The following is a 72,089-nucleotide window of genomic DNA, read 5'->3' on the forward strand; positions in this document are numbered from 1 at the left end:
ACACTGGGAAGACTGTCCTATACACAGGCACACACCTGCTTGTATACACAAACACACCTACACACACACACAGCTTTATTAGAATTTAAGCCCTCACATTTCCCCGATCACTTCCAGGTGAATTTAGTAGAGATGTGAGTTTGTTAAATATAGTACAGACACCTCTACACCTGTAATTTCTCTCTTTCTTCCACACATATACTTCACAACACACATACTGTTAAATGTTAATATCCTATTCTCTCTGAAATATGCATGCCATAGATGAAGATGATCAGGGTACAAAGCTGTTTCACAGAAAGTTCATAAATAAGCATTCTCTTATAGAGGCAAAGCACACATAACATAAAAAGAGTCCCACAAAGAACTGACAAAAAACATGTAATAGAAATGCATATGTACAGGCACTCCCAGACAATCACAAATACTCAAATCACAACACAGACAGTCACATAAACACTACACAGGCAACATAGATTTAACCACTAAAGCACATATACTGCTCATAGATTTCTAGCCATGCCTGGTCAATGCACATCCCAGGTGGAGATTTTCCATATATGAGTCAGCAACACACCTATAGAAAACACAGAATATGCACACCCAGTGTCATAATCACACACACACATCAGTTTGCACAAACCCCTTCTGACCTGTGTTTGTTATCAATATGCTCAAATACCTGCTGCTCTGGGATATTACCTTAGTCCTCGCTTTCTTTCCAACAGACCCAGGAGCCAAAAGACAAGATACAGTCTCCATGGTTCAGGGACTGTCACAGACTTGCATGTCTGTTTATCAGTAACAGAACAATGGGCAGGAAGCTTTTATTTTATAGCAGAAGGAAGACACGAGGAAAAAACACCCAGGATCATCAATAAAGAAACAGTCAATGTGGGCTAATTGAACAACATTCCTGCTGGCCTCTAGTGGAGGAGCCTGTGCAGGGGCCAGAGGGGCTGAAACCCTGGAGTCCCTGGGGACAGTGTTTCTGACGCTAGTGATACCTTGGTCTCCTTTCTGTCTGATCTGCTTGTTTCAAGTGGATGGCAAAGGGACCAAAGTCAGTCTTGGGTCTCATAAGTATTCATGGAAATAAAGTAAGCCTGCTCCCATGTCAGAGCAAGGCTCCTGGACCTCTGACACAAGCCATGTCTAGAGTTCACTGGTCTCCCTATTGCCTGAAGAGGCTCCTATAAAGCAGCGACTGAGCCTATCTCAGAAGATTGAAAAACAGAAGAATGGACCCCATAGGTCATGACAAAGACACTGTTGGAATTGATTTTGGACTCTGCTGCTTACTGTGAGCTCCTAAACAATATAATTCAGTTCTACAGTATTCAGTGTGAAATGTAACTTGGGGTTATGAATCATACCTTCCTCAAGAGGTTGCTGTGAGGATTAAATGAGATAATACACATTAGCATCCTTATCACAGTGTCTGGTACATGAAAATGTGCAGTAATTGTTAGGGGATATCAGCAATATTTTTTTAATAGCTGCATAAGATTCTTTTGCTTGATATTTCTTTTTTTTTAAATTTATTTTATTGGAGGCAAATTACCTTACATTAATATATTGGTTGGTTTTGCCATACATTGACATGAATCCGCCCCGGGTGTACATGTGTTCCCTTTCTTTTTATAAATCTCCGTCTGTTATAATTCCTTTAAAAACAGGGGGAAGTAATAACAAAATATTGTCAGAGGTAATTTTTTAAGGGGAGCATCTCTAGCTAAACGGAGACATCCAACACTGGGCGCCAGGCAGCGCCAGAGCGGGGTCTCCCATCCCCAAAAGCCTTGGAGGACGCGGCAGCGAACCCACCCCGGCGTCCGTGCCCGCGTCGGCAGAGAAGCTCCCGGGCGGCTGCTCCCGTATTTGGTCAGCACCCGACGCTCACTTCATCTTTGGCTGGAGTAGAAGAAGGCAGGCAAGGGTCACTCTGTACTCATCAAGCAATAATTTTTAAATCTCAGGACATTTAATTAACTTCATGTATTCATTTGTTCTTTCTGATATGTATTGACTAAAGACTTTATGAAGGTGACAAGCTAAGCTGTGGAACACAGAGTGAATAAAATACAAACATACTGGAGTGGGTAGCCTTTCCCTTTTCCAGGGGATCTTCCCAACCTAGGGATCGAACACAGGTCTCCTGCATTGCAGGCAGATTCTTTACCACCTGGGCCACCAGGGAAGTCCATGTTATCTGGTATAGTTTACAGTTTAAGGGGAGGAAACAAAAACCCAAAACGAAACAAATATACACAGTAAAACATAAAAAATCTAAATAGTACAATCTATGACTTGGCAGTTGGTAAAAAGCATCATGGTGTCAACAGATCAGGATAAGGATATGAGAAGTGACCACAAACACACTTAAGCAAAGTGGTCAGAGTAGTCATCCTGAGAAAGTTAGATATGAATTTTAAAAATAGTTGATTCAAATGAGAATGTTTTCATAACCTTTAATGAAAGGAGGAGGAAAATTCTTTCTGAGGAGGAAACTTCACATTCCAACAAATAATTTATTAAATCTGTAGAGAATAGACTAATATACTAAATCCACATTTTGCCTTGCCATTCTCAATCAACCCACAGTCACAGTTACCACCAACATAATTGCTGGGGTGGCTGCATCCAGTGTTCTCCATCTCTCAAAAATACACGATTTTCTAGGTCCTGCTCAAGGCTGTGTATCAATTTAAGAAGCTTCCCAAATCATCAGCCTTGAGAAACACATATTTGCCTCCAAATATGATGAGGTTCCGGAGAAGGCAATGGCACCCCCCTCCAGTACTCTTGCCTGGAAAATCTCAGGGACGGGGGAGCCTGGTGGGCTGTTGTCTATGGGGTCACACAGAGTCAGACACGACTGAAGCAACTTAACAGCAGCAGCAGCATGATTAGGTTCGTTTATTCTGACCATAAAAAGTTGTACGTATGCCAAAGACCCTTTGGTTAATGTATCTCTTTGTCCAACTGCCTAACACAGGCCTGCCCACATAGAAGGGGCTTAGTAATTTTTATAATCAGTAGATCAGCTCCCTTTCTACGGACAAAGGAGTATCAAAGCTAAGTCAAAATCCAAAACACGGACAGTGCTAAATGCTGGTGAGGATGTGAAGCAACAAGAACCCTGGTTCAGTGCTAGTAGGAACACAAATTGGTACAGCCACTTTGGTAGATCCCAGAGGTCTAGAGGCTAGGAAGTAAAAGATCAAGGTGCTATCTGTTCATGTGTATGTTAAAATATCTTCAATTGAACTTTTAAAAACTGTATGTCAATTACACCCCAATAAAACTGTAAATGAAAATGAAGAAATAAGAAATAAGCCAGTGTCCCCAAACAACAGAAATATTTTCCATTGAGACCTTCCCCTGCCATTATCTTAATTAACACAATTTTCACACCAGGGAATACTTTCCACACAAAGACATTTCACAGAAATATTAAACATGGAAATATATTTTTATGTATCTTCATTTTTCAAAGCAGATTCCTTTGGAAGCCTGTCTTTTGCACTCAGCCATCTAGTCAAAGCTATGGTTTTCCCAGTAGTCATGTATGGATGGGAGAGTTGGACCATAAAGAAAGCTGAGTGCTGAAGAATTGATGCTGTCATGTTGGAGAAGACTCTTAAGAGTCCCTTGGACTGCAAGGAGATCCAACCAGTCCATCCTAGAGGAAATCAGTCCTGAATATTCATTGAAAGGACTGCTGCTAAAGCTGAAACTCCAATACTTTGGCCACCTGATGTGAAGAACTGACTCATTGGAAAAGACCCTGATGCTGGGAAAGACTGAAGGTGGGAGGAGAAGGGGATGACAGAGGATGAGATGGTTGGATGGCATCACTGACTCAATGGAGTTTGAGTAAACTCTGGGAGTTGGTGATGGACAGGGAAGCCTGGTGTCCTGCAGTCCATGGGGTCGCAAAGAGTTGAACATGACTGAGTGACTGAACTGAACTGAACTATCTAAAGAGATTAGAGTTCTATCTGCTGTATTGTAATGTCTCATCAAGTGATGATTCTTTGTGTTTGGTTTTGGTCCACATTTCATTATCTACAAGGCTCCCAAGGATAAGATGTTTTTTCAGCTGTGGCAAAACTTTGGCAAAAATTTCCTCCTGGATTCTACCATATAACTTCTCTATAGAATTCCCAGTGTAATTGTAGACATTTATTTTTAGAAAATGCGTTTTGATTCGGTTCTCTGTGTTTTTGTTAATCACTTTAGTCCAAGTGTCATCAATCATGACTATGCATTAGAATACGTTGCCAAAAGTTTGGTACTGTGTTAAGATTTTGAAAAACCATAAGAAGCATTTCTCTGTCATCTTCTCCATTAGATTAGCCAGCATTTTGAATGTCCTTACCTTAAACTTTGAAGTTGAGGTTTATAGCTCTAGAAAAAATTATTATATTTAAAAAATTATAAATATTGAGAGTGAAACTAAGGAGTGAAGGCTAAAATACATATTATTACTGACTTTCAAGCTGTTTCAGTATTTCTGTCTAGTTCTGACATTTCTAGTATTCTTGACATATGCATCAGAAACTTTGAGAAGACACAACTTTTAAAACGTTATTTTTAAAAATAACATTAAAATTTTAAAATTGTTATTTGCTCTAACACATTCAAAGAGCAAGTAAATTTGCAGTCAAATTTTCTTTTTCTTTAAAGAGGAAATATATGTATCAAAGTAAGGGATCTTTCTGCCTATTCATAACTATAAGTCAATAGTGTAACTGTAAAAGATGACACTTCCTACTCTGACTTAAAAGACATTTGGTGCTTTGAAGACAGTGAAATAATGGTGTTCTAGTGTATTGCCAAATCCCAAGGCTTATGAAACAGAAAGAGAAATAAAGTAAAGCTAAAGCAAAGAGAAGCTTGTTCAAAAAACACAGATGGTTACAACAAATAGCATGTGTCCGTGCTGTGTCCATGCCTGAAACTCACTGGTTTCAGGAAAAGCAAACAGAAAAAAACAAGCAAAGCAAGTGGCTGGAAATGGGGAAGTGTGGTAGATACCAGCAACAGGCAAGGCCTTTGGCACAGATTTCCACAGGGGAATCTCTGACACTGGTGCCATTTGGTTCTTCAGAATGAGAAATGGAGAAGGTGACGTATTGTTACTTAGAGAAGAAGATCTCCCTCCTGAAAAGTCTCCCAAGAGCCCCCTTCATGTCTCTGTTCCTCAGCCTATAGATGAAAGGGTTCAGCATGGGCGTGACCACTGTGTACATCACTGAAGCAATTATATCTTTGTTGCTTGATGATGGGAAAATGGGAAAATGTACAGAACCATAATTGTCCCATAGAATAGGAAAACCACAGAGAGGTGGGAGCCACAGGTGGACAAGGCTTTGTAAATCCCTTTGGTCGAGGGGACTCTCAGGATGGAGACCCCGATGCGGACATAAGAGACTAGGATGCCAGTTAGTGGTATGATGATTCCCAGTGCCCCCACAGTGAAGATGACCAACTCATTGAGGGAGGTGTCTGAGCAGGAGAGCTTAAGCAGGGCAGCAAGATCACAAAAGAAATGAGGGATTGTGTTATCAGCACAGAAGGACAGCCGCGCCAGGCTGAGAGTGTGTGACATTGCACTGCTACAGGAGAAGATCCAGGACACAGCCACTAGTGAAATACACAAGTTTCCTCGCATGATGGTGGTGTAGTGGAGAGGGTGACAGATGGCCACATACCTATCATAGGCCATCACTGCAAGAAGAAGATTGTCAACACAACCAAAAAATATGAAAAAAGTACATCTATGTTACACACCCTGCATAGGGAATCGATTGATCCCGAGTATGCATGTTTATCAGCATCTTAGGGACAGTGACAGATGAAAATGAGACATCAGTGAGGGCCAAGTGGCTGAGGAAGAAGTACATGGGGGTGTGGAGGTGAGGGTCCAGCCTGATGAGCAGGATGATGAGCAGGGTGCCCAGCACTGTGGTCAGGTACATGCCCAGGAACAGGGCGAAGAACACGCCCTGCTGCTCTGGCCAGATGGGGAGCCCCAGGAGGAGGAACTCGGACACATTGCTCTGGTTCTCCCTTCTCACGTTCCTCTCCTGCCTGCTGTGGATGAAGGAGAGGGGGAAATGTCAGAAGCTTTGACCACACAAGGGTCTCTAATTTATTCTCGGAGAAAAATAATTTTCTCCTAAATTCCTTTTATCACCTAACATTGCCAGAGCAAGCGACACATTCTCAATGTTCAATATGATTCCTTTTGATGAAAACCAGAGCAAATTCATTCTTCAGTTTTCTTTTTAATTAACCGTGTTTCTGGCATTAAGCTTTTGACTGGAGATACAGGAATAAACAGGTCACACAGGACCTCTTCTCTCTGGATACTAACCCTCTAGGGAACACCTGCCAAAGGACTGACTAACATTATGGACCTGAAGTCCAATTCGTCGTGTTGCGATCCTGGCCCCTCCTCTTTTTAGCTATATGACTTGGGATAATAAATCTCTCTTGGCCTCACATGTGCCTCTATATGCAAAGATACCAACATCACACATTCATAGAGTTAATAAGAGCATTCTAACTCAAGGCATACTAATATTAAGAACAGTGTTCTATATAAAATACATACAAAATTTTCTCAATTATTTTTTATGACAGGACAAGTACCAAAAAACTCAATATCAAATTCAAGGATTTAATAAAACAGTATTATGAGATGGTTAGCACAAAGGTCTAAGAAACTGGCCTAAAATTTGCGCCTATCTGAGCACTTACACACTAAGGTAAACTGAGTTCAGATATCACTGGGGTCAATTCCCTGGTAGAACTTGTCTTAATGAATGTTAATTTTCTGGCCAAGAAACAAACCTTCTTTCTGTACATATATCTCCATCCATTTCTGGTTTTTCATTTTGGCTCAGATCTGGATGTTCATAGGTAGGAAGACACCTGAGATCTGGGGTCTGAGAGATGAAAGATACTGAAGGATTGGAGGGTCTATTAGAATTCAGTTACCTGACTGACCGTTCACTATTTCCCAATATTGATTTTCACACTGGATAATTACTGACATTTAATGAACACTATGTCAGATTAATACATTTTTGGAAAATAGCCTCACTAAATTTTGTCAACAGTCCTAAGAGGTAGGTGTTATTAGACTTCATTGTAAACATACAGAGAAGCAGTAGGAAGCTAGCATGATCATATAGTAACTTCTATAGTCACAATTCTCTCTTGTGTTTTTTAAAATTAATTGGAATCTCTGCTCTTGTGACTCTACTATTTCTCTTTCTCTCTGGTTAGACAGAATAGGCAGGATCTTAAGAAATGTTATTTCAAGATTTGAAGGATTCTTTCTGCTTAGATAACTCTCAGCACTCATATTCCTGCAGCCCTTTAGCTTGTAAATGGCTTTTATTTGCCTTCAGTTTTGTTCAGTCCATAAATGTTTATTTGTATCTGGAAAATAGAGAAGACAGTAATTTTTTCCATCATTTTACTAACAGGAGTAGTGAAATAAATAATCTCACATAGATACTGTATAGTGGAGCCTGGTCTCAAAGATTGATTTTCTGATAATTTTTTCACTAGAGAGAGAACCCACTCATTTCTTTTTATGGGTGGTAGAGAGGCAACATTTAAATGTGAAATGTGAAAAGTTGAAGTAAAAAGGTAAAATATGTTTGGGAGAGAAAGATAAACATTAACATTGTATAACAATCTCTCACTAGATGCTTGCTTCAGACCAGGAAGTTGCTAGAGGTCATTAATTGACTCAGTTCATAGGGCAGAAGAAGGGTCCAGGCTCTGGACCATTCTGCCAAGGACTGCCTTCTCCCTGAAAGTTGCTAGGTCAGACTTAACCCAGGATCACAAAGATCTCCTGGAGGAGAACCAGAGCACATAATGAAAACAAGGAGCTGGGAGCAATACAGAAGTGGTGCGATGATTCCATCAACACCATGTGGAAAGAGGTGGCCAGGGAATTGCTCAGTAATAAGGAGAGAAGTGGCAATCTGGGGGAGTGCAGTCTGGAGAGGATTGGGAGAGAGCCTGTGGATGGGTCTAATTTTCCTGTCTTTATACCAAATTTTTTCTCCTGAGAAGTAGAGAAATGGAGGGTCAGGTGTCTCAACCTCCATGAGTCTACAATTTACTATTGAATAAGTGATTGCAATGTGTCTAGAATGTCTGAAGCACCTTACACACAAGATCCTTCAGCAATCATCAGGATTCCATTAACAGTAGAGGATGCTGAGCACAACCAATGCCAAATCCAAAGCTATTAAGTGGGGAAAAGACAAAGATTTGAGTATATACATATGTGAGACCAGAAATGAGCATTTTGTTTCTAAAATGTATTGCCAAAACTGAAGAAGTGTGTCAAAAGTATTGGGTTTCCAGTACTGTTGGAATATTTACATCACTGACAAATGGATTCCAGAAGTGCCTCAAAGTGGGCTTCCTTTGGAGCTGCCTGTGTGGATTCTGGTCTCAGCCAAATGGAGAGCTAAAATATGAGACCATTATGCACACACACACACACACACACATCTGTATCTTCTGTGTGAAGTAAGTCAAGATGTGGGGGTATTTTTGCACAAAGACACTCACACAATATCACAGACAAACACCTGCCAAATGGATTTTTATTTTTCTCTAACTTGGGCTTCCCAGGTACCACAGTGGTACAGTATCTGCCTGCCAATTCAGGAGACACAGGAGACCCAGGTTCAATCCCTGGGTTTGGAAAATCCCTTGAGGTAAGAAATGGCAACCCACTCCAGTATTCTTGCCTGGAAAACTCCATGGACAGAAGAGTCTTTGGGCTACAGTCCATGGGGTCGCAAAACAGTCAAAAATGACTTTGCACACACATACACACACACACATCCTCGAACTATTAATAGGTAAATACAGTCAGGATGTGAGTCAGCTTCAAATCTATGCAAAACTCACAAAGAAAATGCACACGTGCAGTGCAGCTACACACAGAGAACCCTCAAGCATCCTATACCACAGACATTGTAGACCAAGAAGTCATACATATTCAAACCATGAGTCGTGCACAAGGCCTTACATTCAGCATGCAGCAACAAATGGAAGTAAAAGGAGCACACTCTGATAGGAAATTTCCAGCTTCTCTGGAAATCCGATTACACATACACACATAGTCATACAACACAACACACACAAATACATGCAATGTGTCTCATGGTCACACATGCACACATTTACACAGAGACACACATGCACGACTATGAGATTTCTGGGCTCCTTTTGAGCTATAACAGTGGTATGAGTTCAGATACCTTCTGCTTCTTTCTGTTACCTGAATCCTCACTTTCTGCTCAAAAGACCCAGCATCCAAAGAAAAAGAGCAAACCTTGGTGGCTCGAGGACCTTTACAGACTCTCATGTCTGTTCGGCAGCCTGAAAACTACAGGCAGGAAGGTCTCCTTGGACTCATCAAAAAGAAACCCCAGAGGGAAACAGCCACCAATCCCTGACTAGAGAAGCAGTCAACTGGAGCCAATTGCCCAGCTTCCTCCTGGCCCCCGGATGGGGAGTATGTTTAGGGTCCAGAGGGACTGAGCTACATCTGGGACCACAGGAGATATCGTCCCTAAAGTCAGTGGTACCCTGGGCTTCTGGTCAAATCTCTGGGTGGGAAGTGGAAGTTCCCCTGTTGCCCACAGCTTCTGTGCCGTGAGCTCAGGCTCTCTGTATGGCAGTGTATGGTGCAGACAGTGCAAGGAACTCAACAAGCTTCTGCAGGCTCCCCAACCCCTACACAGGCTTCCATTAAAACACAAAGCCCCTTAAAATGTACAGGGCTTTTTGATAGCAGCCATTCTGACCGGTATGAGATAGTACCTCGTTGTGGTTTTAATTTGCATTTCTCTAATAATGAGTCAAGCATAAATGCTGGAAAGCGTGCAGAGAAAAGGGAACACTCTTACACTGCTGGTGGGAATGCAAACTAGTACAGCCACTATGGAGAACAGTGTGGAGATTCCTTAAAAAACTGGAAAGAGAACTGCCATACGACCCAGCAATCCTACTGCTGGGCATACACACCGAGGAAACCAGAATTGAAAGAGACACGTGTACCCCAATGTTCATCGCAGCACTTTTTACAATAGCTAGGAAATGGAAGCAACCTAGATGTCCATTGGCAGATGAATGGATAAGAAAGCTGGGGTACATATACACAATGGAATATTACTCAGCTATTAAAAAGAATGCACTTGAATCAGTTCTAATGAGGTGGATGAAACTGGCGCCTATTATACAGAGCGAAATAAGTCAGAAAGAAAAACAACAATATAGTATATTAACACATATATATGGAACTTAGAAAGATGGTAAGAATGACCCTATATGCGAGACAGCAAAAGAGATGCAAATGTAAAAAACAGATTTTTGGACTCTGTGGGAGAAGGCAAGGGTGGGATGATTTGAGAGAATAGCATTGAAACATGTATATTACCATATGTGATATAGATCACCAGTCCAGGTTTGATGCATGAGACAGGGCACTCAGGGCCGGTGCACAGGGATGACCCTGAGAGATGGGATGGGGAGGGAGGTGGGAGGGGGTTCAGGATGGGGGACGCATGTACACCCATGGCTGATTCTTGTCAATGTATGGCAAAAACCACTACAGTATTGTAAAGTAATTAGCCTCCAATTAAAATAAATGAATTAATTTTTTAAAATGTACAAGTCCCCCTGCTCCTGAGGAGTAGGGGGAGTGGAGTAGGGCTTCCCTTGTAGCTCAGCTGGTAAAGAATTCACCTGCAATGTGGGAAAGCGGGGTTCAATACCTGTGTTGGGAAGATCCCCTGGAAAAGAGAGAGGTTACACTCCCGTATTCTGGCCTGGATAATTTCATGGACTGTATGGTCCATGGGGGTGCAAAGAGTTGGACACAACTAAGCAACTTTCACATTCAATTTCATTGAATCTATAACTCTGGAAAAAAGACTCAGGGCTCTCCCTCTAGTAAGAGAGCACACCTGAGCAAGTTACCAAAGAGCTCAGATTCAGTTTCTTCAACTTGGAAACAATGATCATATTCTTCATGTGAGTTTGAAGGATGCTTACGTGAGCACATAATGAAAGCTTAACAAACGGTAGGGTTTGTTGTTGGTGTCTTTGTATCACTAAGGATCAGCTATGGCTTGCAATAGACAATTCTGATCAGTAATTGTTGAATGAATTCATCTGTTCATTTACTCATTTGTTCGTTCACTTAAATAATCATTAAGATTCCCTTTAGAGTAAATACTGATTTATGCTCTGGAGACAAAACAGCAGATAATATCAACAGAAATAAATCCCTTTCATGGAACACATACTCAAGTGGGAGGTGGTGTAGAAAAAAATTGTTAATGCAAAACGAATGGCAGGTAAATGGTGAAAAGTGCTGGGGTCTGATAAAAATCAGGCATGGAGCTAGGGAGAATCAAGAAGCTCAGAAAATACCTACTGTTACAAGATAACTTTTTCTCAGAAACCCAGACATTTGTCCAATCAAGAGGTTCCAGGTCTGTAAACTGGTTTGCACTACTTCACGCCCATTAGATTGGCTAAAATGGAAAGAACCGCTGATACAAAATGTTGTTGAAGCTATGACACAACTGGAACTCATATACACTGCTCAGTTTGGAAATTTATTTAAAAGTTAAATATATACCAAAAAAGATAACTAATAAGGACCTACTGCAGAATACAGGGAATTCTACTCAAAACTCTGTGATGACCTATATGGGAAAAGAATCTAAAAAAAAAAGTAGATGTATGTATATGTATAACTGATTCACTTTGCTGAATAGCAGAAACTAATACAACACTGGACATAAACTATATTCCAACAAATATTTAAAAAACAGAAGTATTGTAAAGGGGAAAAAGTTCAACATATACTACCTAGTAAGATTAGGTATTTGTCCAGAGAAAATGAATGTATATACCTATACATAGACTTACACAAGAATGTTCATAACAGCTTTATTTAATAGCTGGAAACTGGAAACAGCCCACATATCCATCAAAAAAAAATCCGTGGTATGTCCTTACAATGGAATACTACTCACCAATTTTTAAAAATGAACTACTGATGCACAGCACAACACGAATAAATCTCAAAATGCTTATGCTGAGTGAAAGAAGGCAGCAAGAAAAGATCACACACTGTAATAAACTTAAATAACTTCTTAAATAAACTTGTAGAAGATGCAAACTAACCCATGTGACAGAAACAGATTAGTGTTTTCTCTGGGGACAGATGGGAGAAGCAAAGAGAGAGCATTAGGGTAGGCATTAGGAAAAATCATGATCATGATGGGTTATACAAATGTCAAAACTAGGCAAATAGTGTACTTTAGATATACGAAGTGTATTGTATGTCATTTATAACTCCCTCAAATCCAGGTGTTTCTAAAGGAACAATAACAAAATCAAGTATGATCATGTTTTTCCTCTACTGAATGCCTTTCAGTGGGTTCCCAAATCCTCAGAATGAAAACCAGAAAGTCTACTAGAATGGTTAATTTTATGTGTCAACTTGACTAGGCTGTAAGACCCAGATATTTGGTCAAACACAACTCTATATGCTCAGTTCAGTTCAGTTCAGTCGCTCAGTCGTGTCCGACTCTTTGCGACCCCATGAATCACAGCATGCCAGGCCTCCCTGTCCATCACCAACTCCCGGAGTTCACTCAAACTCATGTCCATCAAGTCAGTGATGCCATCCAGCCATCTCATTCTCTGTCGTCCCCGTCTCCTCCCACCCCCAATCCCTCCTAGCATCAGAGTCTTTTCCAGTGAGTCAACTCATCAAATAAGGTGGCCATAGTATTGGAGTTTCAGCTTTAGCATCAGTCCTTCCAATGAACACCCAGGATTGATCTCCTTTAGAAAGCTTCTGCACAGCAAAGGAAACTATAAGCAAGGTGAAAAGACAGCCTGCAGAATGGGAGAAAATAATAGCAAATGAAGCAACTGATAAAGGATTAATTTCCAAAATATACAAGCAGCTCCTGCAGCTCAATTCCAGAAAAATAAATGATCCAATCAAAAAATGGGCCAAAGAACTAAACAGACATTTCTCCAAAGAAGACATAAAGATGGCTAACAAACACATGAAAAAATGCTCAACATCGCTCATAATCAGAGAGATGCAAATCAAAACCACAATGAGATACCATTTCACACCTGTCAGAATGGCTGCTATCCAAAAGTCTACATGCAATAAATGCTGGAGAAGATGTGGAGAGAAAGGAACCCTCTTACACTGTTGGTGGGAATGCAAACTAGTACAGCCACTATGGAGAACAGTGTGGAGATTCCTCAAAAAACTGGAAATAGAACTGCCATATGATCCAGCAATTGCACTCCTGGGCATACATACCGAGGAAACCAGAATTGAAAGAGACACATGTACTCCAATGTTCATTGCAGCACTGTTTATAATAGCCAGGACATGGAAGTAACCTAGATGTCCATCTGCAGACGAATGGATAAGAAAGCTTTGGTACATATGCACAGTGGAGTATTATTCAGCCATTAAAAAGAATACATTTAAAAAAAGAAGCAGATTATACAGATTCTTTTTGGAATAACAAGTTATATCTTAAATTTGGGTCAAAATTAAAATTCTTTATATGTATATTAAGGAGATATTAAAAAACAGTAAAATTTAACCAGTCAAAGCAAAAAAAAAAAAAGAAAGAAAGAAAATGGTCCAGTTTCACTCTTCTGCATGTGGCTGGCCAGATTTCCTAACATCATTTGTTGAAGAGGCTGTCTTTTCCCCATTGTATGTTCTTGCCTCCTTTGTTGTTGATTAATTGACCATATAAGTGTTAGTTTATTTATGAACTCTTTGTTCTGTTCCATTGATTTGTGTGTCTGTTTTTGTGTTGGTACCATACCGTTTTGATGATTACAGTTTTGTGGTACAGTTTGAAATTAGATGATGTGACACGTCCAGCTTTGTTCTGCTTTCTCAAGATTGCTTTGGGTATATAGGATCTTTTGTATTTCCATATGAATTTTAGGATTTTTTGTTCTAGTTCTGTGAAAAAAATGTCATTGGTATTTTGATAGGGATTGCATAAAATCTATAGATTTTGCACAGTAAAGGAAACCATCAACAAAATGAAAAGGCAGCCTACTGAATGGGAAGAGATATTTGTAAGCAACACACACACACACACACGAATATTACTCAACCATAAAAAAAGAATGAAATCTTGACATTTGTAACAACATGAATGGACCTAGAGTGTTTTATGTTAAGTGAAATGAGTCAGGGAAAGACAAATACCATATGATCTCACTTTTACGTGGACTCTAACAAATCAAACAAAACAAAACAGAAATAGATACAGAGAATAAACTAACTGGTGGTTGCCAGAGAGGAAAGGAGTATGTGATTAGCAAAATAGGAGAAGAGGATTAAGTGGTACAAACTTTCAGTTATAAAAGAAATTAAGTCATGGGGATGTAATATACAACATAAAAAATATAGTCAGTAATATTGTAATTATTTTTTATGATGATAAAAGATTACTATAGACTTATCATGGCTGTCATCTCATAATGTGTTTAAATGTCTAATCATTGCTATACACCTGAAACTAACATAGTATTGTATGTCAACTTTACTAAAAAAAAGAAAAATTAGGAAATTTTAAAAATAAAAAGTAAAAATGTAAAAAAAAAAAAAAAAAGAATACATTTGAATCAGTTCTAATGAGGTGGATGAAACTGGAGCCTATTATACAGAGTGAAGTAAGCCAGAAAGAAAAACACCAATACAGCATACTAACGCATATATATGGAATTTAGAAAGATGCAAACGATAACCCTGTATACGAGACAGCAAAAGAGGCACAGATGTATAGAACAGTCTTTGGGACTCTGTGGGAGAGGGTGAGGGTGGGATGATTTGGCAGAATGGCATTGAAACACGTATGTTGTCATATGTGAAACGAATCACTAGTTCAGGGTCAATGCATGTTATAGGATGCTCGGGGCTGGCATGCGGGGATGACCCAGAGGGAGGATAAAGGAGGAGGGAGGTGGGAGGGGAGTTCAGGAGGGGGAACTTCTGTAAACCCGGGGCGAATTCATGTCAATGTATGGCAAAACCAACCAATATAATATTGTAAAATAATTTGCCTCCAATAAAAAATTAATTACAAAAAAAAAAAAAAGAATGGACTGGTTGGATCTCCTTGCAGTCCAAGGGACTCTCAAGAGTCTTCTCCAGCACCACAATTCAAAAGCATCAATCCTTTGGCGGTCAGCTTTCTTCACAGTCCAACTCTCACATCCATACATGACCACAGGAAAAACCATAGCCTTGACTAGATGGACCTTTGTTGGCAAAGTAATGTCTCTGCTTTTTAATATGCTATCTAGGTTGGTCATAATTTGCCTTCCAAGGAGTAAGCGTCTTTTAATTTCATGGCTGCAATCAGCATCCGCAGTGATTTTGGAGCCCCAAAAAATAAAGTCTGACACTGTTTCCACTGTTTCCCCATCTATTTCCCATGAAGTGATGGGACCAGATGCCATGATCTTCGCTTTCTGAATGTTGAGCTTCAAGCCAACCTTTTCACTCTCCTCTTTCACTTTCATCAAGAGGCCTTTGAGTTCCTCTTCACTTTAGTATCTGCAATTACACAAGCCAATTCCAATGAATCTCTCTCTTTCTCTCTCTCTCTCACACACACACAGACACACACATGCACACATCCTATTCATTCTATTTCTCTAGAGAACCTTGACTAATACACCTGCTATGACCTCAAATACACTACAGATGCGGTTCTCTGATATCTCTAAACTTACCACCTGCCATCCCTCCCCTACTCTTCCCTATCCAGCTATAGAGGCCCTTCAGTGTCCTTGGAACAGCCAGGCAACATCTCACCTCTGAGGATTTCTAGGTGCTAATTTCCATGCTTCAAATACTTTTGCCCAGATACCTCCATGGCTCACTTTCCTGTCCTCACTTACAACTTTGGATGTTATCCCTTCAATGAACTCTACCTGGACCACATGAAATCAAATAATGAACCTCACCCCTAACACTCTTGAACCCCCTTTTTGTGATTGGGCTTCGCTGGTGGCTCAGACCATAAAAGAGTCTGCCTGCACTGTGGGAGACCTGGGTTTGATCCCTGAGTTGGGAAGATCCTCTGGAGAAGGGACCAGCTACCCACTCTAGCATTCTGCCTTGGAGAATTCCATGAGCAGAGGAGCCTGGCAGGCTATGGTCCATAGAGTTGCAAAGAGTCAGACCTCACCCCTAGCACTCTTGATCCCCCTTTTTAAGTCTCCTTTATTCATAGAAGATTTTACCTACCAACAAACCTAGAATTTATTTATGTCCAACAAAAACCCATCTTCTGTAGAGCTTACATTCCAATAAAGTAACAACGACAAAAAATAAGTATAGCTTATGGTGTGTTGGAAGGTTCAAAACTACTATGAAAAAAAAGGAGCATAACGAGCAGGATCAGGAGTGCTGGAATGTAAACTCTACAAGGGGATCAATTTTTTTTTTACTTGTATTACTGGAATGTCCACAGAGTCGGTGATGCCATCCAGCCATCTCATTCTCTGTCGTCCCCTTCTCCTCCCGCCCCCAACCTTTCCCAGCATCAGAGTCTTTTCCAGTGAGTCAGCTCGTTGCATGAGGTGGCCAAAGTATTGCAGTTTCAGCTTTAGCATCAGTCCCTCCAATGAACATCCAGGATTGATCTCCTTTAGAATGGACTGGTTGGATCTCCTTGCAGTATAAGGGACTCTCAAGAGTCTTCTCCAACACCACAGTTCAAAAGCATCGATTCTTCGGCGATCAGCTTTCTTCACAGTCCAACTCTCACGTGTACTCCGGGAGTTGGTGATGGACAGGGAGGCCTGGCGTAATGTGATTCATGGGGTCGCGGAGAGTCGGACACGACTGAGCGACTGAACTGAACTGAACTGAACTGGAATGTAGAAAATTGCCTGACACATAGTAGTCATGCAGTAAATATTTTTGTGTGCGTAAACTCTAAGTTCATGCATTTAGTTTTTTCCTATTAAAAGTGTGGTATCTGGGTAAAAGACAACACTTATTTTCCCATACTAAAAGCAATCAGACAGCAGAAGCCTATTCTCAACACAAAAATCCAATTTAGAGGGGAAAATTGTATGCCGGGAACCAGCGAGGGAAATCCTACCCGTGGCAAAGGTCAACTGGGGAAGAGGCCTGATGGGCAAAGGCTAATCAGGACTCGAGGAGCCCCCTGGACTTACCTGAGCATCTACCCCAAAGAAAACCGGAATCTGACTGCTTTACTATCTTATGCCTCTTACCAAGTCCTCTAATACTTACAGGGGCTTCCCCCCAACCACCTTTCTCTGAAAACATTAATTCAGAGCTGTAGTTTAGAAGTTCTCCTCGGCTTAATAGGAGTGTTCCAATCCAAGCCCCTCTGATAGCTTTCTAACTTGCGTGACAAGTTTGTCCGGGCTCTTACAACTATGAGTGTGACTGTTTATAGCCTCCCAGCCATGCAAGGACAGAAAGCCTAATATTCTAAAATACAGGAATCTGTTGAAGAAGTTAAAATCATTAGAGTAGTACTAAAAAAGATTTCATTGTTGAATCAATGCTTGCTGCAAAGTTTCCTCTATCTATTGTATCCTTGGAGATATATTAATCACATATAGAGAATATAAGTAGTAGCCTTTGATTTAACCACATCAGATCTTAAGTTAATAAGTTCCTTTCTTGCAGCTCACTACACCGGTGCCTTATAGGAATGTAACTTTGTTATGTGTCTACCACCTAACTTTAGGAAAGTCACCATAAAAGAAAAGTCTTTTACTTGCTAACTAACCTATTGTCAGGAGAGAGGGCCATAAAACTGTTAGCAGGCCCCGTGGCCAGAAGATGATGTAAACCACCTAAAAACTTTTATCACGAGATACACAAAAATAAGCCCTGATCCTGATAAGGGTCAAGACTGCTGACCCCACGTGATTTTGGCATGACTCTATACCTCCCTTTCTCTGTTTTTTATGCGCATAACTTAGGGTATAAAAGCAGCACTGGAAAATAAAGTTTTGGGCCTTGCTCACTGAAGCTTGGTCTCCTCGAGTCGTTCTTTCTCTTTTTCCATCCTTTTCTCTATTCTCCTTTTTCTGGCTGAGATCCTTGGAGCTCTGGGCCCTCTGAGTTTACTTATCTGCCTGGGCTTCTAAGACCCACTCGAGGGGGTGCCCTGGTGGGGTGCCTCCAGTGATTCGAGAGGGCGCCTGCGGCCTACGTAAACAGAGCAAGCCCCGTGCTGGGGTTTTATTGGTTTCCAGCATAAACCAAGGAATCATCAGCCCCTGTCTCTCTCTCTTTCTCTCTCTCTCTCTGACGCCGACGCCGTTCATCCCGAGGATACCCTGGGTCATATCGAGGCTGGTCCCCGATAATTGTAGTCTTCCTAGAATGGAGAAATTTGGTAATAAGTTTGACTACTCTGTGCTCAGCTTCTGTCACAGGTACAATCAAATTAGAGTCTATTTCAGTTTTAGCAAACCATCAAAAGTTCTTTATTAGCTAGATTCCACATTGAGAAGCTAGCATTCTGACTTCATTAAAACTAAAAATTAGAAACTTAACTGAATATTTGTGCCTATAGTGGAGTTTTGACAAGAAAGAAGAAATAAGGGACTTGTTTATCTCTAATTTATTTCAACAGATTATAATGAAAAGTTATATCACCTATTACTAAGGAGGGTTCTTTAACTTATCAAAAGAATATTCCATAAAACTTAATCTGACTCTACCTGAGATTCCAAAATGCTCATTTCATCATAGAAAGTGAAGTGCTGTAACACATTGGAGAATTCTGACCATCCACCACCTGAGGATCAGAAACCCAGCATATGAGAAGGAACATGTGTGCATGCTTGCTAACTGGCTTCAGTCTAACTCTTTGCAAACCTATGGACTGTAGCATGCCAGGCTTCTTTGTCCACGGAATTCTCCAGGCAAGAATACTGGAGTGGGTTGCCATGCTCTACTCCAGAGGATCTTCCTGACCCAGGGATCTAACCCTCATCTCCTGCATTTACAGGCAGTTTCTTTACCACTAGAGCCACCAAGGAAGCCCATGAATGTACAGCTTGGTCCAAAATACAACCATATTTCACACCTCTAATCTTAGCCTAAATTTAAAACAAACCCACTTCATCATTAAAAAGGGAGCATAAAATGCCACTGTCATGTTTTCCTTTTAAGAGAGGTGGTTGATGTGTGTTGTTGTCTTAGCAAGTCTTTCTCTCTTCAGGAAGATAAAACAATAGGGCAGCATATTCATGAAACCTTCCTGGTGGTCCAGTGGTTAAGAATTTGCCTTGCAAGAAGGGGACACAGGTTTGACCTCTAGTTGGGAAACTAAGATCCTACATGCCACAGAGAAGCTAAGCCTGCATGCAGTAATTTCTGAGCCCATAGGCTACAACCAGAGAGTCCGTGTGCTGCAAAGAAAGATCCTGATGTGAAGAGCTCACTCATTTGAAAAGACCCTGATGCTGGCAAAGATTGAAGGTGGGAGAAGTAGGGGATGACAGAAGATGAGATGGTTGGATGGCGTCACCTACTCAATGGACGTGGGTTTGGGTAAACTCTGGGAGTTGGCTATGGACAGGGAGGCCTGGTGTGCTGCAGTCCATGGGGTCACAAAGAGTCAGACATGAGGAGCAACTGAACTGAACTGAAGAGATAAATTCTCCAGAAATACAATGATTGTCAATTCATGTATAAAAGCAAAACTCAACTTTACACTACTAGCAACTAAGACTTTACAGATAAAGACATTTAAAAAAAAAATGGGCCAAAGAACTAAACAAACATTTCTCCAGACATACAGATGGCTAACAAACACATGGGAAGATGCTCAGCATCACCCATTATCAGAGAAATGCAAATCAAAACCACAACGAGGTACCATCTCACATCGGTTAGAATGGCTGCTACCAAAAAGTCTACAAACAATAAATGCTGGAGAGCGTGCAGAGAAAAGGGAACCCTCTTACACTGTTGGTGGGAATGCAAACTAGTATAACCACTATGGAGAACAGTGTGGAGATTCCTTAAAAAACTGGAAATAGAACTGTCATATGACCCAGCAATCCCACTGCTGGGCATACACACCGAGGAAACCAGAATTGAAAGAGACACATGTACCCTAATGTTCATTGCAGCACTGTTTATAATAGCGAGGATATGGAAGCAACCTAGATGTCCATCTGCAGACGAATGGATAAGAAAGCTGTGGTACATATACACAAGGGAATGTTACTCAGCTATTAAAAAGAACACATTTGAACCAGTTCTAATGAGGTGGATGAAACTGGAGCCTATTATACAGAGTGAAGTAAGCCAGAAAGAAAAACACCGATACAGTATACTAATGCGTATATATGCAATTTAGAAAGAAGGTAATGATAACTCTGTATACAAGACAGCAAAAGAGACACAGGTATATAGAACAGTCTTTTGGACTCTGTGGGAGAGGTGAGGGTGGGATGATTTGGGAGAAGAGCATTGAAACATGTATATTATCATATGTGAAATGAATTGCCAGTCCAGGTTCAACACATGATACAGGATGCTCCGTGCTGGTGCACGGGGATGACCCAGAGGGATGATATGGGGAGGGGGATGGGAGGGGGGTTCAAGAAGGGGAACACATGTACACCCGGGGCTGATTCGTGTCAATGTATGGCAAAACCAACCAATATAATATTGTAAAGTAATTAGCCTCCAATAAAATAAAAAAAGAAAGAAAAACACCAATATAGTATATTAACACATATATATGGATTTAGAAAGATGGTAATGATGACCCTATATGCAAGACAGCAAGAGACATGGATATAAAGAACAGACTTTTGGACTCAGTGGGAGAAGGTGAGGGTGGGATGATTTGAGAGAATAGCATCGAAACATGTATGTTACCATATGTGAAACAGATCACTAGTCCAGGCTTGTTGCATGAGACAGGGTGCTCAAGGCTGGTGCCCTGGGATGGGATGGGGAGGGAGGGATGGGATGGGGAGGGAGTGGGGAGGGGGGTTCAGGATGGGAAACACATGTGCACCCGTGACTGATTCATGTGAATATATGGCAAAAACCACTACAATATTGTAAAGAATTAGCCTCCAATTAAAATAAATTAATTTTTTAAAAAGTTTCAAGCAAAGTGATGGAAAAAATACTATGTAAACACCAACCAAAAGAAATCTGGGAGTGGTTTAGTCACTAAGTCACATTCAACTCTTGTGACACCATGGACTGCAGCCAGCTAGGGTCTTCTGTCCATGGGATTCTCTAGGCAAGTGTAGTGAAGTGGGTTGCCATTTCCTTCTCCAGAGGATCTTCCTGACCCAGGAATCGAACCTCTTTCTCCTGCATTGCAGGCAGATTCTTTACTGACTGAGCTACAAGGGAAGCCCCAAAAGATAGTATATCTTACTAACATCGGAAGTAATTGAGATGTTATGATAGGAGCCATTGCTAAAGAGAAATGTCTCCTAATTATAAATGTAGTGGTGTTTTGTTAAATGAATAAAAATGGCTCTCTATTGTAAGGGTGACTTGCTCTGTAGGATTTGCTAATTTCTGTAGGAAAAATTCAGTTTAGTTCAGTTGCTCAGTAGTATCCAACTCTTTGCGACCTCATTGACTGCAACATGCTAGATTTCCCTGTCTATAATCAACTCCCAGAGCTTGGAAATGGTAACCCACTGCAGTATCCTTGCCTGGAAAATCCCATGGACAGAGAAGCCTGGTAGGCTACAGTCCATGGGGTCGCAAAGAGTCAGACATGACTGAGCGACTTCACTTTCTTTCAATCCACTAGCACGTTGTCACTGAACGTGGAGTTTATATAAGGCGTTCACAACCAACTTGAAGCCAATGCATCCAATTTCAGCACACCTTACATAGAAGAATCAGTCCACCAGGAGCAGATCATGATGCCCAATATGTGTGTCCTCAACAACATAGTATAAAAATGTTTTGCATAATATTTTTCACATATTTTATGAGATAATGGAAAAACAGAAAAAATAAAGTTAAGAATATTTAAAAATCCAAGTAACAAACTGGACTTTCTGGCATATTAACAACACTACAACATGACAGTTGGACCTATCACTTCAAGGCAAACAGATGGGGAAAAAATGAAAATAGTGACAGACATTCTTTTCTTGGGCTCCAAAATCACTGCAGACAGTGACTGCAGCCATGAAATTAAGATGCTTGTTCCTTGGAAGAAAAGCTGTAACAAAGCTAGATAGCATATTAAAAAGCAGAGACATCACTATGTGATAAAGGTCCATATAATCAGAGCTACGGTTTTTCCAGTAGTCACATATGGATGTGAGAGTTGGACTGTAAAGAATGCTGAGAGCTGAAGAACTGATATATTTGAACTGTGGTGCTAAAGAAGACTCTTGGGAGTCCCTTGGACAGCCAGGAGATCAAACCAGTCAATCCTAAAGGAAATCAACCCTGAATATTCATTGGAAGGACTGATGCTGAAGCTCCAATACTTTGGTCACCTGATGCAAAGATCCAACTCATTGGAAAAGACTCCGATGCTGGGAAAGATTGAGGAGGAGAAGCGGGCAACAGAGAATGAGATGGTAGGATGGCATCACCGACTCAATGGACATGAGTTTGAGAAGACTCTGGGAGATAGTGAAGGACAGGGAAGCCTGGAATGATGGTGTTCATGGGGTTACAAAGACTGGACATGGCTGAATGACTAAGCAACAACATGAAAGCAGAATGCATATTCTTTTGAAGTTATACAGAGTTGCAACCATAGAATAATTTTAGAAGATATATATCACTGTGCTCAAGACTGTAAACAGAGGATTTAGTGATTCTCATCTGAAGAAGTTACCCCTAAAGACAAATATTTCTAGGGCTTGCTTTATGTCTCTGTTTCTGAGGCTATAGATAAAGGGGTTCAGCATGGGGGTAACCACTGTATATATGACTGAAGCAATTATATCTTTGTCATTGGAGTTCCATAATGAGGAGAAAAAGTAAGCACCAGCAAGTGTCCCATAGTACAAAGATACCACAAGGAGATGAGAGCCACAGGTGGAGAAGGCTTTAAAGAGTCTCTTAGTGGAGGGGACCCTCAGGACGACGGTCCCTATACGAACATACGAGCCCAAGATGCTACTCAGAGGCAAGATGAACAGCATTCCTCCTTCGGTAAAGATGACCAGCTCATTGATGGAAATGTCTGAGCAGCTCATCTTCAGGAGGGCATGGAGGTCACAGAAGAAGTTGGGGATGGTATTTTCAGCACAGAAGGACAGTTGGACCAAGAGGAGGCTGTGCAACAGGGCATGGATACAACAGAAGAACCAGGACACAGCTACCAATGAGATGCACAGCTCCTGCCTCATGACAGTGGTGTAGTGAAGTGGCTGACATACGGCCACGTACCTGTCATATGCCATCATTGCGAGAAGGAAGTTGTCAAGACAGCCAAAAAGTATGAAAAAATACATCTGGGAAATGCATCCTGCATAGGGGATGGATTGTTGGTGAGTCTGCATGTTCATCAGCATCTTTGGAACTGTGATAGTGGAAAGGCAAATGTCAGAGAAGGCCAAGTGGCTGAGGAAGAAGTACATGGGGGTGTGGAGGTGAGGGTCCAGCCTGATGAGCAGAACAATGAGCAGGTTGCCCAGCACCGTGGTCAGGTACACGCCCAGGAACAGGAAGAAGAACACACCCTGATTCTCTGGCTGGATGGGGAGCCCCAGGAGGAGGAACTCGGACACTCTGCTCTGGTTCTCCTTCCTCATGCTCCGCTCATGTTTGCTGGGGATGAAGGAGAGGGGGAAATGTCAGAAGGCTTGATATTGTGATTAAGGCTGCCACTAAGGTCTCTCTGGCTTCTCTGGTGGCTCAGACAGAAAAGAGTCTGCCGGCAATGTGAGAGACCCTGATTCAGTCTCTGGATTGGAAAGATACCCTGGAGAAGGAAATGGCAATCCACTCTAGTATTCTTGCCTGGAAAATCCCATGGATGGAGGAGCCTGGCAGGATACAGTCCATGGTGATGCAAAGAGTCAGACACAACTGAGTGACTAACACACACACACTAAGGTCTCTAACTTACTCATAGAGAAGAATTTTCTCCTAAAATTCTTTTATCACCTAGTGTTATCACAGCAAGTGACAAATCCTCAATGCTCAACATATTAATTTGGATGGAGACCAGAGTAAAGTAAAGTATTCTTTTTAATTAACCATGTTTCTGGCACTAAGCTTTTGACTAGAAAGTAAAAATTGCTCAGTAGAGTCTGACTCTTTGTGACCCCATGGACTATACAGTTCATGGAATGCTCCAGGCCAGAATACTGGAGTGGGTAGCTGTTCCCTTCTCCAGGTGATCTTTCCAACCCAGAGATCGAACCCAGGTCTCCTACATTGCAGGTGGATTCTTTATCAGCTGAATCAGGATACAGGAATAAACAGGATGCACAGGGCCTCTTATGTCTGGATACTAACCCTCTAAGAGACACCTGCCAAAGGACTAACTAACGTTATGAACCTGAAGCCAGATTCCTCACGCTGCGATCCTGGCCCCGATGCTTTCTAGCTGTATGACTTGGGATACTAAATCTCTCGTAGCCTCTTGTTGTGCCTCTGTAACACTGAGATACCAATATCACACATCACACATTCATAGAGTTGATCAGAGGGTTATAATTCAATGCACATTAATTAATTAATTGTCTAAGAGCAGAATCCTGCATAAAATACATACAAAATTTTATCGATTACTTTTATGACAGGATAAGTATCCAAAAACCCAATATCAAATTTAGGGACTTAATAAAACTGTATTATGAGATGATCAGCACAAGGACCAAGAAACTGGCCTAAAATCTGCATCTGTCTGAGCTCTCCCACTCTTAAGGCGAACTTCTGAGTTTGGATCCTGTTAGTGGGATAGATTCCCAGGGGAACGTATCTTTGTTGTTCAGTCACTCAGTCATGTCTGACTCTTTGCGACCCCATGGACTGCAGTACACAAGCCTTCCCTGTCCTTCACTATCTCCCAGAGTGTGCTCAAACTCATGTCCATTGAGTCGATGGTGCTATCCAAATATCTCATCCTCTATCACCCCCTTCTCCTCCTGCCCTCAGTCTTTTCCAGCATCAGAGTCTTTTCCAATGAATTGATCTTTTCATCAGTTCAGTTCAGTTCAGTCGCTCAGTCATGTCCAACTCTGCACGACCCCATGAATCACAGCACGCCAGGCCTCCCTGTCCATCACCAACTCCCGGAGTTCACTCAAACTCATGTCCACAGAGTCAGTGATGCCATCCAGCCACCTCATTCTCTGTCGTCCCCTTCTCCTCCCGCCCCCAACCTTTCCCAGCATCAGAGTCTTTTCCAGTGAGTCAACTCATCGCATGAGGTGGCCAAAGTATTGCAGTTTCGGGGGGTCAAAATTCTGGAGCTTCAGCTTCAGTATCAGTCCTTCCAATGAATATTCAGGATTGATTTCCTTTAGTATTTACTGGTTTGATCTCCTTGCTGTCCAAGGGACTCTCAGTCTTCTTCAGCACCACAGTTCGAAAGTTTGATTCTTTGGCACTCAGGCTTCTTTACGGGTCAACTCACATCCATATGTGACTACTGGAAAAAATGATAGCTCTGACTATACAGACCTTTGTCAGCAAAATGACGGCTCTCCTTTTAATACATTGCTAGGATTGTCATAGCTTTTCTTCCAAGGAGCTAGTATCTTTTAATTTCATGGCTGCAGTCACCCTCTGCAGTGATTTTGGAGCCCAAGAAAATAAAGTCATCACTGTTTCCATTGTTTCCCCATCTGTTTGCCATGAAGTGATGGGACCAGATGCCATGATCTTTGTTTTTTGAATGTTGAGTTTTAAGCCAGTTTTTTCACTATCCTCTTTCACTTTCATCAAGAGGCTCTTTAGTTCCTTTTTGATTTCTGCCATTAGGGTGGTGTCATCTGCCTATCTGTGGTTATTGATATTTCCCCTGGCAATCTTGATTCCAGCTTGTGCTTCATCCAGCCTGGCATTTTGTATGATGTATCCTACATAAAAGTTAAATAAAAAGAGTGACAATATACAGCCTTCACATACTCCTTTCCCAATTTGGAACCAGTCTGTTGTTCCATGTCCAGTTCTAACTGTTGCTTCTTGACCTGCATATAGGTTTCTCAGGAGGCAGGTAATATGGTCTGGTGTTCCCATCTCTCTTAGAATTTTCCATAGCTTGTTGTGATCCACACAGTCAAAAGCTTAAGTGTAGTCAGTGAAGCAGCAGTAGATATTTTTGTGGAATTCTCTTGCTTTTTCTACGATCCAATGGGTGTTATCAATATGATCTCTGGTTCCTCTGCCTTTTCTAAATCCAAATGAACATCTGTAAGTTCTTGGTTCACGTACTGTTGAAGCCTAGCTTGGAGGATTTTGAGCATGACCTTGCAAGAATATGAAATGAGTGCAATTGTGCATTAGTTTGAATATTACTTGGCATTATCCTTCTTTGGGATTGGCATGAAAACTAGTCTTTTCCAGTGCCTTGACCACTGCTGAGTTTTTTAAATTTGTTCACATACTGAGTGAACATTTTAACAGCAAATTTGTTCACATACTGAGTGAACATTTTAACAGCATTATCTTTTAGGATTTGAAATGTCTCAGGTAGGATTCTATCATCTCCACTAGCTTTGTTCAGAGTAATGCTTCTTAAATCCCACTTGACTTCAACTCAGGATGTCTGGCTCTAGGTGAGTGATCACACCATCATGGTTACCTGGGTCATTAAGACATTTTTTTTGGTACAGTTCTTCTGTGTATTCTTTCCATCTCTTCTTAATATCTTCTGCTTCTGTTTGGTCCATACTGCTTCTGTTATTTAGTGAGCCCATCTTTGCCTGAAATATTCCCTTTGTATCATTAATTGTCTTGTTCATCTTCTTGTCAAGAAATAAACCACCCTTCTATACATGTATCTCCAAACATTTCTGGTGCTTCATGTTGGCTTGGATCTGGGTGTTCATAGGTAGGAAGATACCTGAGATCTTGGGTCTGAGAGCTAGGAGATACTGAAGGATTGGAAGGGTCTATTAAAATTTAGTTGCCTGATTGACCATTTATTATTTCCCAATATTGATCTTCACACTGGATAATTATTGACATTTAATGAACACTATGTCAGACTAATACATTTTTGGATAATTGCTTCACTAATTTTTTTCAACAGTCCTAAGAGGTAGGTGTTATTAAACTTCATTGTCAACATACTCAGAAGGAGTAGGAAGCTAACATGTTCATAGAGTAGCCTCTATAATCACAATCATCTCGTGTTTTTTTTAATTTATTGGAATGCCTATTCCTTTGACTCTACTATTTCTCTTTAGTTAGAGAAAATAGTCAGGACCTTAAGATGTGTTATTTCAAGATCTGATGGTGTCTTCTACTCAGATAACTGTCAACACTCATATTCCTGCAGTACTTTAGTCTGTAAATGTCTTTTATTTGCCTTCGATTTTGTTCAATCCATCAGTGTTTATTTATATCTGGAAAGTAAAGAAAACTTTCTTGCCTTGAAAATTCCACGAACAGAGGAGCCTGTTGGGCTACAGTCCATGTGGTTGCAAACAGTCAGACATGACTGAGCACAATTATACACACACACATACTCAAACTATCAATAGGTGCATACAGTCAGGATGTGAGTCAGCAAAACTCGCAAACAAAATGCACATGTACAATTCAGCTACACAGAGAACTCTCAAGCATCCTCTACCCAGATACTGCAGTCCAAGAGGTTATTCACATTTGAATCATGAGCCATGCAGAAGGTCTTACACACAGCACACAAGCAAAGAACGCAAGTCAGATGAGCACACACTGAAAGGAAATTTCCAGCTTCTCTGGAAATCCAGTTACACAAACACACATAGTCATGTAACACAATACACACACAAATACACACAATGTCCCTCAGGGTCACACATGCACACGTTTATACACAGATACACATGTCCAACTGTGGAGATTTCTGGGCTCCTCCTGAGCTATAACAGTGCTATGAGTTCAGATACCTTCCACTTCTTTCTGTTACCTGAATCCTCACTTTCTTCCCAAAAGACCCAGCATCCAAAGAAAAAGAGCAAACCTTGGTGGCCTGAGGACCTTTACAGACTCTCATGTCTGTTCTGCAGGCTCAAAACAACAGGCAAGAAGGTCTCCTTTGACTCATTAGAAAGAACCCCAGAGAGAAATAGCCCCCAGACCCTGACTAGAGAAGCAGTCAACTGGGGGCTAATTGCCCAGCTTCCTCTTGGTCCCTTAGGAGGGAACATACTTGGAGTGCAGAGGGGCTGAGCTATACCTGGAGCCACAGGAGAAATTGTCCCTGAAGTCAGTGGTACCTTGGGCTTCTGGTCAAGTCTCAATTGGGAGGCAGAGGTTCCCCCATTCCCGGTGGCCTGTGCATCGTGAGTTCAGCTTCTCTCTACTGATGAATGGTACACACAGTCCTTATGATCTCAGCAAGCTTCTGCGGGCTTCCTAACATCTACACTGGCTCTGTTAGAACACAAAGTCCCTTTAAATGTACAGGTCTTCTCACTCTTCTGTGAGGTTCTCTAGGGTATGGTCTGTGCCTTGTTCAGGAGTAGGGAAACTGAATCTATAACTTTGAAAAAAACTCAGGGCTCCCCTTAATAAGAGAGCATGACCAAGAAAGTTATCAGAGAGCTCAGACTCAGTTTCTTCAAAGTAGAAGTAATAATTGTTCTCATGTCAATTTGAAGGATGCATAAATGAGTTTTATCGAAAGCCTGACAAATGTTAAGGTTTATTGTCAATGTATTTATCACTGAGTTTGTGCATACTCTGTCGTTTTTGTTGTGTCCAATTATTTGTGACTCTATTGACTGTAAACCACAAGGTTCCGCTGTCCATGGTATTCTCAAAGCAAGAATATTGGAGCAGATTGCATGCCCTCCTCCAGGGGATCTTCCCCACCCAGGGATCCAACCCACGTTTCTTAAGTCTTCTGCATTGGCAGGCAGATTCTTTACCACTAGTGCCACCTGTGAAATCCCTTTTGTCACTAGGGATTAGCTATGGCTCACAATAGACACCTGGTCATCACTGAATTGGAGAAATGAATGGCAACCCAAACCAGCATTCTTGCCTGGAGAATCCCATGGACAGAGAAGCCTGGCGGACTACAGTCCATGGGGTGGCAATGAGTCCAGGACAGGACTGAATGCCTGACACACACACACACACACAATTGTTGAATGAATTAATCTTTTCATTCATGTGCTTAAATAATCATTAAGGTTCTAATAAAAATAAACACTTATGTATGCTCTGGAGACATAACAGTGAATAATATCAACAGATATATATCCCTTTTATGAAATACACACCCAAGTAGGAGTGGTGCAGAAAAAAATTTATTAATGCAAAATGAATAGCAGATAAATGGTCAAAAGTGCTGGGGCATGATAAAAATCAGGCACAGAGTTAGGGAGAATGAAGAAGTTCAGAAAGACCCAGTGTTAAAGGGTTATTTTTCAGAGAAACCCAGATATTCCTCCAATCAAGTGACTCCAGATCTGTGAACTCGTTTACACCGTTGCACACCTATTAGAATGGCTAAAATGGAAATGGCTAAATGGAAAGGACCACTGCTATCAAGTGTCACTGAAGTTATGACAGAATTGTAACTCTCATACACTGCTCGTGGGAATATGAAATAGTGTGAAATTTTCTTTAAAAGCTAAACATATACCAAAATAGATAACTAACAAGGACCTACTGCTTAGCACACGGAACTCTACTCTCTACTCTGTAATGACCTATATAAGAATCTAAAGCAGTGGATATACGTATAATTGATTCAATTTGCTATACAGTAGAAACTAATATAGCATTGTAAATCAACTATACTCCAATCAAAATTAAAAAAATAAAAGTAGTGAAGTGGGGAAAAAAGTTAATATACAGTAAGTTCCTTACATATGAACAAGTTCTGTTCTGAGAGTGCGTTTGTTAGTTCAGTTTGCTCACAAGTCCAACAGAGTTAGTATAGGTACCCAACTAACAAAATTGGCTGTACAGTACTGTAATACGTTTATAATACTTTTCACACAAATAATACATAAAAAACAAACGCAAAAAAGTAAAGAAAACGTTTTTAATCTTATAGAACAGTACCTTGAAAAGGACAATAGTACAACATAACAACTTGCACAAAGGGACACAGTTGCATCTTTGGAAATTTGCAACTTGAGGTTACTGTACCTAGCATGGGACTAGGTATTTGTCTAGAGAAAAAGAATGTATACATCTATACATAGATTTATACAAGAATGTTCATAACATCTTTATGTAATAGCCAATACTGGAAATAGCCCATATATCCATCAAAAAAGCTGTGGTATATCCATGAAATGGAACACTATTTGCCAATTTTTATAAATGAACTGTTGATACACAGTACCACATGAATGAATCTCAAAATGCTTACACCGAGTGAAAGAAGGCAGCAAGAAATAAATACAAACTGTATGATTCCACTTAAATTCTTTTTCTTTCTTTTTTCTTTGAGTCACTCAGTCATGTCCTACTGTTTGTGACTGCATGGACTATACTGTCCACGGAATTCTCCAGGCCAAAATACTGGAGTGGATAGCCTTTCCTTTCTCTAGGGGATCATCCCAAGCCTGGGATCGAATCCAGTTCTCCCGCATTGCAGGCTGATTCTTTACCAGCTTAGCCGTAAGGGAAGTCCAAGAATACTGGAATGGGTAGTCTATCCCTTCTCCAGCAGATCTTCCCAACCCAGGAATTTAACCGGGGTCTCCTGCATTGCAGGCAGGTTCTCTACCAACTGAGCTATCAGGGAAGCCCAGAAGATACAAACTAATCCACGTGATAGAAACAGATCAGTGTTTACCCTGAGGACAGATGAGACGAGCAGAGAGAAAAGTAGGGTAGGTGCCAGAAGAATTCATGATCGTCATGGTCTGCAGTAGTGTTATGGATGTACAAAAATGTCAAAACTAGTCAAATAGTGTACATCAGATATACAAAGTTTATTGTATGTTACTTACACCACCAAAAATCTGGGTGTTTTTAAAGAAACAATAAAAAAAGTGTGGCCCTGTTATTTCTCTATTGAATCCCTTTTTATGAGGGTTCCCAAATCCTCAGACTGAAAACCAGAAATTCTACTATAATGGTTAATTTTATGTGTCAACTTGGCTAGGCTGCAGGACCCAGATATTTGGTCAAATACAACTCTAGCTGTTTCCACGAAGCTATTTTTTGGATGAGTTTAACATTTCAATGCTCAGACTCTGATAAAACAGATTGTCCTCCATAATGTAGGTGGGTCTCATCCAATCAGCTGATGGTCTTAAGAGAAAAACTTAAGACTCCCCCTCCCCCACCAAAAAAAGAGAGGCAAGTCTATTCTCAGACTACTTTCAGACTCAAACTATAACTTTTCCATGGGTTTCCAGGCTGCCAACTGACCCTGCAAACTTTGGTCTTGCTAGTGTCTACAACTGCATGAACCAATTCCAATAACACTCTTTCAACACACACACACACACACACACACCATTCATTCTATTTCCCTAGTGAACCTTGACTAATACACTTGCTATAACCTTAAGTGCCCTACAAATCTGACCCTCTGATATCTCTAAGTTTATTGCCTACCATCTCTCCCCAACTCAGCTCTGTCCAGCTGTACAGGCCCCTTAATGTCCCTGGAACAGGCCAGGCACCCACTCACCTCAAAGTATTTCTAGGTGCTGACGTCCATGCTTGGAATACTTTTACCCAGATACCCCCGTGGCTGGCTTACCTGTCCTCACTAATGTCTTGTTTGCTTGTTGTCTTTCCAACAAGTTCTACCTCCTGGACCATACAATGTTAAATTATGAACCCCATCCCCAGCATGCTTGCCCTCCTTTTTTATGCCTCCATTATTCATAGAAGTTTTTTGCCTATACACAAAATTTAGGATTTATTTCAAACACAAAAACCATCTTCCATAGAGCTCACATTCCAGTAAAGCAGTAACAATTAAAAAATAAATAAAGCTTATGGTGTGTTAGTTCAAAACTGCTGTGGAAAAAAAAAAGGAGTGTGATGAGCAGAATCAGGAGTGCTGGAATAAAGTCTAAAAGGGGATCAATTTTTTTAACCTGTATTCCCAGAAAGTAGAAAATTGCCTGGTATATAGTGCCATGCAGTAAATATTTTTGTGTGCAAAAATTATAAATTTATGCATTTAATTTTTTCCTATTAGAAGTGAGACCTCTGTTTGGGAAAAAGACAACACTCATTTTCCCAGACTAAAATTAATCAGACAGCAGAAGGCTGTTCTCAACAAAAAGTCCAATTTAGAGGAAAAATTATAGTCTTCCTGCTGCTGCTGCTGCTGCTAAGTCGCTTCAGTCGTGTCCGACTCTGTGCGACCCCTTAGACGGCAGCCCACCAGGCTCCTCCATCCCCTGGATTCTCCAGGCAAGAACACTGGAGTGGGTTGCCATTGCCTTCTCCGATAGTCTTCCTAGAATGGGGAAATTTGATTGACTACTGTGTGGTTCCTTATTGTCAGCAACACAATAAAATTAAAGTTTACTTCAGTTTTAGAAAACCATCAAAAGTACTTTATAACTAGATACTGCATTGAGAAGGTAAGTATTCTGGAATGTGAGAAACTTAATATTTGTAGCTCTGAAAAACACTAGACAAGAAAGGAGAAATATGAAATTGGTTTATGTCTCATTTATTTCAACAGATAGAAACTGCAGATTATAAAGAAAAGTTACATCACCTATTACTAAGGACGATTTTTTAACCTAGCAAAAGAATATTACACAAAACTTAAACTGGTTCTACTTGAAATTCCGAATGTTCACCATAGAAAAGTAAAGTGCTGCTCGGGGCTGGAATGTGGGGATGACCCAGAGGGAGAACAAGGGGAGAAGGGAGGTGCGGGGGCGGGCAGTGGTGCAGGAGGGGGAACTCATGTACACCCGGGGCAGATTCATGTCAATGTATGGCAAAACCAACCAATATAATATTGTAAAATAATTAGCCTCCAATAACAATTAAAAAAAAAGAAAAGTAAAGTGCTGTAACATATTTGAGAATCCTGACCATCTACTACCTCAAGATCAGAAACTCAGGATATGAAAATGTATAGCTTGGTCCAAAATAGAATTGTGCTTCATGCCTCTAATCTTAGGCTAAAACAAACCTGGTTTCATCGTTGAAACGGAAGTATAAAATGTCAGCATCATGTTTTCCTTTTGAGAGTGATGGTTGGTATATGTTGTTATCTTAAGTCTTTCTTCAGGAAGATAAAACAATAGTGCAGCATATTCAGAACAATAAGTCACATATCTGACTAATAAGGAGTTGGGGGCTTTGAAGACCACAAGTTTCATATGTGTTGTAGGAAATGCCATATTGAGGATTATGAAAGAATAAATGGGCAATAGATATGACTAAAGTGAAAGGAATTCATCCAATAACATTTCGACCACTTAAAGGACAGTTGGGAAGATGCTAGAGACATGTGTGGTCAACACACAACTTTTCAAGAGGGTATATCTGACAAGATCAATGGGTGAAATAAGAACATGGTTAAGTGATTCTCACTGGATGAAAAGGTTATTGCTTCTGAAAAGGATTCTCAGAGCCAATTTCATGTCTCTGTTCCTTAGGCTGTAGATGAAGGGGTTCAGCATGGGGGTCACCACTGTGTACATCAGTGAGGCAATCATGCCTTTGTCACTGGATTTGCCTGATGAGTTGGAAAAGTACAGTGCAATAATGGTTCCATAGAATAGAGACACAACAGAGAGGTGGGAGCCACAGGTGGACAGGGCTTTGCAGATCCCCTTGGTAGAAGGGACTGTCAGGATGGAGACCCCAATGAGGCCATAAGAGACCAGGATGCCACTCAGTGGAAGAATGACAACTGCAGTCCCTACAGTGAATATGACCAGCTCATTGAGAGAGATGTCTGAGCAGGAGAGCTTGAGCAGGGCAGAAAGGTCACAGAAGAAATGTGGGATGATGTTCTGTGCACAGAAGGACAGCCGAGCCAGGAGGATGGTGTGGGACAGGGCACTGACACAAGAGAGGAGCCAGGATCCAGCCAGCAGAAACATACACAACCCCTCCCTCATGATGGTGGTGTAGTGGAGTGGGTGACAGATGGACACGTACCTGTCATAAGCCATCACCACAAGAAGAAGGTTATCAATGCAGCCAAAAAATAGGAAAAAATACATCTGTGCTATGCACCCTGCATAGGGGACGGATTGATCCTCGGTTTGCATGTTTATCAGCATCTTAGGGACGGTGACAGATGAAAAGGAGACATCAGTAAGGGCCAAGTGGCTGAGGAAAAAGTACATGGGGGTGTGGAGGCGAGAGTCCAGCTTGATGAGCAGAATGATGAGCAGGTTGCCCAGCACCGTGGTCAGGTACATGCCCAGGAACAGGGCGAAGAACACACCCTGCTGCTCTGGCCAGATGGGGAGCCCCAGGAGGAGGAACTCAGACAGGTGGCTCTGGTTCTCAGGCCTCATGCTCTTCTTATCTCTGCTGGAAATGAATGAAAGTAGGAAATGTCAGGAACTTAGACATACTGAGCATAGCAATTACCGTACATTACCAATTTCTCCCAGTGGCTGTGTCAATACACAGGCAAATCTCACTGTATTTTGCTCACACAATGAGGCTCATCCAGTCTGGAGAGAACAATGAAAATGTCTATCTGAACACTGACACATTCACTTGGAGACATCAGTCAAACATCAATAAAGCAAACATCAATCAAACTCTTCAATGGAAATCAGGAGAGTTCACTTTTTTAACATAGTGGAGACGCCATGAGAGACATTAGGAGAATAATCAGTAAGACACAGTCTCTTCCATAACTTCATAGCCAGACTGCTGCTTATGTGTTGTGTCTGTCTTGCACACAAACGCATAACCCCACACACACACATATTATAGCAGCTCCTCAGAAACTTAAAGCATAGAATATGATCTAGGAGCTTCACTTCTAATAATATATCCAAAAGAATTGAAAGCAGAGGCCAACGAGATATTAGTACACCTGTGGTGTTGGAGAAGACTCTTGAGAGTCCCTTATACTGCAAGGAGATCCAACCAGTCCATTCTAGAGGAGATCAATCCTGGATGTTCATTGGAGGGACTGATGCTAAAGCTGAAACTCCAATACTTTGGCCACCTCATGCGACGAGCTGACTCACTGGAAAAGACTCTGATGCTGGGAAAGGTTGGGGGCGGGAGGAGAAGGGGACGACCGAGAATGAGATGGCTGGATGGCATCACTGACTCTGTGGACATGAGTTTGAGTGAACTCCGGGAGTTGGTGATGGACAGGGAGGCCTGGCGTGCTGTGATTCATGGGGTCGCGGAGAGTCGGACACGACTGAGCGACTGAACTGAACTGAACTGAACTGATGCATAAAACAGGATTACTCATAGTAGCTGAAAGATGGAAACAAATCTGTGTTCATTGACAAATGAAGGGATAAGCAAAATATGGCCTTTACATACAATGGAATATTATTCAGCCTTAAAAAGGAAAGAAATCCTGACACATGCTACAAGGATGAACCTTGAAGATGTTATGCTGGGTAAAATCAGCCAGTCACAAAAGTGTAAATACTGTATGATTCCAATTATATGAGACCTTAGAATAGTCATATTCATAGAGATAAAAAGTAAAATGGTGGTCGGTGGTTGCCAGGGACTTGTGTGGGAGAGAAAAGTGAGGAATTATTATTCAGTGGAAACAGAGATTCCGTTTAGAAAGTTAAAAAAGTTCTAGAGGTGAATGGTGGTGATGATTGTACAACAAGGTGAATGTACTTAATGTCACTGAACTATACACTTAAAAATTTCATTTCAATAAATGGTAATTTTTATGTTATATATATTTTTACCACAATAAAAAATTTCTACATTCGAAAATACACCACAAGGGTTATTAAAGCGTTGACTAAAGAGAAGCAGTCAAAGGAGAGTGACCGAAAAACTAAATAAATCAATTCATTATTTAGGCAGGATGAATGACCAAGATCCCAGGTCAGGAACTAATGATAACAAAGTCCATCAAGCAAGATCAAGAAGCTTCCTGAAAATGCGTGTTGACTTCGGGGTCTCCCTCTTACATCCAGGGAAACAATAAGGGCCCAGACCATGGTCCCTGAACATGAACACATCTGCAGGACTTGACTCACTGCGCTTTTAATAAATTTGCCAATATATGCTAATAACGGCCTTCATAAATCTGCCTGCGAATGCAGGAGACATAGGAGATGCCAGTTCAATCCCTGGGTCAGGAAGATCCCCTGGAGGAGGAAAGAGCAACCCATTCCAGTATTCTTGCCTGGAGAATCCCATGGACAGAGGAGCCTGGCGGGCTACAGTCCATGGGGTCACAAAGAGTTAGACACGACTGAGCAAATGAGCACACTCACACATAATTGCCTTCATATGTACCACTGTCTCTCTCTTCCCTTCCATCTCCAGTGTTTTTAAATGCTTGAGTGAGTTCTGAGCATACAATCAAAGTGAGTGACATGAGAATTTGCTCAATGTGTGGCCAGAGAGCCAAGACATTACAGATGCCGTAGGACCAAGAAGTTGTATCAGAATTCACAGTGATTGATCGGGTTAACTAGACAAGATTCCAGGATTGACTCCACCATGTCCCCCAAAGTGGAAATGTGGAAATAATTAAGTATCAATGAAGAAAACTTGAGGCCCTGGAGAAGTTAGATACCTTCAAGCCACCAGGACAAACTGCCACAAACGTAGCATAAAGAGGATTTTGTTCAGAGCTGCCTGTTTACATCCAGAGCTGAAGCAAGAGAAGAGTCAGGCTGCAAGACTATCTCCCCAGGTCAAATGCAAACACATGTTTCTAAGTCACTCACTTAGCTCACTCTGCTCTACACTCATTCAAGGAGAGGAGAATTAGATTGTGAGGGTGTTGTACCCAAAATACAGACACACAGAGTAACAAAGTGCTTCTTTTTGACCCTCTCTGACTATCTTAGACAAAAGTGTCGAGGTTTTTATGGATTCAGACCAACTTACACACAACTTTAAAATGAAATACTCTGTCATTACACAACTTAAAAATCATGCAAACAAAAACCCTTCTACACTCTTGGTGTGGATGTAAATGGTATGGCTGCTATGAAAAACAGTATGGGTTTCCCCAAAAATATTAAAAACAGAACTACCATATGACCAAGTGATTCCCAATTCTGGGTATATATCAGAAAGAATAGAAATCAGGATTTCAAAGACATTTCTACATTCCCATGTGTATTGCAGTACTATTCACAACAGTTAAGTTATGGAAACAACCCAAATGTCCATTGACAGGTGAATAGATAAAGAAAATATGGCATAGATATACTATGTAATATTATTTTGCCTTTAAAAAAGGAAATTCTGACATTTGTGACAATGGGGATGAACCTGGAAGACATTATGTTAAGTGAGATAAGCGAGTCTTACAAGGAAAAATACTGCATGATTTCAGTTTAAGAAATTCATAGAAGCAGAGAATAAATGGAGATTATCAAGGGCTGGAGAAGAAAAGAGGGGAGAATGTAGTGTTGTTATTCAATTGATATGAAGTCTTGCTTATGCAAAATGAATTAGTTCTAGAGTCCTGCTATATAGCATATTGCCTAGAGTCAAAAATTCTATATTGTGCACTTAAAAACTCATTAAAACTGTGTTTGTTTTCTTACCACAAAAAAGGGACACAAGGAAATTTTTAGAGATAGACATGTTAGTGACTTGATTGTGGGGATGGCTTGACATGTGTGTGCATATGTCCAAACTCCTCAGATGTATACATTAGATATACATGGTATTGTATAAAAATCACACCATAAAAGCTCTTTTAAACAAACATGCTAAGACTATATCCAGGCAGCTCACAAACCAAACACACACAGAGAGAAACCCCACTCAGTTTAGTTCAGTCGCTCAGTCATGTCTGACTCTCTGTGACTCCATGGACTACAGCATCCCAGGCCTCCCTGTCCATCACCAATTCCCAGAGTTTACTCAAACTCATGTCCATTGAGTCGGTGATGCCATTCAACCATCTCATCCTCTGTAATCCCCTTCTCTTCCCGCCTTCAATCTTTCCCAGCATCAGGGTCTTGTCCAATGAGTCAGTTCTTCGCATCAGGTCGCCAAAGTTTTGGAGTTTCAGCTTCAGCATCAGTCCTTTCAATGAATGCTCAGGACTGATTTCCTTCAGGATGGATTGGTCAGATCCCCTTGCAGTCCAAGGAACTCTCAAGAGTCTTCTCCAATAGCACAGCTCAAAAGCATCAATTCTACAAAAGCATCAATTCTTCAGCACTCAACTTTCTTCACAGTCCAACTCTCACATCCATACATGACTACTGGAAAAACCATTCTCCAGACAGACCTTTGTTGGCAAAGTAACGTCTCTGCTTTTTAATATGCTGTCTAGGTTGGTCATAGCTTTTCTTCCAAGGAGCAAGCGTCTTTTAATTTCATGGCTACAGTCACCATCCGCAGTGATTTTGGAGCCCAAAAAATAAAGTCTGTCACTGTTTCCACTGTTTCCCCATCTATTTCCCATTAAGTGATGGGACCAGATGCCATGATCTTAGTTTTCTGAATGTTGAGTTTTAAGTCAACTTTTTCACTCTTCTCTTTCACCTTCATCAAGAGGCTCTTTAGATCTTCTTCACTTTCTGCCATAAGGGTGGTGTCATCTGCATATCTGAGGTTATTGATATTTCTCCCGGAAACCCTGATACCAGCTTGTGCTTTATCCAGCCCAGAATTTCTCATGGTGTACTCTGTATATAAGTTAATTAAGCAGGGTGACAGTATACACCCTTGACGTACTCCTTTCCCAATTTGGAACCACTGAATCACCTATAATCAAACCCAACACATAAATAACTTACACACACCCACACAAGCACACATTCATGCAGTGCAGGAGAATTCCAGCCCTCCATGGTCTGTTATCATCCCATTATAGGACTTTCTACAATGGTTGAAATATTCTATATCTGCTTTGCCCGATATAGTAGCACTAACCTCATGTGACTACCAAAGACTTGAAATAAGGCTGGTACAAGTAAAGAACCAAAATTTTAATTTTCGGTAATTTTAATTTATTTTAATTTTATGGCCAACTGTGGTTGGTAGCACCATTTAGTCAGTGTATGAACCAGGGAACACATGGTTGTACAAGCAATGTAAACACACCCTTTCTCTCTCTTTCTCCCAGTCCTCACATCAGTGCACATATCTAGGAAAAGAGATGGTTCCTCACCTTGCTCAGATTGATGTTGATGCTTGCTGGTTCAGGCTGCTACCTAAACACCCATCTCTTATACTTCCACGACCTCAGGATCTTAGCACCTTCCATGCCTGGCTAAAAGAACTAGAACAATGAGCAGGAAGATTCATTTTTATTAATAGGACTAAGGCCTTGGGGACTCAGCCCCAAGCTTCTGGTTAGAAAAGAAATCAGCTGAGCTAATTGGCCAATTTCTTGCCTTCTCTTGAAAAGGATCCTTGCAGAGGCCAAAGGCCTGAGCAACAGGAGTCCCAGGAGAAGGTGTCCCTAATGTCAGTGACATGTTAGCCGCCCCTCTGCCTGCTCATGAGGAGGAGGGGTGAATGCCCTTGACCTTGAAGAATTCAGCAATAGACTCTGCCTCTCCATACATCACAGTAAGATCCAGACAGAGCAGTATTAATACTTGAGATCACCACACTACTGAAAGTGTGGCATGGGAACTGATAAATTTCAGTCTGTTTAGACATATTAAAACCCACGAGCTCAAGTTGATATATATCCAGTTCTAGCTTGACATTAGGGAATTCTTTCCAGCCTCTCCTTTTCCATGTATCTTTCCCCAACTGATGAATTACTCCCTTTTCCAGAATAAGTTTGTTTATTTTCTAAATCTTTGAATACAAATAATGTCATTTGAATGCAAACCTCTGTTAATGAAAAACTAACTTCTGCTCAAACCTTGCTTAAATTTTTCTTTACTGTGAGAGTAGTTTATAGACAAAATTCTGTGTTTAATAATTACTTAATTATTTTATTCCCCCCCTTAGTCTGATTATGGTATTAATTTGAAACATAGCTAGGCTCATTTTTTTGTTTGGTTCTACTTTGCTTTATTCTCCATCATCTTCTATTTATTTTTAGTAGGTAAATGGTAACATCGTCAAACTATGCAAATAAATATACTATGACTCCATCTTTTCCTATCCCATATCCACCCACCTTCTGTACATAAGAAGTTTCATTAGCTTCTGATTTATTCTTTGTGTGCTTCTTCTTGCTCAGTGGGAAGTTACATGTATATGTTATTTTCCCTTTATTTTTATGCAAGAAGTAGCATGCTGTCTTATGTATTTCTATTTTCCATTAAATAATACAGCTTGGAAATCCTTCCACATTGATTCATAGATATCTTTGTCATTATTTTTCATAGCTTTGAAGGGCTCAATTGCATGATGTTTCACAAAGTTTCCTTTTGAAACCCTAGGATAAGATAGTAGTGATAAATGTACCAAATGCCATTTAACCGTATATCTCAAATGGTTAAAATGGTAAATTTCGGGTTGTATGCATTATACTACAATAAAAATTTTTAAAGAAAAAGCAAGACATAGTCTCTACATAAAGTACAGAAAAGAATTATAAATTAATATATGATTAATAGGTTAGCAGAGGGGAAATGGAATAATTAAATATATATTTAATTAATCAAAAGGGAGAAAGAGAAGACACAATAAATATGAAATCAGATATCTCAACTAGAAGACATGTAGAAATGCAGGGATTTCCTTGGTGGTCCGTTGGTTAGGACTCTATGCCCCCAGTGTGGGGAGCATAGATTCAGTGATATCTGATTAGGGAACTATGATCCTGCATGCCACATAGTGCAGCCAAAAAACCCAAAGAAATAGAAGAAAATGTATAGAAATATGAAAAATATAACTTCAAGTACATTCTGCTTAGATTAGATTAGATGTTAAGAGAGAAATTCTCCAGAAACGATTGCCAATCTACATAAAAGAGCAAACCCCAACTTCACACTGTTAGCAACTGACACTTTACAGATAGAAGAACATAGCAAAGTTTAAAGTGATGGGAAAAGTACCATGTAAGCACTAAGAAAGAAAGCTGGTATATCTATACTAACATCAGAAGTAAATGAGATGTTAAGTTAGGAGCCATTGCTAGAGAGAAATATCTCTTAATTACAAATGCAGTGGTGTGCTGTTAAATGAATAAAAATGGCTCTCTATTGTAGGGGAGACTTGCTTTGTACCATTTGCCAATTTCCATAGTGTAATTATCCTCATTATGGCTGATTTCAATCCACCAGCATGTTGTCATTGAATATGCAGTTGAAAAGAGATGTTCACAATCAGCTTGAAGCCAATGCATCCAATTTCAGCACACCTTACAGGGAAGAATTAACCCACCAGGAGTAGCTCATGATGCTAAATCTGTGTGTCCTCAGCAACACAGTATAAAAACGTTTTGCATAACATTTTCCACATATTTTATGAGAGATGATGAACAAGCAGAAAAAACTGAAGATGAATATTTAAGAGTCCAAGTAACAAACTGGACTTTGTTGGCATGTTAACAGCACTACAACATAACAGCAGAATGTATATTCATTTGAAGTTACACAAAGTTGCCAACCCTACAATTTTAGGAGATATATCTCACTGTGCTCATGGCTGCAATAAGAGGATTTAGTGACTGTCATTTCAAGAAGTTAGCCCTAAAGACAAATATTTCTAAGGCTTGCTTTATGTCTCTGTTTCTGAGGCTATAGATAAAGGGGTTCAGCATGGGAGTAACTACTGCATATATGACTGAAGCAATCATATATTTGTCACTGGAGTCCCATAATGAGGAGAAAAAGTAAGCACCAGCAAGTGTCCCATAGTACAAAGATACCACAAGGAGATGAGAGCCACAGGTGGAGAAGGCTTTAAAGAGTCTCTTAGTGGAGGGGACCCTCAGGACGACGGTCCCTATACGAACATACGAGCCCAAGATGCTACTCAGAGGCAAGATGAACAGCATTCCTCCTTCGGTAAAGATGACCAGCTCATTGATGGAAATGTCTGAGCAGCTCATCTTCAGGAGGGCAGGGAGGTCACAGAAGAAGTTGGGGATGGTATTTTCAGCACAGAAGGACAGTTGGACCAAGAGGAGGCTGTGCAACAGGGCATGGATACAACAGAAGAACCAGGACACAGCTACCAATGAGATGCACAGCTCCTGCCTCATGACAGTGGTGTAGTGAAGTGGCTGACATATGGCCACGTACCTGTCATATGCCATCATTGCGAGAAGGAAGTTGTCAAGACAGCCAAAAAGTATGAAAAAATACATCTGGGAAATGCATCCTGCATAGGGGATGGATTGTTGGTGAGTCTGCATGTTCATCAGCATCTTCGGGATGGTAACAGATGAAAAGGAGACATCAGTGAAGGCCAAGTGGCTGAGGAAGAAGTACATGGGGGTGTGGAGGTGAGGGTCCAGCCTGATGAGCAGGATGATGAGCAGGTTGCCCAGCACCGTGGTCAGGTACATGCCCAGGAACAGGGCAAAGAATATGCCCTGGTGTTCTGGCAGGATGGGGAGCCCCAGGAGGAGGAACTCGGACACACTGCTCTCGTTCTCCCTCTTCATTCTCTTCTTAATTTCTGCTTAAAAGTGGAGAATGTGGGAAATGTCAGTGAACATTCCATAATATCATAATGTCCTCTTTAGTATGAAAATTCTTAGTTTTGCTACCTTTCTCTTTATTTCTCCTAATTGTTGATGAATGAATCAGTCTGTCCCATTCTGGCTTTCATAATGCATCACACCCTCACATTAACCGAGTCTCTTTCCAAAAATACCAAAGGACATTATTCTTTATTCAATAAATATTTATCAGAAACCAGCTTCATCCCATATTAACCACATAATAATGAACAAGACATGAGAAGTCTCCATGTTTAGGAAGTTATAACCTTTATATTAAGTGGGGTTCAAACCTCTATAGTTTACTAGTATCAAAAACGTGAATGGAAATAAAAGCAAAAGTAAACAAGTGAGACCTAATTAAACTTTAAAGGTTTTGCACAGCAAAGGAAACTACAAACAAGGTGAAAAGACAACCCTCAGAATGGGAGAAAGTAATAGCAAATGAAACAACTGACAAAGGATTAATTTCAAAATTATAGAAGCAGCTCATACAAATCCATACCAGAAAAACAACCCAATCAAAAAATGGGCAAAAGACCTAAATGGACATTTCTATAAGAAGACATACAGATGGCTAATAAACACATGAAAAGATGCTCAACATTGCTCACTATTAGAAAAATGCAAATCAAAACTATAGTGAAATATTACCTCACACTGGTCAAAATGGCCATCACTGAAAAATCTACAAACAATAAGTGCTGGAGAGGGTGTGGAGAAAAGGGAACCCTCTCACACTGTTGGTGGGAATGCAAATTGATACAGCCACTATGGAGAACAGCACGGGGATTCCTTAAAAAACTAGACATAAGACATATACCCTGAGGAAACCAAAATTGGAAAAGACACATTTAACCCAATGTTCATTTCAGTTGTATTTACAATAGCTAGGACATGGAAGCATCCTAGATGTCCATCGACAGATGAATGGATAAAGAAGCTATGGTACATATATACAAAGGAATATCACTCAACCTTAGAAAGGAACACATTTGAGTCAGCCCTGATGAGGTGGATGAACCTAGAACCTATTATACAGAATGAAGTAAGTCAGAAAGAAAAACAATCATCGTGTACTAATACATATATATGGAATCTAGAAAGATGGGACTGACAAACCTATTTGCAGAGCAGCAGGAGAAGGGCATGGCAACCCACTCCAGTATTCTTGCCTGGGGAATCCCATGGACAGAGGAGCCTGATGGGCTACAGAACATGGGGTGACAAAGAGTCGGACATGACTGAGCAACTATACACAGCACAGCATAATGGAAATACAGATGTTGAGAACAGAATTATGGACACGGTTGGGAGTGGGGAGAAGGAGAAGGTGGGAGGTAGGACATGAGTGACATGGAAACATGCATTCAGTTCAGCTCAGTCACTCAGTCATGTCCGACTCTTAGCGACCCCATGAATCACAGCACGCCAGGCCTCCCTGTCCATCACCAACTCCCGGAGTTCACTCAAACTCATGTCCATCAAGTCGGTGATGCCATCAAGCCATCTCATTCTCTGTCGTCCCCGTCTCCTCCTGCCCCCAATCCCTCCCAGCATCAGGGTCTTTTCCAGTGAGTCAACTCTTCTCATGAGGTGGTCAAAGTATTGGAGTTTCAGCTTTAGCATCAGTCCTTCCAATGAACACCCAGGACTGATCTTCTTTAGAATGGACTGGTTGGATCTCCTTGCAGTCCAAGGGACTCTCAAGAGTCTTCTCCAACACCACAGTTCAAAAGCATCAATTCTTCGGCGATCAGCTTTCTTCACAGTCCAACTCTCACATCCATACATTACCACGTGTAAAATAGATAGCCAATGGAAATTTACTGTATGACTCAGGGAACTCAAACCAGGCCTTGGTAACAACCTAGAAGGGTAGGATAGGGAGGGAGGAGGGAAGAATATTCAAGTGGGAAGGGACATGGGTGTACCTATGGCTGATTCATCTTGATGTTCAGCAGGAACAGTGCAATACTGTAAAGCAATTATTCTTCAACTAAAAATAAATAAATATGTTTTAAAAAAGTGAAAAGGGCACCAGCTCAGATGTGTCAGTCATTTCCTTATCAAAAGGATGTGCAACTCCCTAAACTGAAAGAGAATTACTAAAGCTTTGTCATGGGCTTTCACTATAATTGGCTGCATCCTACTTGCTTTGAGTCACTTAAAAATTCCCTGTTATCAAAAAGTATCCAGGGACTTCCCTAGTGGTCCAGTAGCCAAAACTCCACTCTACCAGTGCAGGAGGCTTGGGTCCAATCCCTGGTCAGGGAACTTGATCCCACATGCCTCATCAAAGAGTTCACAGGCCACAACTAAAGAAAAAATCTCCCACATGTCACAACTAAAAGGTCCTGCATGGTGCAACTAAGACCCAGCACTGCTATATAAATTAAAAACAAAAAATGTGGTCTCCAAACCAACAACAACAATAACACCAAGCACTATTCCAAGTGTTTTACATGTACTTTCAAATGAAATCTTCATGATAACTCTAACAAATGAGTATTATTAAACACATTTTAATCATAAGAAAACAGAAGTATATAACATTTACTTTGCTTTTTATTTTTATTTTTTGGCTGCTCTGGGTCTTTGCTGCGGTTGGCGTGCAGACATAGTTTCCTGGCAGCATATGGGATTTTAGTTCCCTGATCTGGGACTGAACCTGCATCTCCTTCACTAGAGGGCAGATTCTTAACCACTGGATCACTGAGGAAGTCTCAAGTGTGCATTACTTAAATGTGCAAAGATACACGCAATTAAGTGCAACAGATGGAATCACAACATATTTCTATCTGTCCAGAATCCATCTCTTAACCACTCTGCATAGAAATTATATCCTCATTAATTAGAATTTTCAGAGAAGCTATGTTATGTTAGCTACCTTTCTCTAAAATGTTCCTAACTCAAAAAAAATATTTACCACTTATATTCATACATTATACAATTTACAAAGGACTTTCACATGGACTTTAACCTCTCAAAGCAATAATTATATGTTTAGGGACTGCTTAGTTACACAAGGCAAATATTATGTCCTCAATCTTATAGATGTGAAAACTCAAGCTAGAGAGATAAATGACTTACCTAAGGTGACTCAGCTCTTTCGTGGTGGATTCCAGGTTTAATATTTCTTTGCAAGTTAGGTTACATGTAAGGATTACTAACCACATGGACCTAAACAGGGAATCAAGACTGACATTCTCCCTGAAATAGGGGAGCAGGACAATGAGTCCCCTTTAGAGACTAAGAGGGAAGAACAAATCTGACTCCATATTGGATCTATTTAATTTTCTTTAACATTTGTATTCTATTGTTTTTGCTACAAGCTAAGAATGTTGCCTAGGGACTTCCCTGGTGGTCCAGTGGCTGAGACTCCAAATTCCCAATGGAGAAGGCCTGGGTTCAATCCTTGGTCAGGAACTAGATCCCACGAGATTGAAAATCTCGTTTGCCATAATGAAGACCCGGCACAGCTAAATAAACAGTTTTAAAAAGAAGAAAGTTGCTTATAGCTTCAAATATAAAGGCTAGCCCATTCTCAAGGCTCTGATCTTTAAAGGTATAATACTTTTCTACTCATATAGGGATAAAAAGTTGCAGAACAGAGAATAGCATTTGTCTTATTGGAGGTTTACAGGAACGTCTTGACCTGACCTAAGTGGACAGCTGCAAAAACATAGGATTCAGACATGAAGAAGTTTGCAACAACCAACCACATCCCCTTCCCTTTCAATCTAAAAGAAGTGTGAATTCTAACTAGGGGAAGATGTTTCCTTGGAACACCATCTTCTCAGTCTGCTGGCTTTCCAAATAAAGTCATTATTTCTTGCCCTAACAATTCATCTCCCAATTTGTTGACCTGTCAAGTGGCAAGCAGATTTATTGAGCTTGGACTCAATAACAGGGGCACTGATTTTTTTTTAGTTCACGGCCACCAAGAAGACGGTGACTTGATCCTTACGGGGAAGCGTGGCTGCTCACCAACACACACTGGGTCAGTCCTTGTCGAGAAACCAGAAGAAAGCTCGATGACTGGACCCAAACAGCAGCCTTGACTCAAGCAGGACCTTGTGAAAGAGGCAGCGGGCCACGAGTCCTGGAAAGGTCAGACCCTGATCTTGAAGTATGACACGGGGCCTTTGGATGGGCCTGTTGTCTTCTTTTACCAGACAATGGTCAAAGAGGAAGCTCTGTAACACATCCATGGGGTTTGAAGCAACATAATAAAAATATCTCCTTGTTAATGAGTACCAGTTATGTGCCAGGCTTGGTGCTGAATAATTTGTATGTATTGCCTCATTTAATCCTCAAAATATCACTGTGAAGTAGGAACAGTTATTTCTTCTTTGCCAGGGAGGATTCTGAACCTCAGAGAATTGCAATCACTTCCTAAGACCATAAAAACATTTAAGGACCAGACTGAGGATTAGGCTCTGATCTGAGGCAGTGCAGACCCTGAACTCATATCCATTAGTATGTGGCAGCTACCCACGGGTTTTGGAAATGCACGTAAATCTTCTCCACTCATTGCAGTGATACAGCCACTGTTGAAGGACAGTTAAGGGAATATTTAGGCTCATGGGGTGAATCAGAAGCCCCTAAAACTTGCACATGAAACATACATTCATGTGCACCCTTAAAACACTGATTTGTGATTTCTTACCACCTGTGACTTATAGGGCAGTAACTATGGCTTATAGATCAGTTACCCAAAGATTAATAAAAATAAATTCACAAAGAATACATGAGATGGTACACATAAAATAATCCATATAACTACACACAAACACTTGTATAATCTCAGCACAAACATAAAACAACCAGTAACTCATAAAAATCACATATCAGATGTAAACTCTAACTCCGAATAGAGACTCATACATGCAAACACACATATTAAATAACAAAAAAACACAAGGTCACACATATCACACAGAAATCATCCAAGAAGCACACCATGGCACAGACAGGCCTCTTCACAGTCAGGCAACAAACAACATACATGGCCACACACGTATACCACCATTGCAAAATGAAATGCTCCAAAATTTCCCTGGTGTCTCAGATAGTAAGGATCTGCCTGCTAAGCAGGAGACACAGGTTTGATCCCTGGGTGGGGAAGATCCCCTGGAGAAGGAAACAGCAACCCACTCCAGTATTCTTGCTTGTAGATTTCTATGAACAGAGGAGCCTGGTGGGCTACAGTTCGTGGGGTTGCAAAGAGTTGGACACAACTGAGCGATTTTCACTTTCAGCCTCCACTGATACACCAATTAGGTGAAGGCAGTCAATAAGTGAGACACTCAGGCTCCATTCACTAAGAAGAACTACCCAATAGATACTGTGCTGTTCTGTGCTTAGTTGCTCAATTATGTCTGACTCTTTGCGATCCCATGGACTGCAGCCCACCAGGCTCCTCTGTCCTTGGGGGTTCTCAAGGAAAGAATACTGGAGTCCGTTGCCTTGCCCTCCTTCAGGGGATCTTCCCAACCCAGGAATCAAACCCAGGTCTCCCACATTGCAGGCGAATTCTTTACTAACTGAGCCACCAGGGAAGCCCCCAGTGAACACTGCTGCTGCTGCTATATCACTTCAGTCGTGTCCGACTCTGTGTGACCCCATAGACGGCAGCCCACCAGGCTCCCCTGTCCCTGGGATTCTCCAGGCAAGAACACTGGAGTGGGTTGCCATTTCCTTCTCCAATGTGGGAAAGTGAAAAGTGAAAGTGAAGTCGCTCAGTCTTGTCTGACTTGTAGCGACCCCATGGACTGCAGCCTGCCAGGCTTCTCCGTCCATGGGATTTTCTAGGCAAGAGTACTGGAGTGGCTTGCCATTGCCTTCTCCGCCAGTGAACACTACCTGCAGATAAAATGTAGAGTAAATACACACACACAACTCATGAAGAAAACATACATATATCCACATTAAGGACCAAAGAAACACCACACAGATCCATGTGGGATGATACGCAGACTTGCAGATACAGACGCACCTTGCCTACTAAAATTTTCATCTCCCTCTGTCCTGTGCCACTCCTTAGTGAGTTCAGGCACCTTCCTATCCAAGCAGTTTCCCAAGTCTTGAGCTTCTGATGAGAACACCAGGAACAAAAAGTAAGAAGGAAGCCTCTTTGAGCCCATAACCTCCTGAGCTTCCTGTGTCTGTCCTTGAACTCCAGAGCTACAGGCAGGAGGAGACCACTTTACAAGCCTCAGAGAGGATTCCAAGAAGTCCCTAAGCTCCCAGTTGAGGAAAAAGTCAAAGTTGACTAATTGCCTCCAATTCCCACCAGACCTTGGGGAGGAGCCTGTGCAGGGGCTGAAGGGGCTGACCCAGACCTCAGGGATGCCCTGGGCTCCTCTCTGCCTGCTCCAAGTTCCAGCTAGGAAGTAGGAATGGCTTAGTCATCCTCCACCACTAATGCTGCCAATGCACTGGGTCAGCTTCTCCCAACAGCATAGAAAGTCTGGCTTCTGCAAACCCCCACACCACTTACACTTTCTACCACATGAGCACAAATCTAGCTTTGACTTCACATCCTGCAGGAACCTTCTCTCCCTTGGGAAAGACTCCAGAGCATGGAGGGGAGCCTTTCTAAGAGAGTGTAGGGGGAGAAGATTGAGTCCTTGGGCTCAGTACTCAGAAGAACTGGGTCTGGACTGTGCAAGCTAACTGTTGGCCCTGAGCAAATTAAGTGCAGCCCTGTTTCATCAGCTGTAAAGTGCAGATAATAACTGCATTGTCATCTTGAAGTTATTATTGAGATTAAGTGAGATGATTCATGCTAAAGCACACTGTAAGTGCACCATAAACATCAGCTCTTGACATTATTATCTTTGTATCTTCCAAAAATATATAACTACATCTAGGATCATTGACACTGATATAGGACTAATATTGAATGATGACTGAATTAACTGATCAATGAATTCTGATTTAATCTATTAATCTGATTCTTCTTAGTGAAGGCTTCTTAGATCTTTGCATATGAATCAAATGTTTTTCTATCATAAGCATGGTCTTATGCTAGTTTTATAAATCAATCCAGTTGTTGGGTCTGTGACCAATTACCTGTGTCCAGCAGTTCTAGGTTACCTTGGTGAATGTTTCCACTCCAAGGCTCTAATTGGCTGGCCCTGAGGAAATTTACTTCAGAAGAAAAATTATAGTCATGTTCAGATCACTGTTGATGTCACTAGATGGACTCCCTTCGCGTGGCCAATTAATAATGCCTGCTCTGACACTGGCCATAAAAATATTTTCTTCTATTACTCAAGCTCAACCGGAGCAACAAGCAAAGTTTCAGGCAAGGAATAAAATCTCCCACAATTATGGGATGGATTTATGTAGATAACACCAGGCTATGGTAATTTAAGTTTAAAGTCTCTATGTAGTGAACAATCAAATCATACTAAGGATAATCAGTCTAGTAACACTAGGAAACTGGGCCGTGTACCTTATGGACAATGTCAATATATAATTTCCCTGAAAGATAAGGATTGGTACAGAGTAGACTAGGTCAGATGACCTGGGATATACTGAGATGCACCGCATGGAAGCTTGTAGCTTAATTCTTACTCATGACTGCTAGCTATGTTATTTGTATGGAACCTGTTTTACAAAATTTCAGCTTCTTACATTTAAAAAAAAGACCCTTAAGAGTGAGAGCAGTGTTTGTATCTTTGTGTCTCATGTCAGTGGCCACCAGGGTGATGGTAGACAGCCCAACCTACTTCCATACCTTGGTCCCTAAACATATATATTCTGCACACAACACCATAAAATGGCCAGAGCCAGTGTCTTACTGCCCTCCTGGTCAGTTACCACACAGAGCTATTAATCAAATATGAGGAACTGAGAATTTATTTTGCATACTTGAGAAGAAAGGCATGAGTATCCCCAAAGATGAATTCTTTTTTTAATATAGTAATAACAAGAAGGTCACTTGATTATATAGGGATAATTCTCGGGCTACACATTGAGGAGACACAAATGTATTGCTATGGTAACTGGTAGGTAACTGACTATAATTGGGCAGGAAAAACATCTTGGATGTACTTAAGTAAATCAAGAAACAAGTTCTGTAAGGTTCTATAAGGAAATATTGTCTAAAACGGAGGGAGGTGGGAGGGAGGTTCAGGAGGGGGAACTCATGTACACCCGGGGTGGATTCATGTCAATGTATGGCAAAATCAACCAATATAATATTGTAAAATAATTAGCCTCCAATAAAAAATAAATAAATAAAGGGGAAAAAAAGCATTCTTCTCATGTCCCTTTCTTGAAATCTTTTCTGTCTCTTGGGGGGTCTGGGACCTCCTAATGACAGTACTAATTTTTGCTACCTTGTGTGTGTGTGTGTGTGTGTGTGTGTGTGTGTATGTGCATGCTCAGTTGCTCAGTCATGTCCCATTCTTTGTGACCCTACAGACTGTAGCCCACCAGACTCCTCTGTCCATGGGATTCTCCAGGCAAGAATACTGGAGTGGGTTGCCATTTCCTTCTCCACGGAATCTTCCCAACTCAGGGATCAAACCCAGATCTGCTGCATTGCAGGCAGATGCTTTATCGTCTGTGCTACTAACATTGTCTGGCATTTTGTTTATTATTTTTTTATTGTTTAGAGACATCACTTTCAGCTGCTCACACATGCATACACGATTTGTTTCATTACCATTGTCGTCATCATTGTGTTCATGCTCAGTCATGTCTAACTCTTTGTGACCCCATGGACTGTAGCCTCCTAAGCTCCTCTGTCCATGGGATTTTTCAGGCAACAATACTGGAGTGGGTTGCCATTGATTTCTTCAGGGGATCTTCCCCACCCAGGGATAAAACCCATGTCTCCTACATTGCAGGCAGATTCTTTTCTCGCTGAGCCATTGGGAAGCTCACAGTTACAATTACCACTGTAGGTAATGACAATTCCATGTTGTTAAATCCAAATGTAGGCATCTTTGACTCTATCTTTCACACTCCTCTCATTTCCAATTAGTTAACAACTCTTGTGGTCCTAACTTACAGCTAATCGCAGTTTTTACTGAATTTTTTACTATTTCTTCTGTTATTATCCTAACCTCGGTTCAGTCGCTCAGTCATGGTCAACTCTGCAACCCCATGGACTGCAGCAAACCAGACTTCCCTGTCCATCACCAACTCCTGGAGTTTACTCAAACTCATGTCCATCAAGTCGGCGATGCCATCAAACCATCTCATCCTCTGTCATCCCCTTCTCCTCCTGCCCTCAATCCTTCCCATCATCAGGGTCTTTTCCAATAAGTCAATTCTTTGCATCAGGTACCCAAAGTATTGGAGCTTCAGCATCAGTCCTTCCAATGAATATTCAGGACTGATTTCCTTTAGGATTGATTGGCTTAATTTCCTTGCTGTCCAAGGGACTCTCAAGAGTCTTCTCCAACACCACAGTTCAAAAGCATCCATTCTTCAGGGTTCAGGTTTCCTTATAGTCCAGTTCTCACATGCATACATGACTACTGGCAAAACCATAGCTTTGACTAGATGGACATTTTATCCTAACCTACCACTTATTAACTTCAGGGATGCTATAGCTCCTAGCTGATCTTCCTGCTTCCATCAGTCCTGTGTTCATTCATTGGGCTTTTGTTACAGGGAAAACAAATTTAAGAAAAATGAATTCAATATGTTTGCAGTATATTTAGATTTTAGGAAACGGATACAACATATAACTTGCAACTACATTAACAATGCAAAGATTAATTTTTTTAAAAAAAGCAAACATTCTCAACTTCATTACTTTAAGTAATATTTACTTTCTATAACTATTAAGAATGATAGACAAAAGGACAAAGAAACAAAAAAGCCTATTTCTATCTCATTTACATGAGAATTATTACACACTATGAATTATTATTAAATTTCATCTTAACTTTTTCTATGACTTTTCATTTATCTAAAATAATACTCCACATACCTTGATTCTAACTTAACTCTAAGGAATTTTATTCTAAAGAAAAATATATCACATTTGAAAATTCTTTTTTTTTTCCAGCTGTACCCCACAGCCTGTGGGATCTTAGTCCCCAGCCAGAGATTAAACCTGTACTCTTGGCAGCAAAAGCCTAGAGTGCTAACCATAACTCAGCATCAGTAAATTAAGGAGAAAGAGGAGAGTGAAAAAGTTGGCTTAAAACTCAACATTCAGAAAACTAAATCATGGTATCCAGTTCCATCATTTCATGGCAAATAGATGGGGAAACAACGGAATCAGTGACAGACCTTATTTTGGGAGGGGCTCCAAAATGACTGTAGGTGGTTACTGCAGCCATGAAAGTAAAAGATGCTTGTTACTTGGAAGAAAAGCAATGACAAACCTAGACAGCATACTAAAAAGCAGAGACGTTACTCTGCCAACAAAGCTCCATCTAGTCAAAGCTATGGTTTTTCCAGTAGTCATGTATGGATGTGAGAGTTGGACTAAAAAGAAAGCTGAGCACCAAAGAATTGATACATTTAAACTGTGGTATTGGAGAAGACTCTTGAGAGTCCCTTGGACAGAAAGGAGATCCAACCAGTCCATCCTAAAGGAAATCAGTCCTGAATATTCATTGGAAGGCCTGATGCTAAAGCTGAAACTCCAATACCTTGGCCACGTGATGCAAAGAACTGACTCATTGGAAAAGACCCTGACGCTGGGAAAGATTGAAAGCAGGAGGAGAAGGGGATGACAGAGGATGAGATGGTTTGATGGCATCACCGACTAGATGGACATGAGTTTGAGTAAGCTCTGGGAGTTGGTGATGGACAGGGAACCCTAGCGTGCTGCAGTCCATGGGGTCTCAGAGTCAGACACGACTGAGCGACTGAACTGAACTGAAAGAAGGTGTAACACACAGAATGGAATATTATTCAGACCTCTGCTGCTGCTGCTGCTAAGTCACTTCAGTCATGTCCAACTCTGTGCGACCCCATAGACGGCAGCCCACCAGGCTCCGCCGTCCCTGGTACTCTCCAGGCAAGACCTCTAATCATAGCAAAAGATTGCTTCTCTTCTCAGAGAGGAAACATATAATATGTAATATTTCCCTTCAAGAAAGGAAGTCCATGCGCGTCAATACTACAGTAAGTCATTCATATAGATAAGGCATCAATTTAAGATGTTGACTTTACAAAAGTAGAGTTGCTAGTAATGCCAGATTCCAATGGTTATTAAAAAATAATGAAGGCAAGAGATATACCCAAAGCTAAAGCCATGAGTTATAATATCCATGAAGTTGTAAAGTCAGTGGGTTCTAGAAAAATAGGCAGGGAGCACAGTCCAAGTAGAGGAAACCAAAGAGGGGGAGGGACCATTGAAATCAAGGAAAGTTTGATGGGTACCAGAGACAAGGGCAGTATCAGTATCAGTTAGCTTTGGCTGCATAACAAACCACCTCAAAACTCAGTCACTTAAACAATAACCACTTGTTTATATGACATTTCCACAAGCTGGGATTTGGGGCTGGAACTGTGCTCAGTTGGATGGTGCTTTTAGTCTAGGCTAGGTTCAGCTGTTCTCAGCAAAGTGAAAGTTGCTTAGTTGTGTCCAACTCTTTGCAACCCCATGGACTGTATAGTCCATGGAATTCTCCAGGCCAAAATACTGGAGTGAGTAGCCTTTCTCTTCTCCAGGGGATCTTCCTAACCCAGGAATCGAACCCAGGTCTCCCTCATTGCAGGCAGACTCTTTACCAGCTGAGCCACAAGGGAAGACCAAGAATACTGGAGTGGGTAGCCTATCCCTTCTCCAGTGGATCTCCCGACCCAGGAATTGAACCAGCATCTCCTGAATCACAGGCAGGTTCTTTACCAAATGAGCTATCAGGACTCACTCATACCTCTGCAGTCACCTGCCAGGTCACCTGGGAACAGGTTGATTGTCAGCTAGAGCACCTTGCTTCTCCTCCATGTGGCCCCACATCTTCACACAGCCCAGCTTGGACTAGTTCACCTGGAGGTCTCAACGTTCTGAGGGTGGTAGGAACACAATCTACCTGGGCTTGGGACACTCACAACCTCACTTTCACTGAATGTATTAATCAAAATAAGTCACAAGTCCTGCCCCGATTCAATGGGTAGGGAAATAAACTCCCACTTGAAAGGAAGGGCTGCAAAATATTGTGGCCCTTTTTGCAATCTACTGCCGTCACCTACACAATTCTTCAAGGACATGTCTCTGAAAGCATCCTAAAGTGGGTAACTGTTACCTGGCAAAAATAATCCCTTTCCTGTAAAGAATCCCCAGGGCCAATTTCATGTCTCTGTTCCTCAGGCTGTAGATAAAGGGGTTTAACATGGGCGTTACCACAGTATACATAACTGAAGCAACTGTGTCTTTGACTTTGGAATCGTTTGCTGAAGGAAAGAAGTAAATCACTGCAAGAGTCCCGTAGTACAAAAACACCACAAACAGGTGGGAGCCACAGGTGGACAAGGCTTTGCAGATTCTCTCGATGGATGGGACCCTCAGGATGGTGGCCCCAACACGGATATAAGAGCCCAAAATAGCACTCAATGGCAAGAAGGCAAACACGCCCCCCTCAGTGAAGATGACTAACTCATTGAGGAAGGTTTCTGAGCAGGCCAACTTTAAGAGGGCATTGAGATCACAGAAGAAATGGGGGATGGTATTGTCAGCACAGAAAGACAGTCGGGACAGAAGTAGCGTATGCAACAGGGCATGGACACAAGAGAAGAACCAGGATCCAGCCACCAGTAAGACACACAACCCCTCCCTCATGATGGTGGTGTAGTGCAGTGGCTGACAAATGGCCACGTACCTGTCATAAGCCATCACTGCAAGAAGGAAATTGTCAAGACAAACAAAAAGTAGAAAAAAATACATCTGTGCTATGCACCCCGCATAAGGGATGGATTGATCTTGAGTCTGCATGTTCACGAGCATCTTAGGGACAGTGACAGATGAGAAAAACACATCAGAGAAGGCCAAGTGGCTGAGGAAGAAGTACATGGGGGTGTGGAGGCGAGAGTCCAGTCTGATGAGCAGGAGGATGAGCAGGTTGCCCAGCACCGTGGTCAGGTACATGCCCAGGAACAGGGTGAAGAACACACCCTGCTGCTCTGGCTGGATGGGGAGCCCCAGGAGGAGGAACTCAGACACGCTGCTCTGGTTCTCCCTCCTCATTCTCTTCTTAATCTCTGCTGGGGATAAAGGGAGTAGAAAATATCAAAGGCTGAGATATGGTGATTGTTGTCAGCGTGGTTACATTATAGCCATGTGCTTTTTTTTTTTTTCGCCTGGAGACTGTATCAAAATTCAGGCAAACTGCATATTTTCCTGCTGGAATTTTCTGTCTGCATTCTTCTGGTCATGGAGTGCATGAGATTTCCAGTTGCAAACAAGACTTTCTTTCAAAGGAGACTAATGTAAATAACTTCATTTATTCAGCCATGTTCTAGACACTATTCTTGACACTGGGAATAGAACAGAAAATAACATGTAGTCACACACACACACACACACACAAATCATAGACCTCAGAGACCAACATCCGTTCACTTTATGACCTATACTCATTCTAGGTTAAAAACAGTCAGGATTTGTGTTACTTTCAAACAAACTAACACATACATACAACACAACACATAAACATCACACCTAGCCTTGAGACAAAGCACAACCCACAAAAAAGCACAAACTATATACACACAGATACACATGCAGTCATGCAGTCAATTAAAACACACAAACATAGACCTAGGCAGCATGTGCGTGTAGACACACACACACTGCTGGAAAGATTTTTCCAGCCCTTTATAATCTATGTAAACCCTTCCTACATACAGAGAGTCGATATATGATTCAGTTACCCATGGAATACACTGGGCTATACAAATACAAAGACACATATGTGCACACACATTCCTGCATGGACATATCCATTCAGTGCCAAGAGGTGATTTTCCATCTTCCTCTGACCTGTGACAATACTTGGGGAGCTCAGACACCTCTGCTCAAGGCTGTTTCCTGAGCCTTCACTTGCTATGCAAGAGACCAGTATCCAAGGAACAAGAAGAAGTTCTTGTGACCTAAGGATCTTCTAAATGTTTCATGCCTGTTTCTGAGCAGCAGAAAAGTGAGCAAGAATATCCCCATTCACCAACCAGGTTAACACCAGCAGGAAAACAACCCTGAGCTCTGATAACAGAAGGAGCCTACCTGAGCTATTTACCTAATTTCCTGCCTTCCCCTGGAGAGGTAACCATGAAGGGATTAGAGGAGCTGAGCCAGGAGTCCCAGGAAAAAGTGGCCTTGATGTTAAGGTTGACGTCTTAGAAAGCATAAGTGACCATAGTCACCTTGGCTTCTGAAGGACCCACAGCATGGAACTAGCCTCCCCATGCATCACAGACTGACCCAGACAGAGTAAAGCCTGGCCCTTGCATATTCCCACATCACTGGCCTCAGTCTCCTTTAGAGTACATATTCTAGGACTACCAGGAAAGCTTACAGATCTACCCAGCTCTGCAGAGCAGGGGCTGAGGCTTGTTCACACAGAAGCACGGTGACAAGGTTGATCCCAAGGGCCCTGGACACAGACTGACCCAAGATCAGTACCACCCCTGCCACTTGCCCACTGAATGCCCTAAGCAAAGATGATCCTGTTCCTCAGATATGATAATAGTTCCTTGTTCATGAGGTTATTGTGAGGGTTAAATGAGATATTGTATGTGAAAGTACTAAGCCCAGCCGATTTCCTGAAAACCAATTGGTCTAAAGGACTAATATCCTGGTCAATTTGCCAAATGAAACATTCCCATTAGTTACTGTGCCAGTTGCCATCACTGTGTAACCCACCAATCTAAGTCTTTATTTATTTTAAATTATGATACTAACTAAGAGCAGGCTGTGGATGAGAGAGAGGCACACAAGACTTTCATTTTCATTTTTTTACTTTTGGGAGTGACTCAACCCACTCCAGTATTCTTGCCTGGAGAGTCCTGTGGACGGAGGAGCCTGGTGGGCTGCTGTCCACGGGGTTGCACAGGGTCGGACACGACTGAAGCAACTTAGCATGCATGGATTCATTGGAGAAGGAAATGGCAACCCACTTCAGTATTCTTGCCTGGAGAGTCCCAGGGACAGAGGAGCCTGGTGGGCTGCCGTCTATGGGGTCGCACAGAGTTGGACACGACTGAAGTGACTTAGCAGCAGCAGCAGCTTGTTCCTTCATCAGTAAGAACGATGGGAGGATATTCAGCTCTCTGACAGCAACGGGAATGACAGAGTTTAAGTAGTAACCCCAAACCATAGGAAGCCAAATGAATTCAATTTTTGTAACAAGTTGGGTCTCAGTCAGGTTTCTACAGAAAAGAGGACCAATGGGGCATAGACAACCTCGTATTATATAAACGCATACATTCCTACATGCATGAGACTGTGTGTACCTGTGTATATTCACTCTATATATAGTTTGGAATATATTTTAAATATAAATTAGATGTATATTTTGTGAAAAAGCTGGATTAAAACTCAGCATGTGTGAGGGTACATTTTTATGTATCTGGTGAAATTATATACCAAGTAAGAAAACACATACCCTTATACACACACAGCTCAGTTCAGTCACTCAGCCATGTCCAGCTCTTTGCGACCCCATGGAATGCAGCACACCAGGCCTCCCTGTCCATCTACAACTCCCAGAGTTTACTCAAACTCATATCTATTGAGTCAGTGATGCCATCCAACTATCTCATCCTCTGTCATCCCCTTCTCCTCCTGCCCTCAATCTTTCCCAGCATCAGGGTCTTTTCAAATGAGTCAGTTCTTTTCATCAGGTGGCCAAAGAATTGGAGTTTCAGCTTCAACATCACTCCCTCCAATGAATATTCAGGACTGATTTCCTTTAGGATGGACTGGTTGGATCTCTTTGCAGTCCAAGGGACTCTCAAGAGTCTTCTCCAACACCAGAGTTCAAAATCATCAGTTCTTCTGAGCTCAGCTTTCTTCACAGTCCAACTCTCACATCCATACATGACCACTGGAAAAACCATCAGTTCAGTTCAGTTCAGTCGCTCAGTCGTGTCCGACTCTCTGCGACCCCATGAATCACAGCACGCCAGGCCTCCCTGTCCATCACCAACTCCCGGAGTACACTCAAACTCATGTCCACAGAGTCGGTGATGCCATCCAGCCATCTCATTCTCCGTCGTCCCCTTCTCCTCCCGCCCCCAACCTTTCCCAGCATCAGAGTCTTTTCCAGTGAGTCAACTCGTCGCATGAGGTGGCCAAAGTATTGTAGCTTCAGCTTTAGCATCAGTCCCTCCAATGAACATCCAGGATTGATCTCCTTTAGAATGGACTGGTTGGATCTCCTTGCAGTATAAGGGACTCTCAAACTGGGGCAAACTCTAAAATGTAATTTACTCTCCAGAGGTCCCCTGTGGGATCCAACTGAGGCTGGGACTCTGCCTGAAACAATATCCTTGCTTGATTTCCTGCCATTTGTGGTCCCGATTCTGTACTGCCTCATCAGCATCTTCTAGAAATGCTACCTTATCTCCAGGCTTATTTTTGGTAAACTCAGCCTAGGACACATTCCATTTTGCTTTCTCTGTGATCCATATTTTTTTTTAAACTTTATTTTTAAAATTATTTTTAAGTTGATATGTTGCATCTTCATTTTTATTCAGTTCAAGAAAAAAAATTGTTTTCCCCTGACCAAGGCTAGAAACCACACCACTCAGAGTGGTAGCACTGACCGTTAACCACTGGGCCGCCAGGGAAGGCCCTGTGATCTGGATTCCTATTCTAGTTGGGTTAGCTTGGGAGAGCCTGAGCAGATCACCGGGGTCCCAGCCAGCAGATACATCAGTGAGGAGGGCAGTTCTGAGTTGTTTCTGGCACCATGAGTAGAATCTGGATGGATCTGACAAAACCTTAACTGCAGACCGCAACAGCAAAAGTAGAATTTCAAAATGACACAGTCCCAGGATCTCAGAGTTGGAAAAGCCTGAAGATATTTAATCCAAAGTTCCACCTACTCATGAATTCCTTTTTCAACCTCTCTGGAACATGGTCACTCAGATCCCTTTTGACTGTTATCTACTTGTTAAAGAACCAAGTCTCATTGTTGAACAGTTCTGTCAGAAAGCTTAATCTTAGGCTGAGTGGATCTATCCTCTTATGAACTCTCCCCATTCAAACTAAGAAGTCTTTGCTGTTTATAAAAACTACGTCACAAAAGGAAGGATTCCACTGGTCCTAGGGACTGGGCTCACCACAGCACAATTCTTTAATATGAAAATTCAGATGTTTTCTTTTATACTTAAGTTTAATCCAAGTGCATGCTCAGTTGCTATGGTTGAGTCTGACTCTTTGTGACCCCTATGGGTTATAGCCCACCAGGCTCCTCTGTCCATAGTTTTCCCAGAATACTGAAGTAGGTTACCATTTCCTCCTCCAGGGGAATTTTTCAACCCAAGGATCAAACTCTCGTCTCCTCTGTCCTCCACATTGCACGCAGATCCTTTACGAAGAGCCACTGGTTCATCCAAGACCTCTCCCATATTTGCCTGTTTTCTGTAAGGGAGAAGGGGCCTCAAGTCCAAAGATGGGGAAGATAAGACATTTCAATGCTCAACAAGGCAGAGGTTTGGGATTTTAAATCAGCAAACTTCAGAAAGGCAACTTGCATGGGTGCTGATAACATTTGAGATCACAGTTCAGTTCAGTTCAGTCGCTCAGTCATGTCCGACTCTCTGCGACCCCATGAATCACAGCACGCCAGGCCTCCCTGTCCATCACCAACTCCTGGAGTTCACTCAAACTCATGTCCACAGAGTCGGTGATGCCATCCAGCCATCTCATTCTCGGTCGTCCCCTTCTCCTCCCGCTCCCAACCTTTCCCAGCATCAGAGTCTTTTCCAGTGAGTCAACTCGTTGCATGAGGTGGCCAAAGTATTGCAGTTTCAGCCTTAGCATCAGTCCTTCCAATGAACATCCAGGAAAACCACTCGACCATTCAGATATGACCTCAATCAAATCCCTTATGATTATACAGTAGAAGTGAGAAATAGATTTAAGGGACTAGATCTGATTGATAGAGTGCCTGATGAACTCTGGACGGAGGTTCGTGACATTGTACAGGAGACAGGGACCAAGACCATCCCCATGGAAAAGAAATGCAGAAGAGCGAAATGGCTGTCTGAGGAGGCCTTACAAATAGCTGTGAAAAGAAGAGAGGCGAAAAGCAAAGGAGAAAAGGAAAGATATAAGCATCTGAATGCAGAGTTCCAAAGAATAGCAAGGAAAAACCATAGCCTTGACTAAACGGACCTTTGTTGATAATGTCTCTGCTTTTTAATATGCTGTCTAGGTTGGTCATAACTTTCCTTCCAAGGAACCAGCATCTTTTAATTTCATGGCTGCAAAACACTATCTGCAGTGATTTTGGAGCCCCCCAAAATAGCCACTGTTTTCAGTGTTTCCCCAAGTATTTGTCATGAAGTGATGGTACCAGATGCCATGATCTTAGTTTTCTGAATGTTGAGCTTTAAGCCAACTTTTTCACTCTCCTCTTTCACTTTCATCAAAAGCCTCTTTGGTTATTCTTCAATTTCTGCCATAAGGGTGGTGTCATCTGCATGTCTGAGGTTATTGATATTTCTCCCAGCAATCTTGATTTCAGCTTGTGCTTCTTCCAGCCCAGCATTTCTCATGATGTACTCTGCATATAAGTTAAATAAGCAGAGTGACAATATATAGCCTTGATGTACTCCTTTTCCTATTTGGAACCAGTCTGTTGTTCCATGTCCAGTTCTAACTGTTGCTTCCTGACCTGCATACAGCTTTCTCAAGAGGCAGGTCAGGTGGTCTGGTATTCCCATCTCTTTCAGAATTTACCACAGATTATAGTGATCCACATAGTCAAAGGCTTTGGCATAGTCAATAAAGCAGAAATAGATGTTTTTCTGGAACTCTCTTACTTTTTAGATGATCCAGCGGATGTTGGCAATTTGATCTCTGGTTCTTCTGATTTTTCTAACACCAGCTTGAACATCTGGAAGTTCACGGTTCATGTATTGCTGAAGTCTGGCTTGGAAAATTTTGAGCATTACCTTACCAGCGTGTGAGATGAGTCCGATTATGTGGTACTTTGAGCATTCTTTGGCATTGTCTTTCTTTGGGATTGGAATGAAGACTGACCTTTTCCAGTCCTGTGGCCACTGCTGAGTTTTCCAAATTTGCTGACGTATTGAGTGCAGCACTTTCACAGCATTATCTTTTAGGATTTAAAATAGCTCAACTGGAATTCCATCACCTCCACTAGCTTCGTTTGTAGTGATGCTTCCTAAGACCCATTTGACTTCATTCCAGGATGTCTGGCTCTAGGTGAGTGATCACACAATTGTGGTTATCTGGGTCATGAAGATCTTCTTTGTACAGTTCTTCTGTGTTCTTGCCACCTCTTCTTAATATTTTCTTGAGGGTTGGACTATAAAGGCTCAAAGCTGAAAAATTGATGCTTTTGAATTGTGGTGCTAGAAAAGACTTTTGAGAGTCCCTTGGACAGCAAGGAGATCAAACCAGTCAATCCTAAAGGAAATCAACCCTGAATATTCATTGGAAGAACTGATGCTGAAGCTGAAGCTCCAATAATTTGGCCACCTGATGTGCAGAGCCTACTCATTGGAGAAGACCTGATGCTGGGAAAGACAGAGGACAGGAGGAGAAGGGGATGCAGCGATGGTTGGATGGCATCACGGATTCAATGGTGATTTATTTGTCTCTTCCATTCCCCATTAGCCCTCCCCATTGTTTGAATTTCTAAAACCCATGCCTCTAGTAATACTCTGTGAACTGTATAAAGCTACATGTAAAGAGACACTTGCTGCTTCCAGCATTGTTTATGAAAGTAAAAAAATAGAAAAATTAGAAATAACCAGATGTCCATCAATAGGGAATTAGATAAATAATGGTGCCTTTTTTCCATAGAAAGAAATCGTATGTAATAGTTACAAATAATGACATGTATATCTATCACTGACCTGAAAAGCTCTTATGAATACAAAGCAAAATGTTTAAGAGAAATCTTGCTAAGATAAATATATATGAATGTGTATATACACTTGAGCATATATAAGTGGATACGTTTGTGTTACTCGTGAGATTATTAATATATGCCATTAATATATAAAGAAAAAAACCATCCCATTAAAATTGTTAACTCAACACCATAAAATTGTGTATGAGGTAGGTTGTTGGATTTAATGTTTGAATATATTGCTTCCCTATTTCTGGATAAAAAGTAAATTAATAACCTGTATTAAATTTTTTAATAAAATATTTAAATCTAGGAAAGAACAGTGGACTAAGAAAGAAGGAAATAATGTTTGCTTTTTAGTTCGTCCATATTTGTATTGTTGGAATTTGTTTAAGCAGCATGTATTTTTTGTCTAATTAAAGCATTAATCACTAAGACAATTGTAATAAAATCTGCTACTCTTCTGCTCATCTTCATCATTTTTATTTTGTTTAATCCATTTTGAGTTTATTTTTCTGTATGGTATTAGAAAGTGTTCTAGTTTCATTCTTTTACAAGTGATTGCCCAGTTTTCCCAGCACCACTTGTTGAAGAGATTGTCTTTTCTCCATTGTATATTCTTGCCTCCTTTGTCAAAGATAAGGTGCCCATAGGTGAGTGGATTTATCTCTGGGCTTCCTATTTTGTTCCATTGATCTATATTTCAGTCTTTGTGCCAGAACCATACTGCCTTGATGACTGTATCTTTGTAGTATTTATTGCTGTATTTTGTTTAAACAGCAATAATGTCATGCTAGCATAGGAAAGAGAAGATACAAAGGAGGTCAGATCAGTTAAGGGACCCTCCATTCAGTGTTCTGATTCTCATACTGGGAGGAACTAAAGATGAAACACTCGGTACATACAGCAATCACAACTCTCCACAACATAGAGTTATCAGCATTAACACTTTGGCTTTGGAAGAGAAAATCTTGATCTTAATACTTCTCTTCAAGACTAAGCATGACCAAGGACCTATGACTATGTCCCTTGAGTCAGTTTGAGTGAAGTCCAAGAATTTTCACTTCTAACAAGTCCTCAGGATGTGACATACTAAGAAACAATACTGTGAGAATCACTAGTCTGCCAGACCTCAAGACTCACTATATACCTATGGTAATTAAGGCTCTGTGGATACTGGTGAAGGGCTAGACAACAAGACAGCTAGCATATGATCGAGAACCCAGAAATACACCTACACGTTGGTATACACTTGACTTATGAAGGAGGCACTGAAGAGCATCTTTTCATTAATGGAGCTCAGAGTGTTGGATATTCACATGCAAAAATAAAACTGGATTTATACCACACACCATATGCAAAACTTAACTCCTGATGAATTACAAACTTACATGTGAAAACCAAAAGCTATTGGTTTTGAGAAAATAATATAGGAGACTATCTTTGCTTCTTAAGATAGAAAAATATTTCTTCAATAAGAAATGGAAAAATGCACTAACCATAAAAGAAAATAGTAAACTGTGTGAAAAAGCAAAGATGTCATAGAAGAAAAAGACAAATAACAGAATGGTAAGTGATATTTGAAATTCACAAAACCAACAAAACACTCAGATTAAGAGTACATAAATATCCCAAGAAATCAGCGAGAAAAGCAGGCAGAGCCAGGAGTTGAGGAGTATGGGCATCCTTGAAAAAAGAATTGAATAAACATTTCACAAAAGAGAAGGAAATCTAAACGACCAATAATCATGAAAAAAAAGCGGCATTTCATTAATAATCAGAGAAATTAAAATTGAATCACAATGGGAAGCCGGTGCACACCAATAGATTACAAAAATTAGAATTTTGAGGATACTATTCAGTCAGTTCAGTTCAGTTCAGTCGCTCAGTCGTGTCCGACTCTCCGCGACCCCATGAATCACAGCACGCCAGGCCTCCCTGTCCATCACCAACTCCCGGAGTTCACTCAAACTCATGTCCACAGAGTCGGTGATGCCATCCAGCCATCTCATTCTCCGTCGTCCCCTTCTCCTCCCGCCCCCAACCTTTCCCAGCATCAGAGTCTTTTCCAGTGAGTCAACTCGTCGCATGAGGTGGCCAAAGTATTGGAGTTTCAGCTTTAGCATCAGTCCCTCCAATGAACATCCAGGATTGATCTCCTTTAGAATGGACTGGTTGGATTATTAAGGGTTTAAAAAATATTTAGAAATATAAAATTGTGCTCTAGTATGAATATGTGTGTGTGTTAGTTGCTCAGCCATGTCCAACTCTTCACGATCCCATGGACTATAACCCATCAGTCTACTTTGCCCATGAAATTTTCCAGGGAAGAATACTGGAGTGGGTTGCCATTTCCTTCTCCAGGGGATCTCCCTGACCCAGGGATTGAACCTGGGTCTCCTGCACTGCAGGCAGATTCTTTACTGTCTGATCCACCAAGGAAGTAGAAATATAAATTGGTACAGTCAATTTAGGAAACAATTTGTTATCATCTTCGTAGTATAGGTAAAGATACAGTGTGGTGACTCAGGTTAACAAGACTGTGTTATATATTTGAAGTAGTTATGACAATAGATTTTAAAAGTTCTCACTACAAACATCGTAACTGTGCATGTTGACTATCATTATTGTGGTAATCATTCTGTAATAAAAAAACATCTATCAAATCACTGTGTTGGACACCTTAAACAGTGTCATGTGTCCATTATATCTCAATAAAGCTGGAAAAAATAAATAATACTTGTCAAGAGGATGAATGCATATAAAGAAAGACACATAAATAGTAAGTGGAGGAGACAAAACCCAAAGCTAAGACTTTCTGTCTCTACATGATTTACTCTTAATATTTAGACCCAAGTTTTAAAAATAAACTCACCACTAAGGAAAAAGACCCTTGGGTATTGCATGAGGCAGTGGTTTGTTTTGAGGGCAGTAGCCAAATGAACTTTGTTTCCTGTAACTTTGCTATGGATGATGTTCAGCAAAATACACCATATTTTCTGTATGAAATTCAAAAGGAAATTTTCTCTCCTATTTTCATGCCGAGAAGCGGTGTTATCCTCATTTAGTAAAGGAGGAACTTGAGGCTTCCATAGGCTAAATAACTTCTTAAATGTAACTACTAACAGAAAAGGGCAGTATTCTAATAAATATCTCTTCCTCCACAGTAAACATCAAACACTGCTCTGAGACTAAACTCTGAAAACACATGCATTTTTATCCAATGCCCATTTGTTACATATGACAGTATCCTTTGCATGACTCTGCTTTAAACATACGTAAACAACTGCATACCACGTGGAAAAATGTCTCGTCCGTGGGCCAACCCGGATCCTGGAGAGCACAGACACTGAAAGCACGTGGATCTACCCCCGCATTCGCTGAGAGCTTCAACCCTCCTCTATACTAACCCGTGACCTGCAGGATCCAGAACGCACCCAGGTCCGCATCTGACTCTCCTCAAATAGAAGTATTCACTCCAGTGAGTATTTGTCCATCCTCGATAAAGCATATCACATGGGGAAACCGAAACAGACCCACTGAGGTTCAGAAGCTCTGAGATTGGTCCCGACATCTAAACAGAAAATCTGAGATTAGTCCCAACATCTAAACAGAAAATCTCAAGGGTCCCCGTCCCCTTGGAGTCAGCAGTGCTGGCTGTGATTTCCATTCTGCTTTCTCTGCCTACAGAGACCCCAGGACAAATTCTCCAGAGAGGTCATCACATCTCAACAACTTCAGCGTAACAAGCACCCCAGAGGCCAGTAGAGCAGACCTCAGACTCATGAGAAGCTGGCTGGGCTTCCTCAATCAGGAGAGTCCTCCCACTTGAGTCAGAGCATCTCTGCCTTCTGAGATCTGGAGCTGGCAGGAGAAATAGAGAACTAGGGACCAGGTGTTAGGAAAAAAGTGGGGGTTGAATTCAGGGAAAGAAAATATGTTATCCCTTTGGAGTAGTATATCAGCTGCTCCTCCATCCCTGCTTGTCTCCTTGTCAATCAGTCCAGAAGTACATGGAGACACATGCAGAAGCTAAACTCTGGCTGAGAAGCAGACTTGACCTGATTAGCAGACGTGGTGCACATCATCTTCTGGAGTGGCTGGGAAGGAAAGAAAAGCATCTGGACGTGGAGGTGAGCTTCAGAAGCTGGCCACTCACTTGGCTACTTCAACCCGGTTTGGTACCTTACTCTTTTCTCCCTGATACTTTCAAATATTTCACGGATTGAGAAGTCATAGGTCCAGGGAGGTAAAACTTCCTTTTGGAATTTGGTTTTAAGTCCATCCAGTTGGACTTCTAGGCCATATATACCATTTGTGTTTATGGAAACAAAACCACACCAGGAGAAAGAAAAGAGAAAAAAACAACAACAAGATTGTAGTCTCAGCCTGATCCACTCACTTTCTGCTTTTAGAATGTTCTTCCTGATTCTCTAATCAGAAATCTTCCTCCTTGTTTCTAGTCATCAGCCTGGGTGTTCCTCAATTCTCTGACCTAGAGCAACCAATCCCATTAATTCACCAAATCTCCACTAATTTTTGGATTGCACATTCCCCAGGCAGTCCTTTCACAAATGACTCACTTTTGAATACCGATCTGTGTGTGATGTACTGCTTTACAGACATGGTATCTCCCTTGTTATTCAGAAAACATCAGAAACCAGCTTGTGAGCAGGTGATGCAGGATGAATCAAACTCCTCACTGTTTGTCGTCAGCAGAGGGCACTGTCCACTGCATGACACCAGCTCCACACACCAGACACGCCCCAGTCATATATGGCCAATTTTTTCCACCCAATTTGGCCAGTTAATCATGGATATTCAAATTTTCAAATTCCACCATGTCTACAACACAGAAAGATAGGCTACCTCTCTAGCAAATACAAGGATAAATTCTGAACATGGGAGAAGTGTGTCAGAGGGTACAAGGACATTTCGAGTAGGAAATTTTCAAAACAATAAAAACAGTGCACACATTGATGGCGATAACAATTAACATACCAAAACCGGAGGACAGGTAGCTTAACACTGGAGAGCATAAACTTACAGTGAACCAGCTTGGGGTTCAAATCCTGATTGCCTCCTGATTGTCCTTAGTGAACTTCAGAAACCCACTTCACCTCTGTAAACCTTAGTCTCCTAAAATGCTTCGTAATTCCTCGGGATTTAGTGGCATGTTTTCATAAACTTGGTACATAATACTTACTCATAAATATTGGTCATTATTACTAACTTTAATTACTGATTCATCTGATTATTCAGTGCACAAACAAATATTCCTTCCATAAAAAAATGCAAAATCTTGAAATTAGCCAGACAATTTGGCAGTGAGGGATTTGACACTTTACGTACACAAATTAATTGATTTTGAGAACATCAAGAAATAGAAGATAAAGGAAGGTGACATGGGGACTGATAAGGATCAACAGCTTCTCCTGCATGCTGGCAATATGCTTGTCTCTCTTCTAAATGTTTTCATGCATATCCAGCTAAATCTTGATGAGAATGTGAATATTTGTGTCCTATATTACACATGAAGTGCTTGAGATTTAAAGATGCCTAGTAAATAAAAATATGAGCAGTTAATTGTAAATGAAGTAGTATATTAATTTAAAAATGTAAATAAATTAATATATCAATAAATTAATTAATATATAATATATGACCTTAAGGCCTTCCCAAGTTGTGCTAGTGGTAAAGGATCTGCCTGCCAATGCAGGAGTTGTAAGAGACGTGGATTCAATCCCTGGGATGATCTCCCTGAGAAGGGACTGGTACCTCATTCTAGTATTCTTACCTGGAAAATTCCATGCGCAAAGGAGCCTGGCAGGCTATAGTCAGTCTTTGGGGCCTCAATGAGTTGGACATGACTGAATGACTGAGCACACACACACACACATAAAGGTTTGATGTTCTGGGTATGACTGGAAGACATATATTTACATGTTTCTCATAGCTATCTTTGAATAAATATATGAGAGATGAAATTTTAAAACATTAGTTGATAACAGTGGATGCCCTTCTGTACAAAAGTGGTTTAGGACAGGATTAATGAAGGGAAAAATTATTTACAAAATAGGGGAGGCTTGCACAGACTGATGATAGCATGCCATGAGCTAAGGAGGGTGAACCTCTCATTCTGTGTCCAAACAGGGAAAAAACACTGTTGAATTGGATTCAATATTCCCCTCAGATATTCATTGTTGATTATTTTGGCAAATGCTTATTTCTATTGAAGACATACAAAGTCTAGTTTTATAACAACTAAATTTGCTTTGATAAAGAAGGGGGTCCTGTGACTTCAATATCTAAAATACTCCCCACCCCCAATAATCTCTATCTGCATATACTAATAATACCCTATTTTTTAACAAATGTATTGCTCAGTTCAGTTCATTTCAGTCGCTCAGTCATGTCCAAACTCTTTGCAACCCTGTGGACTGCAGCAAGCCAGGCTTCCCTGTCCATCACCAACTCCCAGAGCTTGCTCAAACTCAGGTCCATCCAGTCGGTGATGCTATCCAACCATCTAATCCTCTGTTGTCCCCTTTTCCTCCTGCCTTCAACCCTTCCCAGCATCAGGGTCTTTTCGAATGAGTCAGTTCTCTGCACCTGGTGGCCAAAGTATTGGAGTTTCAGCTTCAGCATCAGCCCTTCCAATGAATATTCAGGACTGATTTACTTTAGGATGGACTGGTTTGATCTCCTTGCGGTCCAAGGGACTCTCAAGAACCTTCTCCAACACCAATTCAAAAGCATCAATTCTTTGGTGCTCAGCTTTCTTATAGTCCAACTCTCACATCCATACATGACTACTGGAAAAACCATACCTTTAATTAAATGGACCTAGTAAACTAATGTCTCTGCTTTTTAAATGCTATCTAGGTTGGTCATAGCCTTTCTTCCAAGGAGCAAGTATCGTTTCATTTCATGGCTACAATCACCATCTCTAGTGATTTTGGAACCCAAGAAAATTAAATCCATTACTGTTTCCATTATTTCCCCATCTATTTTCCATGAAGTGATGGGACTGGATACCATGATCTTAATTCTTTGAATGTTGAGTTTTAAGTCAGCTTTTTCACTCTCCTGTTTCAATTTCATCAAGAGGCTCTTTAGTTTCTCTTCATTTTCTGCCATAAATGTTGTATCATCTGCATATCTGAGGTTATTGAAATTTCTCCCAGCAATCTTGATTCCAGCTTATGCTTCATCCAGCCCAGCATTTTGCATGATGTCCTCTGCATATGGGAAATAGATGGAAAAACAGTGGAAACAGTGTCAGACTTTATTTTTTTGGGCTCCAAAATCACTGCGGATGCTGATTGCAGCCATGAAATTAAAAGACACTTACTCCTTGGAAGGAAAGTTATGACCAACCTTGATAGTATACTGAAAAGCAGATACATTACTTTGCCAGCAAAGGTCCATCTAGTCAAGGCTATGGTTTTTCCCGTAGTCATGTATGGATGTGAGAGTTGGACTGTGAAGAAAGCTGATCGCTGAAGAATTGATGCTTTTGAACTGTGGTGTTGGAGAAGACTCTTGAGAGTCCCTTGTACTGCAAGGAGATCCAACCAGTCCATTCTCAAGGAGATCAATCCTGGGTGTTCATTGGAAGGACTGATGCTAAAGCTGAAGCTGCACTACTTTGGCCACCTCATGCGACGAGTTGACTCACTAGAAAAGACTCTGATGCTGGGAAAGGTTGGGGGCGGGAGGAGAAGGGGACGACAGAGAATGAGATGGCTGGATGGCATCACCGACTCTGTGGATATGAGTTTGAGTGAACTCCGGGAGTTGGTGATGGACAGGGAGGCCTGGCGTGCTGTGATTCATGGGGTTGCAGAGAGTCGGACATGACTGAGCGACTGAACTGAACTGAACTCTGCATATAAGTTAAATAAGCAGGGTGACAATATACAGCCTTGGTGTACTCTGTATTGCTACATGTATGTATCACTACCTGATATTATACTACACATACTGTTTGTGATAATCTGATTTATCACCCAAGCTACATGAATTACACAAAGGCAAGAATGTCTGTTCTATTGTTGTATTCCCAGCAGGGGCACAGATTTCCCAGACCAGGAACTAAGGAGCTTGAAACAAGGGGTCCAGCTCTGATGGTTTCTAAAGGAAAACCCTTCTTCTGTTCCTTCAGGTTCAGCATAAGGCCCTTGTGATGACATGGATTTGGGAAGGGAGGACTACATCAAGGGACCATGAGGGTAACAAACTTTCCCAGCACAGCTACTAATAGTGCCCAAAGAGAGGAAAACAAAGACTTGCTGGGTTCTTGTGATTTGGGCTGTGGAATTGGAACATGATAAATAACAAACTTTCTTGTACATAACTAGACCAAAGTCAATGGAAAGACTCAACCAAACCAGCAGTGTCTCTGAGTTCATACTCCTGGGACTTTCCTCACGGCCAGAGGACCAGAAGCCACTCTTTATTCTCTTCTTCATCATATACCTGGTCACCATAACAGGGAACATACTCATCATACTGGCCATCCATTCTGACCCCCAACTGCACACCCCCATGTATTTCTTCTTGAGTTTCCTGTCTTTCATCGACATTTGCTTCTCAACAACCATTGTCCCCACGATGCTGGTGAACTTCCTGTCGGAGAAGAAGACTATCTCCTATGCTGGATGTCTGACCCAGATGTATTTTACATATGCCTTGGGCAACACTGATAGTTTTCTTTTGGCAGCCATGGCCTATGACCGCTTTGTGGCCATCTGTGACCCTTTCCACTATGTCACCATCATGAGCCGCCGCCGCTGTGTCCTGCTGGTGGCCTTCTCCTGCTCATTGCCTCACTTCCACTCACTCCTACACACACTTCTGCTGAATCAGCTCACCTTCTGTGACTCCAATGTTGTCCACCACTTCCTCTGCGACATCAACCCTCTGCTGAAATTGTCCTGCTCCTCTATATTTGTCAATGATCTCACAATAAAGACAGAAGGACTGGTGTTTTGGGTAACCCCCTTCCTATGCATTGTTTTCTCGTATGTGCAAATCCTTGTAGCAGTTCTCAGGA

At 41.3% G+C, this 72,089-nt stretch overlaps 5 protein-coding genes and 1 pseudogene across 5 annotated transcripts in view; 1 reads left to right on the top strand and 5 right to left on the bottom strand.

The window, feature by feature from the left end:
- Positions 1-5,144: 5,144 nt before the first annotated feature.
- On the bottom strand, positions 5,145-8,141 carry LOC129539270 (olfactory receptor 1J4-like; annotated as a pseudogene).
- Positions 8,142-22,965: 14,824 nt separating this feature from the next.
- On the bottom strand, positions 22,966-23,904 carry LOC129539268 (olfactory receptor 1J4-like). Its single transcript, XM_055399692.2, has one exon. The coding sequence runs from the start codon at positions 23,902-23,904 to the stop codon at positions 22,966-22,968; it is 939 nt and encodes a 312-aa protein (XP_055255667.2).
- Positions 23,905-33,795: 9,891 nt separating this feature from the next.
- Positions 33,796-34,737, bottom strand: LOC148776089 (olfactory receptor 1J4-like). Its single transcript, XM_088841719.1, has one exon. It carries the CDS (start codon positions 34,735-34,737, stop codon positions 33,796-33,798), a length of 942 nt encoding a protein of 313 aa, XP_088697845.1.
- Positions 34,738-42,002: 7,265 nt separating this feature from the next.
- LOC129539267 (olfactory receptor 1J4-like) lies at positions 42,003-42,941 on the bottom strand. The gene has a single exon (XM_055399691.2). It carries the CDS (start codon positions 42,939-42,941, stop codon positions 42,003-42,005), a length of 939 nt encoding a protein of 312 aa, XP_055255666.2.
- Positions 42,942-55,227: 12,286 nt separating this feature from the next.
- LOC148776090 (olfactory receptor 1J4-like) lies at positions 55,228-56,169 on the bottom strand. The gene has a single exon (XM_088841720.1). It carries the CDS (start codon positions 56,167-56,169, stop codon positions 55,228-55,230), a length of 942 nt encoding a protein of 313 aa, XP_088697846.1.
- A 15,235-nt stretch (positions 56,170-71,404) lies between these two features.
- Positions 71,405-72,089, top strand: part of LOC129539269 (olfactory receptor 1L8-like) — a 933-nt gene continuing 248 nt past the window's right edge. The window contains exon 1 of the mRNA XM_055399693.2: positions 71,405-72,089. This exon is cut by the window's right edge and continues 248 nt beyond it. Coding sequence (XP_055255668.2) covers positions 71,405-72,089 — 685 coding nt within the window.

Source organism: Moschus berezovskii, chromosome 11, assembly GCF_049115385.1.
Source record: "Moschus berezovskii isolate FMDL1 chromosome 11, NW_MosBer_1.0, whole genome shotgun sequence".
Lineage (NCBI taxonomy): Eukaryota > Metazoa > Chordata > Mammalia > Artiodactyla > Moschidae > Moschus > Moschus berezovskii.

Excerpts from the sequence above, each read along its gene's own strand:
- LOC129539268 (XM_055399692.2), bottom strand. The coding sequence starts at position 23,904 with ATGAGGAAGGAGAACCAGAGCAGAGTGTCCGAGTTCCTCCTCCTGGGG.
- LOC148776089 (XM_088841719.1), bottom strand. The coding sequence starts at position 34,737 with ATGAGGCCTGAGAACCAGAGCCACCTGTCTGAGTTCCTCCTCCTGGGG.
- LOC129539267 (XM_055399691.2), bottom strand. The coding sequence starts at position 42,941 with ATGAAGAGGGAGAACGAGAGCAGTGTGTCCGAGTTCCTCCTCCTGGGG.
- LOC148776090 (XM_088841720.1), bottom strand. The coding sequence starts at position 56,169 with ATGAGGAGGGAGAACCAGAGCAGCGTGTCTGAGTTCCTCCTCCTGGGG.